Here is a 72,089-nt window from a genome sequence, read left to right on the forward strand (position 1 = left end):
AGCCACTATCAAACAAAGTATCAATCTTTTGATGTTTGGAAATAACTCGAATATGGAAAAGCTCATGTCTTTTTCTCTCACTTTCTTCATCAATGGTAGATTGTGCAGAATTACTAGTAGATGCTTCAGAATTCTTACCTCTTATACCTGTGGCTGCAATGGTTGTTTCATCTCCCGAGTCTGACCCCAAATCTTTCTGTATAGCTACAATAGTCTTCTTCTTCTTTCCCTCGAACATCTTAGGTCTCAGCTCTGGATGCAGAATCCAACAATGCTCATCATCATGCCCATCCTTTTTATAGTGAGCGCATGAAGCCTTGCTTTTTTGTTCAGTTTTAGCCTTCCTTGCTTTCCACTTTTGCTTTCTTTACTCCTTATTCTTGCTTGCAGTGGGTTGGGATGATCCCCCAACTTCTAGATTTCCATTCTTTCCTCTAGCCTCTAGATGAGTAGCTTGTACAGATACCTCATCTATACTAGTGGGATTAAACATGAGGATGGTGTGCCTTATGTAGCTGTGTAGACCACCAATGTACTTCAATAGAGTTTCAGGTGAGTCTAATGAGATTCCTAGAATCAATGCTCTATTGCTAAATTCGAGAGTGTACCCTTGCACACTTTTCCCTTTCAACTGTCGAAGAGTTTGCCAACTCATTATGGCTTGCTGCATGTAGGCCAATGGATAGAACTGCTTTTTGATTGCAGAAACAAATTCACTCCAGAAAGAGATGGTCTTACCATGTATTTTCATGTTAGCTTGGGTTCTGCCTTCCCACCAAACCAAGGAAATGCCTCCAAGGCATAGGCTTGCCAGCTAAATCTTGCTCTTGTCTGAGTCGATATTTTGTACTCTATAATAAACATCAATTTGTCTAATCCAATTTTCCAAATTTTCTCCATTCAACTCTCCATCATATATAGGTAAATCAAATTTAACATCTAGTTTGATCAAAGATGCTTTCTTTTTAGGGCCATTAGGAGGTGTGAGAAAGCTTTCCTCTTTCCCTTTTCCTTTTGAGTGGTCATGGGAATGTGAATCATCTTCTCCTTTGTCTTGCTTAGAGCCTGATGAATCTTCATCCTTATGTTTTCTAAAGTACCTATACATTTCTTCTACCATGGACTTTATGGCTAGGAAACTATCTATGAATTGAGGGTCTAGCCCCATAGAACCTTCCTTTGACATTGTCTTCCGAGGATAGACTCTCCCAATTTCAGTATTAGTTTCGACCAACTCTCCTCCTCCTAATTTGAGCTTTGATCTAGTTAGCATTCAACATCTAAACCAACACAAGCTTGTCTAGCCTTAATAGCCTGTTGAGGCCTCGAAAATCGCTGCCACAACAAAGGGGAAACCACCCGGTTCGGACCTTAGTACAGCTCCTTTTCCGTTTGGAATAGTGGCTCCGACTGGGGATAATGGGACCAGTTTCCCAATAATGGATAAAAGTGGGATGGATGAGTAACTTATGATGTATGATGGTGATAAGCGAACAACTAAAACTATCGGCGAAACATATTAACTATAATCTAATCCCGGGACTTATCAATCTTTCAAAGCGTAGCGTTTGATAATCTGTGCTTTAAGGCAGGCATATAGATGACTCTAACACTAAAGCATAGACGTTTAAACCATTTAAGATTGCTCTGCATAATTAGTTATGCAAAGCGATAATAGCGAATTACTACACATTGTCATTCATATCATTGCTACATGCATGATTAAAAGAAAGGGCATATCACAAAACATCCAATAGTGGAATGAAATGAAGATTTGTTGTTACAGCGCATACATGTATTCAACAATAGCAAAAATAATAACACAGCAATTCATATAAGAGGAAAGAAGACAGATGCAGATAAAAGTACCATGTAAGCCGCTCAATAATCCATTATATAAATCGTTATGTCGTAGTCCTTTCTTCAAACCAGAAAGCATTCCAAACAAGAGACAATAGTGCACAATTGCATAAAACAGCCTTCTTGTCAAATTAAGTACTATCGGTCGAGTTTCACAAAAGAATATAGGCTGAATCACAGTAGTGCAAACTTCAGCCTTTAAGTCTATTACAAAATTTTACGACCCTTTCCAAAACAATGAAAGGGTCTATAAATACTAATCTAATCTAAATATCTAAGAAAAACTGAAAAGCTATTAAATTGGCATTAATAAATATTTTTCCATTTTTCTTGGCGATCTGGCAGTCGGCAGGAATGCTTCATTCAGTGGGCTCTTTGCCTTTAAACCTCAGCTGACATATCGCCAGCATTGGCTCTACTTCTGGTGGAGTGTTGAGACGTGAAGTGAGCTGGGCATCATATGTGGCATCCTGAATGTCGGGGATCAGGCATCTGAGAGCATCTGTTAAACATTTGAGGGCTGACCTTTGAGTGTGTGGCTTGATTAGAAAGAGTCAATATGCCTCGGAGGTTAAAGTGTTGACTCCAGCGATTAGCCTTCCCCTTTCCTCCAAATCATGATAACTTGTTTTTTCAATCATGTTTGCCGTTGTTATGCTTCCAGGTGTGCACTGGGAAATCATGTTTGCCAAATAGAGTGTGTTGTTGACTAAATCAATCATATTGTTGGCAATCATTTTACACATTGAAGCTGCCCTTTCCGCTTTCATCATCTGAGTGTTCCATTCTGTGAAGAGTATGTCCTTGAATGGCTCATAGATCCTAGGCAAGTTCGCTGCTTTCCCCACATCAGTATCTTGCCAATCAAGATATGAGGCTACGATTTCTTCGGCCTGATCTAGCTCATTTCTGGCTTTTTCTATCTGCTGACATACTGCTGTAGATACTTCACATAATGGTTCAGCCTCAGTTAGTTTTCGGCATAGAAGTCTAATCTGAGAGATTAATGCACTATTTATTTGAGCTGCCTCTGCTCTGAAATCTTCGACTTTATGGGTGCCTTTGATACCTTCAAGCTGCGCTAATAGTTGAGCTATTTGCTCATCTTTTGATTTCATCATCAGCTCATTCGCCGCCCTCAACTGTGCCAATGCCTCCGACAATTCTTTCTGCTTCTGGATTGCGCTTTGGTCGATTCTCTGTTTTTCAGTCTGCAGTTGATGGGTTAATACATTGTTTGCTTGCTGTTGTGCCAGCAACTGCTCTTTTACCTGTGCTGCCTTATTTTGTGCCTCAGCTACTTCTGCTTGCAATGCACAAATCTCCTGGTCCTTAGTCTTTAACAGAAGACTTACCTCCGATGCTTTATCAATAGTTGCTGTAGAATAAGCTCCCGCATACTGCGATAGCTTGGTTAGATCATCGGAGGGGTCCAATTCCTCCTTCCAGACTACATTGCCCGTGATTGTTTGCTCAGGAAAGATAGAAGGTTGATCAAGCCTTCGTCTCTTCCTTGAGCGCTTAACAACGGCTTTATGCCTTGGACTGTAGAAAACATCCAGGGGAGGAATATCTTCCACCTGGAGGACAATTTGATCAGAAGGGTCTATAGTAATTACCTCGACATCCTTTGAAATGGGTGGGCCGCTGGTTCCACTTAGAATCTGAGAAGAAGTGGTATCTGGTGGATCGCTTGTCTTAGATGTGCCTGTGTCTTTGGAGCCCTCCTTTCCACTGATAATGGAATCGAATTGGTTCCATTGTTTAAGCAATTCGAGATCAATGGAGGTCTGTTTATGTTGCTCTGTCTGGGATTTGCTTCGCTCTTTTTCTTGTTCTAACCTCTGCTGCCCCTCTAACTCTTTTCGCTGCTGCTCTTCTTGCTCTTTTCGCTGATGCTCTTCTTGCTCTTTTCTTTGTTTCTCTTCTTGCTCCCTTTTCTGCCTATCTGCCAATTCCTTTTTCTGCCTATCTGCCAGTTCTTTCTTTTTTTTCTCCACTTCTTCCTTCTTCCTCTGTTCCTCTATCTCCTTCTGTTTTCTCTGTTCTTGATCCTTCTGCGCCTTTTGCTGTTTTTCTAACTGTTCCTTCTTCTGCCTCTCAGCTTGCTCCTTTCTTTTCTTTTCTTCCTGTAGCTTCTTTTGCCTCTCCTCCTGTTGTTTCTTTTGATCATTAGTTGTAACAGGAGGTTGGTTTGTCTGTTGCTGACCAGGCTCGCTTGAGGAAGACACTGGGGTTATTGTCAATAGATCTAGAGGCAGAGTTTGCAACCTCTGCTCTCTAAGTTTATTGAACTCATTTAATGTCTCATCATTGTATTTCATTCTAGCAAGCTCTTTGGCACCCCACAATGTTTCGGCGGCGATGAACAGGTCATCAAACATATCCTCTTGATGGACGACTTTTGTTAATTTGGCCTGTTCTAGGGCAGTGTAGGCAGTTTTATGTGGATCATAGAGTCTGCTTGGGAGAGTGGCTAGGGATAAAGCTTGCATCTTTGTTGCCTCTTTTTCTGCATGTTTGAAATCATGCAAAGTAAAAACACCAATTCTTAAGGGAAAAGAGGGCCAGGCCCTCTTCTTCTCTTTCTTGAGAGTTTGTGTGACACTCTCGGCCATAATCTGGTAAGAGATTTCTCGGGCTAACAATTTGTCTGGAACATATAAAGGGAGAACATGTGGCTTGGCTTGGCTCCCATAAACTCTAATATAGGTGAAACGCTCTTCTCCGAACCAACTTGCTACTGCTGGTAAGTCGAAGGAAGCGAGATAGGAGATTTTGGGAATAGGCCGATCAAAAATGGAATAATGAATAGGGACCATAAAACCATTGCAAATTTGATACAGATGGTCCTTGTAAGAGGACTTCCACAACTTCTCATGGTAAAAATGAATGGGTGAGGGGTCTTGGGCGGTCCACCTCCAACCGAGGATAGGAAATTCAGAATTAAAACACAAAGTATCCATAATGTAAGCACTATAATAAAATGGCGGGATTTTCCTTTCAGTAACTCTGGATTTGGCTCTAAAGTCACGAACAGCTACAACCAACTTATCAGAAAGAATGGTGGCCCAATCCATGATAAAACTATTAACAGCTGCTTCCATTAGGGGAACCATTTCTATGTCGAAATTAGCAGAGTCATGCAACCCCCATAGTCTACACATCATAATCCCCGCATAGCAATAGGGAGAAGCCAAGGAATCGACAGAGTACTTACCCGAGCTTTCGTGCTTGTGTTTGGCCGGGTTCTGCCTCCAATCCTGGATGGGTTCAGACTGTACTTCATTTTCGGCTGCGAATTTCTCGACGAAGGCTTTGTTATAGATTCTCTCCGGCTCGGGCAAATGATACATTTGCCTTAGGTGCTCTGGCTTGAACGACCCGAAAATCCTTCCATCTCTTGTGTGAAACGTTCTGTCTATGATTGGAATTTCCTCAATTGCCCATCGCACTACATCAGTGTAGGGAAGGACTTGCTCTCTGGCTGCTATCCTGTGGAGGAAGGAATCGGCCAAATCCTTAAGAGTAGCATCGGACTTCTTTAGCATATCCACACCAGCCTCTGTCACTATCGCTTTCGGTTGTTCAGCCTCTAATAGATTATATGTGCCCTACCATGAAGTCCTATTGAGACCAGTGCACGTAGTGTCTGAAATTAGGCCTTTCTTGCTTTCTGCGGCAGTCTTTCCTGCAATAGACGTAGCAGCAGAGCCTGCGGTCCTCTTGGATTTCTTCCCCATCATGCTCAGGCTTCTCTCAACAGATGAATTCTACACAAGTGCAAGAGAAATCGTAACAAGGAAATAACGATGACAATCCATAACGGGAAAGATATATCATTTGAAGCGTGGTGAGATTAATTCCCAAAAGTGGTTGCGGATCCAATCAGTGGGAAGATATTGCAGATGCATTAATGGTGATTTAAGGGCTGCTACTCATTAAATGAATATCACACCATTATCCAGCTAAATGACCCCCTTAAGCGTGCAACAGATATTTTGGCGGTTAGACGCAAGTGTTCGTTAATTGAAGGGGCAAAGTTTTTTAAATACACATGCGTTACCTTATCCCTGCATTAACAGCATTTTGAAATTTGCGCTTGATCAATCATATATCATTATAACTTTAAAGTTTCAAGTGATGATTTTTGAGAATGCCGACTACCGATGAGCGATACCGTATCACATCGGGGAATAGATGCTACACAATCTTTAGACAAGATCCTGCCGATTTCCGATTGCGATATCGCATCGCATCGGGGGTAAGACCCGAGCGCCTTATCGAAGTATATAGGATTCTGCCGACGGCCGATAGCGATATCGCATCGGGTCGGGGGTATAACTTAAAGTGTTTTTTCTTTACACATGAGGCAGCGCCGATAGCCGATCGCCGATATCGCGTCGCGTCGGGGGAAGAGTTATGTGCGCTTATTAGGTGTGCATGGAATATCGCCGATCCCCGATTGCGATATCGCATCGGCAGAAATCAAAATACCATTTGAATGCGTTTCTTATGCCATTGCGATATGCGATCTTGCGATCGCTTTATCGCAATAACAAAAGAATGTTTCATTATTGGAACACTTTTATTCAAAAAGGTTTAAATACGTAAACTCATTTGATTATCATACCTTTTTGAACACAAAAGCATTGATGCCAATTAAATTTTAAAAGGGACCCATTCCATATAATAATTTTTTGTGTAAATGAAAATGTTATGAAATGGGGGGTTGTTGTAGAGCACAACAATTGGCGATTCGCTGGAAGAACCAGTTATCTCTGAAACTAAAACAAACACTTAAGCTTTTTGAAAATAGAAACTCAATCAGAAGGGAAAACTTCTAATTTAACTGGATATTCATGCGTTCTGAACTAAGTGAACTTATTCTGTTAACTTCTTTCCTTTTGGTTTCAAGAAAAATAAATACATTCTAAGTCTTTAAAATAGGCCTTTATTGGTTTAGAATGATAAAACAAAAACTTTCCCAAATCAACTTTTATAATTAATCCCTCTGTCATAGGTAGAGCCTCTATTGCCAACAAACGTTTATAGTCTCGACAGGGATACCTTTTAACCATAGTATTGTTCACTTTTCCATTCACATAAGAGTGTGATTAACAAAATGAAGTTAAACATGTTCTCATTTTTTATTTTTCATCTGTTTTTTCTTCTTTATCATTGATAAGATAAAAAGCCATTGTCCTGGTTTGGTGGCCAGCTGTTGACAATGCCATTCACTGGTAATAATTTAACTGAACAAGCTGGCTCGTGATGAGACCTCTTGTCTTGAAATTTCAAGCCATTACCCTGTTGTGGTAGGCAGTATTGGTAATGTCAGTCAAACTACTTTCCTATGAACATGGTAAGCAGGCTTGTAATAAGACCTCTTATCTTTAATCTTCTATATTTTAGAATTACACTCTGAGTAATCATAAACTTTAGTGAATGGGGTGAACAATTTTCTCCTTAAGAGCAGATGGATGACAGGTGAAGAGTTGAAGATGCTGAAAATGGGTTAGTTTTTATCTTAAAATGTATAACCTTTGGAGACCGGTTTTGAAAATAGAAAATGATTCACAGAACTTTTACCTTTTGAGAAGAGTCTTCAAAAGTTATATTGTAGTTTCGGAACGCATGGATATCTAATTTCCTAAAAATGTTCCTTTTGATTGAGAGTTCTACTATCTAAAAGCAAATATTCTTATTATTTTTTGTGAGACAGCTTTCTCCAAACACAGCAAAAGGTCAATGGGGGTACTCTACAGTTTTATTTCCTACCGATCCTACAAACTACACAAATCTACAAAGAGGAGAAGGGATTACCTTCTCAATTAAAGAATTTCTTCAAGATCAGGCCATTAACAGGGAGAGAATCTCTCGACCCTGATAAGTCTTGCAATAAAAAGGTTGAATGACCTATCTTCTCATAGATCTGAAATGGTCCAAGCCACATTTTCTGAAATTTGGTATGCTTACCTTTATCTTCATGGGCCTTGTCCCATTTGAGAACTAAGTCACCAACTTGAAAGTGTTTGAAACCGGATGAGGTTAAGTCAAAGGATGCTTTGATGATTTGTTGATGCTTGGCATGAGTGATTCTAGCTTTTTCCCTTTCTTCTTCTAATTTGAGAATTAGGTCATGTCTAAGTTGGATAGAGGAAGAAGGAGTCTCTTCAATGTACTGTACTAGGGCTAAAGAGGGTAAAACAAGATTCGTAGGCAATACTGCTTCTTTTCCATATACCAGATTAAATGGGGAGGAACCTATAGAAGCCTTTTGTGTAACCCTATGAGCCCATAATGCAAACACTAGAGATTTGTGCCAGTTTCTATGATTCTGTTCAACAGTTCGCTTAATGATTTTGATGAGATTCTTATTAGTAGATTCGGCTAAACCATTTCCCTGGGGATAATAATTAGCAGAATATTTCAGTTTAAACCCCCTCTTAATAGCGAAATCATATATAGCATTTCCTGAGAAATAGGAAGCATTATAAAAAACGAGAGCGTTTGGGACACCAAACCTGGTAATGATGAATTGGTCTATGAACTCGATGATTGCCTCTGAATTTGCTACCTTCAAAGGAATAGCCTCTACCCATTTGGTAAAATAATCGGTAGCAGTGAGGATATACCTATGTTGTTTGGAAGATGGTGGAGTAATTTCTCCAATGATATCTAATCCCCATTGTTCAAATGGTTGTTCAATGTTGACAGGTTGCAGAGGGAAAGCTGATTTCCGTTGTCTTCCACTAGAAGTTTGGCAATTGAAGCATTTTCTTACGTATTCATGAGCATCTCTAAACAGAGTAGGCCAATAATATCCAGCATGAATAACTTTGTGAGCTGTTGTGTCTGCTCCAAAATGTCCTCCTGCTGGTCCATCATGTAGTTCCTGTAAAACCTTTTGAGCTTCAGGTTTCTCAAGACATCTTAACAGGATAGAATCATAATTTTGTCTAAAAAGCACATCATCAATGAGAGTGAAATTATTCGCTTTTAACCTAATGGCCCTTTTATTTTTGTAAGATAAATTTGGAGGAGCATAACCGTTCTTCAAATAAAATATTAAATCTGCATATTGAGATTCAGAATCAGTGACACTTATCTGATTGATTGATTCAGTCTGATCCATATCGCTAGATTCAGGAATGTTTGATGCTCCTGCCAATGTCCTGCAAAAACCTTGGCCCCTAACAATCTTTGCTGGCTTTATTTCTAAGTCATATTCTTGAAGCGCTGTGACCCAATTGGCCCTTCTTTCACCCAGTTCTTTTTGAATTAATAGTTGCCTTACCGTTGGGAAAGGGACTATAACTTTGGTGTGAGTTTTCAAAAGGAAGGGCCTGTAATGTTTGACTGCTTTGAACACAGCAAAGGCTTGTTTCTCCACATCGGAATAATTTAATTCGGCACCCTGAAGATTTGAGCTAAAAAATGAAATGGGTGCTTCCAAGTTGTGAGCATTTGGCTGCGTGAGAACTGCAGCATAGGATACATCGGACGCAACGGTATACAATGTAAAATGATTAGAAAAATTGGGAGTATTCAAGGCTGGGGCATTGATTATTGATTGCTTGATAACATCAAAAGCTTTCTTTTCTTCTGATCCCCACTTGAAGACTGAATTCTTCTTGACTGAATTCTTCTTGATCATTGTCTGAAGTGGTAATACAATTTGAGAGAAATCTGGAACAAATCGTTTGACAAAATTAATCTGACCCAAAAATGACTGCATCGATTTTTTATTGTGTGGGAAAGGGATTTCAGAAATTTCCTTAATCCGATCAGGATCAATATAAATGCCATCTTTGGATACTATAAAGCCTAAGAGTTTTCCTTGATCAAGAGCAAAGAAAGACTTCTTTGGGTTTAGAGAAATACCATATCTTTTGCATCGCTGAAAGATTTGATTTAAGTCATGTAAATGATTATATCTCTTTTTAGAATATACAGTAATATCGTCTAGGTAGACGACTACTGATCGATTAATCAACCCTTTGAAGGCTATATCCATGGCTCTCTGGAATGTTGCTCCCGCATTTATGAGCCCAAAAGGCATTTTCTGATATGCATAAGTTCCCCATTTTGTTCTGAATGTGGTTTTAAGTTGGTCGTCAGGATGAAACAAAACTTGGTTATATCCGGAGAATCCATCAAGAAAGGAAATCAATTCAGAGCCTGCTACTGATTGGAGGATTTGCTCCATAGTAGGTAATGGGAAATTATCTTTCAAGCTCACTTTATTCAGGTTCCTGAAATCAATACAGATTCGAATGTCGCCATTTTTCTTTCTGACTCGCACCATATTAGAGACCCAGTTTGAATGTCGGACCGGAAAAATAATTTTGGCTTTCAAGAGCTTATTAAGCTCCGACTTTATCTGGCCCTCCAAATTTGGATGTATTTTTCTTAACTTTTGCTGAATTGGTTTCTGATCAGGAAGCATAGGAATGGTATGCTGGATAATAGATGTATCATATGTCTTTAAGTCATCATATTTCCAAGCAAAGACCTGTTTGTTTTTTTTCAATAGTTTAATAAATGCTTCCTTTTCTTCCTGGGAAAGTCCTATTCCTAAGTTGATGTTTTGAGGAGCATCGTCAGTGCCTAGATTTATTAATTCAAACCTAAGGGTGGAACTTTGAAGCTTTGTATTAATTATAGGTTTAAACCTGTCTTTGATATCATAAAGGTCTTCAAGCTTCACCACGGGTTTGGGAATTGAATTTTCATGAAGTGCTTGTTTCATCTGTAGATCATGATCATCTTCCTCAATGACTTGATTGTCATAGGATGTTTCCAAAGTTAGAATCTGCAAGATATCTTCGTCATGGTTAAATACTCTCCAATTGGTGACATTGTCAGGAATCGAAGGCCTAAAAAGTAATTCTACAGAAAATCTATCAAGGCTGTAGTCTTCAGAAGGTAGAAGCTTAGAAGCTACATTGGCTAGTAGGTCGGCTGCTGAATTTTGTGACCTAGGAATGGAAGAAATGTTGAAGGCTGAAAAGTGTGAGGTAAGATCCTGTACTAGCGATTGATAATGCTTGAGGTGACTTGAAAGACAATGAATTGCATTTCTCACCTGTTTGACAATTATTTCCGAATCGTCAAACACTTTTAGATATCGCACTTCAAGGGCGATCGCTTTATATAAACCCTGGACTAAAGCTTCATATTCGGCTGTGTTGTTAGTACACTCAAATTCTAACCTACAAGACAGCATTGTCTTTTCTCCTTGTGGGCTAACCAAAATGCAACCTGCTCCTGAGCCTTCACTGGACTTAGAGCCATCAAAATATAAAGACCAAAATAAAGGAGTATTAACAAAAATATCTACATTTTCTTCAGCATCATTAAAACATCTGGACTTATCAGTTTGTGAAAAATTTTCAATCTGAGATGTAAAATGATTGACTGAAAAAGGAGATGGTTGGGCAACAAAGTTGCCAAAGAATGATTCTGACGAATAGTTCCCCAAAATGTTGTTGTTGAATGCCACAGGTTGGTTTTCTTGCTCAAATTCAGTAACTGTGTGGGTCATATGCTTCTCCCGATCGATCCTTATTTGATTCGGCTTTCCCTTGTAGGGAAGCCACATATGTGACCAATCTGTGGAAATATACCCATGCAGTTTTTCGGACCAATCTCTGCTTAAAATCAAACCATAAAATTCAGGTATGTCGGCAATTAAGATGTCAATCCTCTGAACAATTCTGGGGTCGGCTGACAACCTGATGGTTACAGAATTAATTTCTCCCACAACCTGCACCTTAGTCCTATCCAGCTGTACAATATGAATGGCAGACTTCTGGGTTTCAATGTTCAGCTTAGAACAAACTGAAGCTGGCATTATATTAGATGAGGCCCCTGAATCAATTAAACAGTTGTGCAGGTTTCTATTATAAATCTCATAAGTCAGCAGGAAGGGTGGAGTGTGAGAATTTGATTTATCTCCAATTAAAATTGAATCGGTAATTTCAACCATACCTGCAGGAGGCTGGCCTGAATCGTTGGTAGCTCTTGCACTGGGAAGGGGAGTAGAGGGAACAACATTTAATTCTTTAAGAAGTAACTTTTGCTGATGCTTTAGTTTGCTAAGTTCAAACATGGTTATATTTGCCTTATTTTTCTTCATGTCATCAACAATGTTATATTCCATTGAATCGGACATCACTAGTGTCTTGGATGTTGAAGGAGAACTAGAAGTTGAAGGCTGGTTTTGGGGAACCACTACAGGTGGCTTCTTTGGGGGAACTTTTTCCTTTGCTGTAGCAGCACCTGCACTTCTCTTCTTTGAAGTTGCATGGGCGGGTTCAGGAGTGCTTTTACTTCTTGTAGTAACCGGAAAGGCTTCTTCTTCATTCTCGGTATCAGAGTTTGGGAGTATAAAATCCCACATTCCGTGGCATTCAACTACTTCTTCTTCATCATCGGTTTGTGAAGTTTTTTCCTCTTCCTCTTCTTCTTGGTCTGAATCTGTGTTAGATATAACATTGGGCGGCTTTGATTCAGTTTTCTTATAAGTTCTAAATGGTCTTTTGTTTGAAGTTTCGGCCACCTGCTTCTTTATCTCAACCATTTTGTTAGACAATGTTTTAAGGACCTTTTGTAAACCTTCCATGTCATACGGGTCCTTTGGGGTTTTCTTCTTGGAATCTTCTTTAAACGAGACTTTTTTAGCTTTTCTATCTTCCAAAGCAGCTTTCTTTTCTAGAGCATTGATGCGCTTTTCAACGGCAAGTGCCTCTCTCATGTTTTCAGCTAAGGTAGGTTTCCCAGCCCTGTCTACAAAAATGGCTATGTTGGCAGGTAGGGCAGTAATATACCATTCGCTTCGGATTTGTTCACTTGGTTTAGAAGCGGTAGGGATTTTATTCAGGAGTTTATTAAATCTAGCATTAAACTCCTTTATTGGTTCCCTATGCTCTATTCTCAGATTGGAGAGGTCGTTTATTAAAGTAGCTAAGGACCTATCATCTCCATATTTGGTGAGAAACTGCTCTTGGCATGTGTTCCAACTGGTAATTGAACCAGAAGGTAAGGAAAAATACCAGGATCCTGCTGATCCTTGTAAGGTATAAGGGAAGAGTCTTACAACAACATCTTGCTCTGTCACTCCTTTTAGGTTAACTGCTAACATAAAGTTGTTGATGTGTTCTTCAGCCTGGGTCCCGTCATCTGGATTAAATTTAGGCAGCCATTTTTCGGGAGCATCGGGTAGATCATGCAATGGTGCAGGCATGTTGACTGCTCCTGGCCTAGTCCATGGATTTGCCATTATGATAGCGACAGTGGTTGACACTACTGTTGGGATTCCAGATGTATGGGAAGGGATCAAAGATGAGGAGTGAATAGGTTGGGATATTGAGGCTTCTAATCCCTGATGGACGACAATTTGCAATGAGGGAGTGGATGGTTGACCTCACAGAGGAGAAAATGCAATGGAGGACGTGGATGAAAGATCTTCACTATCAGATTCTTCAGTAATTTTCTTTGCCCCTTTTCTTTTAGGTAAAGGAAACTCAGTGGGTTCAATACCGAGTTTTTCGCTCTGAATCCTGGTGAGAGGGTGAGTGAGGTTGAATTGCGAAGTCGCACTGCTTTATGATACCTCAGATTTCTGTGGTGAAATCGAGAAGCTCTAAAGTTTATGGATTAGAGACTGGACTTCAGGTGATTCAAGACCTAATTGTTCTATGGTATGATGGGTTTGAGCAGTGGTAGTTGATTCCCCTTCTCCTTGTTTGGATACTGGCAAACCAGTATGCAAATGGGAAGGTCGAAGGGATTCGGAGGGGGAAATACTCTTGGAATGGCTTATAGGTTTGGACTTATGTGCCATTCACAGTTGATGCCCTCCTTCTAGCGCCAATTTTGTTGAGGCCTCGAAAATCGCTGCCACAACAAAGGGGAAACCACCCGGTCCGGACCTTAGTACAGCTCCTTTTCTGTTTGGAATAGTGGCTCCGACTGGGGATAATGGGACCAGTTTCCCAATAATGGATAAAAGTGGGATGGATGAGTAACTTATGATGTATGATGGTGATAAGCTAACAACTAAAACTATCGGCGAAACATATTAACTATAATCTAATCCCGGGACTTATCAATCTTTCAAAGCGTAGCGTTTGATAATCTGTGCTTTAAGGCAGGCATATAGATGACTCTAACACTAAAGCATAGACGTTTAAACCATTTAAGATTGCTCTGCATAATTAGTTATGCAGAGCGATAATAGCGAATTACTACACATTGTCATTCATATCATTGCTACATGCATGATTAAAAGAAAGGGCATATCACAAAACATCCAATAGTGGAATGAAATGAAGATTTGCTGTTACAGCGCATACATGTATTCAACAATAGCAAAAATAATAACACAACAATTCATATAAGAGGAAAGAAGAAAGATGCAGATAAAAGTACCATGTAAGCCGCTCAACAATCCATTATATAAATCGCTATGTCGCAGTCCTTTCTTCAAACCAGAAAGCATTCCAAACAAGAGACAATAGTGCGCAATTGCATAAAACAACCTTCTTGTCAAATTAAGGACTATCGGTCGAGTTTCACAAAAGAATATAGGCTGAAGCACAGTAGTGCAAACTTCAGCCTTTAAGTCTATTACAAAATTTTACGACCCTTTCCAAAACAATGAAAGGGTCTATAAATACTAATCTAATCTAAATATCTAAGAAAAACTGAAAAGCTATTAAATTGGCATCAATAAATATTTTTCCATCTTTCTTGGCGATCTGGCAGTCGGCAGGAATGCTTCATTCGGTGGGCTCTTTGCCTTTAAACCTCAGCTGACATATCGCCAGCATTGGCTCTACTTCTGGTGGAGTGTTGAGACGTGAAGTGAGCTGGGCATCATATGTGGCATCCTGAATGTCGGGGATCAGGCATCCAAGAGCATCTGTTAAACATTTGAGGGCCGACCTTTGAGTGTGTGGCTTGATTAGAAAGAGCCAATATGCCTCGGAGGTTAAAGTGTTGACTCCAGCGATTAGCCTTCCCCTTTCCTCCAAATCATGATAACTTGTTTGTTCAATCATGTTTGTCGTTGTTATGCTTCCAGGTGTGCACTGGGAAATCATGTTTGCCAAATAGAGTGTGTTGTTGACTAAATCAATCATATTGTTGGCAATCATTTTAAACCTTGAAGCTGCCCTTTCCGCTTTCATCATCTGAGTGTTCCATTCCATGAAGAGTATGTCCTTGAATGGCTCATAGATCCTAGGCAAGTTTGCTGCTTTCCCCACATCAGTGTCTTGCCAATCAAGATATGAGGCTACGGTTTCTTCGGCCTGATCTAGCTCATTTCTGGCTTTTTCTATCTGCTGACATACTGCTGTAGATACTTCACATAATGGTTCAACCTCAGTTAGTTGTCGGCATAGAAGTCTAATCTGAGAGATTAATGCACTATTTATTTGAGCTGCCTCTGCTCTGAAATCTTCGACTTTATGGGTGCCTTTGATACCTTCAAGCTGCGCTAATAGTTGAGCTATTTGCTCATCTTTTGATTTCATCATCAGCGCATTCGCCGCCCTCAACTGTGCCAATGCCTCCGACAATTCTTTCTGCTTCTGGATTGTGCTCTGGTCGATTCTCTGTTTTTCAGTCTGCAGTTGCTGGGTTAATACATTGTTTGCTTGCTGTTGTGCCAGCAACTACTCTTTTACCTGTGCTGCCTTATTTTGCGCCTCGTCTACTTCTGCTTGCAATGCACAAATCTCCTGGTCCTTAGTCTTTAACAGAAGACTTACCTCCGATGCTTTATCAATAGTTGCTGCAGAATAAGCTCCCGCATACTGCGATAGCTTGGTTAGATCATCGGAGGGGTCCAATTCCTCCTTCCAGACTACATTGCCCGTGACTGTTTGCTCAGGAAAGATAGAAGGTTGATCAAGCCTTCGTCTCTTCCTTGAGCGCTTAACAACGACTTTATGCCTTGGATTGTAGAAAACATCCAGGGGAGGAATATCTTCCACCTGGAGGACAATTTGATCAGAAGGGTCTATAGTAATTACCTCGACATCCTTTGAAATGGGTGGGCTGCTGGTTCCACTTAGAACCTGAGAAGAAGTGGTATCTGGTGCATCGCTTGTCTTAGATGTGCCTGTGTCTTTGGAGCCCTCCTTTCCACTGATAATGGAATCAAATTGGTTTCATTGTTTAAGCAATTCAGGATCAATGGAGGTCTGTTTATGTTGCTCTATCTGGGATTTGCTCCGCTCTTTTTCTTGTTCTAACCTCCGCTGCTCCTCTAACTCTTTTCGCTGCTGCTCTTCTTGCTCTTTTCGCTGATGCTCTTCTTGCTCTTTTCTTTGTTTCTCTTCTTGCTCCCTTTTCTGCCTATCTGCCAATTCCTTTTTCTGCCTATCTGCCAGTTCTTTCTTTTGTTTCTCCACTTCTTCCTTCTTCCTCTGTTCCTCTATCTCCTTCTATTTCCTCTGTTCTTGATCCTTCTGCGCCTTTTGCTGTTTTTCTAACTGTTCCTTCTTCTGCCTCTCAACTTGCTCCTTTCTTTGCTTTTCTGCCTGTAGCTTCTTTTGCCTCTCCTCCTGTTGTTTCTTTTGATCATTAGTTGTAACAGGAGGTTGGTTTGTCTGTTGCTGACCAGGCTCGCTTGAGGAAGACGTTGGGGTTATTGTCAATAGATCTAGAGGCAGAGTTTGTAACCTCTACTCTCTAAGTTTATTGAACTCAGTTAATGTCTCATCATTGTATTTCATTCTAGCAAGCTCTTTGGCACCCCACAATGTTCGGCGGCGATGAACAGGTCATCAAACATATCCTCTTGATGGACGACTTTTGTTAATTTGGCCTGTTCTAGGGCAATGTAGGCAGTTTTATGTGGATCATAGAGTCTGCTTGGGAGAGTGGCTAGGGATAAAGCTTGCATCTTTGTTGCCTCTTTTTCTGCATGTTTGAAATCATGCAAAGTAAAAACACCAATTCTTAAGGGAAAATAGGGCCAACCCCTCTTCTTCTCTTTCTTGAGAGTTTGTGTGACACTCTCGGCCATAATCTGGTAAGAGATTTCTCGGGCTAACAATTTGTCTGGAACATATAAAGGGAGAACATGTGGCTTGGCTTGGCTCCCATAAACTCTAATATAGGTGAAACGCTCTTCTCCGAACCAACTTGCTACAGCTGGTAAGTCGAAGGAAGCGAGATAGGAGATTTTGGGAATAGGCCGATCAAAAATGGAATAATGAATAGGGACCATAAAACCATTGCAAATTTGATACAGATGGTCCTTGTAAGAGGACTTCCACAACTTCTGATGGTACAAATGAATGGGTGAGGGGTCTTGGGCGGTCCACCTCCAACCGAGGATAGGAAATTCAGAATTAAAACACAAAGTATCCATAATGTAAGCACTATAATAAAATGGCGGGATTTTCCTTTCGGTAACTCTGGATTTGGCTCTAAAGTCACGAACAGCTACAGCCAACTTATCAGAAAGAATGGTGGCCCAATCCATGATAAAACTATTAACAGCTGCTTCCATTAGGGGAACCATTTCTATGTCGAAATTAGCAGAGTCATGCAACCCCCATAGTCTACACATCATAATCCCCGCATAGCAATAGGGAGAAGCCAAGGAATCGACGAAGTACTTAGCCAAGCTTTCGTGCTTGTGTTTGGCCGGGTTCTGCCTCCAATCCCGGATGGGTTCAGACTGTACTTCATTTTCGGCTGCCAATTTCTCGACGAAGGCTTTGTTATAGATTCTCTCCGGCTCGAGAAAATGATACATTTTCCTTAGGTGCTCTGGCTTGAACGACCCGAAAATCCTTCCATCTCTTGTGTGAAACGTTCTGTCTATGATTGGAATTTCCTCAATTTCCCATCGCACTACATCATTGTAGGGAAGGACTTGCTCTCTGGCTGCTATCCTGTGGAGGAAGGAATCGGCCAAATCCTTAAGAGTAGCATCGGACTTCTTTAGCATATCCACACCAGCCTCTGTCACTATCGCTTTCAGTTGTTCAGCCTCTAATAGATTATAAGTGCGCTGCCATGAAGTCCTATTGAGACCAGTGCACGTAGTGTCTGAAATTAGGCCTTTCTTGCTTTCTGCGGCAGTCTGTCCTGCAACAGACGTAGCATCGGAGCCTGCGGTCCTCTTGGATTTCTTCCCCATCATGCTCAGGCTTCTCTCAACAGATGAATTCTACACAAGTGCAAGAGAAATCGTAACAAGGAAATAACGATGACAATCCATAACAGGAAAGATATATCATTTGAAGCGTGGTGAGATTAATTCCCAAAAGTGGTTGCGGATCCAATCAGTGGGCAGATATTGCAGATGCATTAATGGTGATTTAAGGGCTACTACTCATTAAATGAATATCACACCATTATCCAGCTGAATGACCCCCTTAAGCGTGCAACAGATATTTTGGCGGTTAGACGCAAGTGTTCGTTAATCGAAGGGGCAAAGTTTTTTAAATACACATGCGTTACCTTATCCCTGCATTAACGACATTTTGAAATTTGCGCTTTATCAATCAGATATCATTATAACTTTAAAGTTTCAAGTGATGATTTTTGAGAATGCCAACTACCGATGAGCGATACCGTATCGCATCGGGGAATAGATGCTACACAATCTTTAGACAAGATCCTGCCGATTTCCGATTGCGATATCGCATCGCATCGGGGGTAGGACCCGAGCGCCTTATCGAAGTATATAGGATTCTGCCGACAGCCGATAGCGATATCGCATCGGGTCGGGGGTATAACTTAAAGTGTTTTTTCTTTACACATGAGGCAGCGCCGATAGCCGATCGCCGATATCGCGTCGCGTCAGGGGAAGAGTTATGTGCGCTTATTAGGTGTGCATGGAATATCGCCGATCCCCGATTGCGATATCGCATCAGCGGAAATCAATATACCATTTGAATACGTTTCTTATGCCATTGCGATATGCGATCTTGCGATCGCTTTATCGCAATAACAAAAGAATGTTTCATTATTGGAACACTTTTATTCAAAAAGGTTTAAATACGTAAACGCATTTGATTATCATACCTTTTTTAACACAAAAGCATTGATGCCAATTAAATTTTAAAAGGGACCCATTCCATATAAATGAAAATGTTATGAAATGGGGGGTTGTTGTAGAGCACAACATAGCCTAAAGCTCTGATACCACTTTATCTGATAATCACTCGCGAGTGACCTCAGTTAATTAATTAATAAATGAAGGTATTACAGACTCATGTGCTGGTGTGTGTGTCTATGTTATTTTAGGCAATGGATCGATCAGATTGCAAAATACACAATGATCCAAGTGGATGTTGGTGGCCACCCACCTATCCCATTTGGACCCCCACAACTATTTCTTTTAGTCTTTTCAATTCCTTAATTGTAGCACAACTTACTTTTTTTAGCAGTTTTTCGGGTCTTGAACTTCCGGAGCCGTTTTGAGGCCCTAAACGACGTTTTTTGGGAAATCTGGGGCAATTTGTCTCCATGGACTGATGTTTCCATCCCAAAGTGGTAGTGCTCAGATAGATCTTTCTGACGAGATATAGTACGCGTCAAATGGAGATCGCATGCCAAAGTTACGACCCCGGGAAGTTGATGTACCAATTTACCCAAACGAGGCCCATAGTTTGGCGTTTCATCTTCTAGGGTTAGGTTTTGGAATGTTAAGGGTTTTCCATTGTTTCTCAACAATAAATAGGCCTTGGAGCCTCATTGTAACACAGTTCAGAGGCATGTAGCCACCACATCTCTTCTCAGAGATAATCTACCATCGCCCTAGCTGGTTTAGTCCCATTACTGTGTGTAAGCATATTTCAATATTTTACAGTAATGAAATGAAGTATTATTCCCGTTGCATATCTTTGTTTATGGTTATCTCTGTAATTTGTTGCGTTCTTGTTTAAATCTGGACCAGTGGTATCAGAGCGGTATGCTTTTTCTCTATTTTTCTTTGCATGTCCCCAACGATGTCAGGATATAAGGAGTTAGGGCTTGAACTAGTCAAACCTTTGCGAGACCAGCATTGCAAATCCCGACGGTCTCCCTGGCGAATGAGAAGAAAGATGAGGGGGCAGGAGATCCTATCAAAATCTTGCTTGAAGAAGCCCTCGAGTGACAAAGGAACGCGATGATGGACAGCTTTGCCCAGATCCTTCAGTGGCTAACCAAAGGGGACGCATCGGCTTCCAGCAGCTACTCTGGAAACGCCATGCCATTCAAGGTACAAGTTAATTTTTAAATACCCATATTCGAAGGTCAGATAGACGCAGATGCCGTAGATAAATGGTTAAATTTGCTAGAAGGATATTTTTTTGTTCATGAATTTTCGAGTTGGGAAAAGATTGTTTTCGCTTTTCTCAAAGAAGCCCCCCACATTAAGGACTGGTGGGAAACCTACTGCGAGCAGAAGAATGAAAGTACTGGCTCACTATTTTCAGCCGCACCCACTTTGGATTCATTCCGGGATGTCGTCAAGGAGCAGTACTACACTGTCAAAATCTATGAGGATAAATACATCAAATGGACCACACTGTGGCAGGGACGAGACCAAGATGTGCCGGATTTCACAAACATTTTTCATACCCTTCGCACACAGTTGGGTATCAAAGATTCTGATCTGCATTTGATACTCAAATACCGCGACTACCTACACAAATACATCCAGGAAGAGATGGAGTTCCTGAACATCTCCTCGCTCGGCACGGCGTACCGATACGCTGTCAAAATCGAGCAAAAGTTCAAACAGAAGAAGCGAGACTTTGGATCTGCAAATTCGAAGCCTAAAGGACAAAGCCAAGGTGGGGTGACCCAAGACAACCCTTCAAAGCCACAAGAAAAGAACAACACCACGAAGCCAAAGAAGGACACAGGAAAGTGGTGTGAGTTCCACCAGAGTCCCACTCATAACACAAGTGAGTGCCGAACCAAGCAGTCGCTGGTGGCTGAGTTGAAGGCTTCCGAATCAGATGGATGTTCTGACCCTGAACCAGAACCTGACAAGGGGAATGGCAAAGGGAAGCAGATCATTGATGCGGAGCCTAGTGCCACTGTTGCCACCACTAAGATCCAGAAAAATGAGCTCAAAGATCCAAAGGAGGGGGAATGTCTTTTCCACTCACAGATGTGGGTGAAGGGTTCACCGCTGCAGTTCATTATCGATAGTGGCAGCGAAAAGAACCTCATTTCAGTAGAGGTCGTGAAGCGGTTGGGCCTACCAACTACACCACAACCACAATCGTACAGTATCGGGTGGCTTCATGAACGATGAGATCTCAAAGTTCACTAGCAGTGCCGCCTTCCCTACAGCATCAAACCCTTCATAGACGAGGTATTGTGTGATGTTACACCTCTGGATGTTTGCGATGTACTATTAGGCCAACCATACTTGTGGAGGCGACATGCTGTGTATGAGTCAAGGCCTCGCGTTGTCATTATTTCTTTGGATAATTCATTATCTAGGATACTGGAGGTAGCCCCACCTACCGCCACCTCTTTGATCACTGCCAAGAAAGGCAGCAAGCTCATCTCACAGACTAGGAAATTTATTTTCTGTCTGGTTCGCTCCCAAAGTAAGGGGAAGATCGTTGCTACATCCATGACCCCCACTAAGGGTTCCTCCATGCAGCAGTAACAACAGAGGGATACAGTCATGACAGAACACAGGAACAACTTCTCCTCACCCATAGGGGTACCACACAAGTTTCAGGTGGGCAACAAAGTTTGGTTACATCTGCAGAGAGAACGCCTTACCAGAACCCATTAGAAACTCAGACCACTGCAACATGGTCCTTACACCAGTACCGAGGCTACGAGAAACAATGCTTTGAAGCACAGCATTCCTCCATTCCTTCTCTTGCACCGAGTGTTCAATGTGGACCGTCGTTGACCAAGCTTCCCACCATTTCTGGACACATAAGAGATTGCAAAACAACTCACCAAAGGTCCAGCTCTGCAGAAGCTTCCTCATCTCAGGGAGGAACTCAACGCAATGGGGAACATTGCTTCCTAAGGGGGGAGAAATGATCTAGGTGGATGTTGGTGGTCACCCACCTATCCCATTTGGACCCCCACAACTATCTCTTTCAGTCTTTTCAGTTCCTTAATTGTAGCACAACTTACTATTTTTAGCATTTTTTCGGGTCCTGAACTTCTGAAGCCGTTTTGAGGCCCTAAACGACATTATTTTGGAAATCTGTGGCAACATGGGTCCATGGATCGATGTTGCCATCCCAAAGTGGTAGTGCTTGGATAGATATTTCTAACGAGATATTGTGCGCGTCAAACAGAGATCGTATGCCAAAGTTACGACCCCGGGAAGTTGATGTACCAATTTACCCAAAAGGGGCCCACAGTTTGGCGTTTCATCTTCTATGGTTAGGTTTTGGAATGTTAAGGGTTTTCCATTGTTTCTCAACAATAAATAGACCTTGGAGCCTCATTGTAACACAGTTCAGAGGCATGAAGCCACCAAATCTCTTCTCAGAGATAAGCTACCATCGCCCTAGCTGGTTTAGTCCCATTACTGTGTGTAAGCATATTTCAGTATTTTACATTAATCAAATGAAGTATTATTCCCGCTGCATATCTTTTTTTATGGTTATCTCTGTAATTTGTTGCATTCTTGTTTAAATCCGGATGACACAAACACTGGAAGAATGGAAAACGACAAGAGAAACACAGTAAGCAAATGCAAGAACACAACAGATTTAATAAGGAGTTCACCCTATCCTCCAGGGCTATGTCTCCAGTCTAGCTTTCAGTGGTGGCCTTCTTTTATTGTGTCTTTAAAGCAAATATTTATAATGAGGAGCTCAATTTGAGTCTCCTGAAACAGATAATGTTTGGTAGGGTGGTTCTTGGATCCCCCAAGCCACTAGAGTACACAGACTCTTTTCCTTACCAGAACTTGACCTCTCTGGTCTTTAATGGGAGAAGCCCAATGTGGTGCTCAATTCTCGACAGATCCTCTCAAGGTTTGCTTGAACCTCTCAAGATTTTTGTCTACTCGATGCTGCCTTAGGTCAGCTCGGCTCTCTATTTTCTGCTTTTTTCTTCACTGTCTCTTCTTTGCTCTCGCTCTCTCTATCTCTGTTCTCTTCTTCTCTCTTCCTCTTCATGTTTTGTTCTCTGTCTGTTCATGGATTAAATCTGATCTATCTCATGACTTTTTGATTCCTCTTCCGCCCCTTCGGTTCGCCTGCCACTGTTTGTTTAGAGTTCCCTGCCTCTACATCATCGCCATCATCCACAGGGAAGTGGCCACTTGTCCTCTCACGAACTGCACTAGCTCTTCCTCGACTGTTCGGTAATTCAGTTAAACTGTGGAATGACTCATCTACCAACTCAGTGGTCAAATCGGACTTCAAACTTCTTTCTGCGGCACCTTAATTCCCTATGAAATCCGGTTCCTCCATCGGGCGCAATCTCCAACGTCAGATCTAGAGTCCCCAGATCCTATTATATTCGCTCATTTCGCGCGGTTGACTTGCTCGATCGTTTGCGTGCGATGAGCAGTGGCTTTCTCTCTCATCCACTGGACACGCATCGTGTGATGAATGGAATCACTGGGTTTCAGCGAAATCTGCTTACCACACAAGGGTGCCCCCGATATACCGCCGGTTTTGGAGCGTGGGTCCCGCCTTTCGCCTTAGCGCTTTCCCCATGGTTTCCTGGCTTCCCATGCCATCGAGCGCTCAGGGCCTTTCCTTCTCGAGGGGTTTTGCCTAGCGATGCCGCGCATCAGAAATGGCTTCTGTTTCCTGATTCGAGCTTCCCAAGTGCCAATTTTACCTCCTACGCAGACTCCATGGACCTTGGTCAGCGCGCTTTAACCGAGGTCCTCGTTGTTCCTTGCTAGCTGCAATCTTCCACTGTCCAGAGGTCTTCCTGATCACTCTGTGTTCTTAAATTCGAAGTCTGTCCTGTCTTAATATAGTCATGGCACTTTGATAATCTTCATGGATCCAATTTAGATCAATACGTAGGATATGTGGATGGTGCTAGTTGTTAGTTCTAGTCTTCGTAGCCTATCACCAGGGATCAACATGAGTTAGACTTACTATGTCTAGTTTTGTTAGATGTTTTGCACATGATGTTCAGCACAAAACATGTCACAAGTGTGTCCATCAGAAAAAGATCGGGAAAATATTTCCAATAGTATATCACACTCCTGTAACCGGCTCCCAGATTAGAGGATATGATCGAAATGAATGAGTGATTCTTGGTTATGCATGTTTTGAGGTCATTTGCTGCACACAATGAAAAGTTTAGTAAAAAATCAGTTTCTGAAATAATGGTAAGAAATTTTTCAAAAGTGAAAGAGGTTTTTGTCCATAACATATCAGTTAACAAAAACCTCCTTCCATTTATGCACAGGTGCTACTATGTGGGAGATATGTAGTGATATTTGGAGCCTACATTTAAACAAAGAAAAAGTTTCATAGTTTTCACTGTTTTAGTCATTTTAGTGTGGGGCCATTTTACAACAGATGGAAAATAATTTTGAGAAACCCAAAGAGGTTTTTGTTAAAAACAATCCATATAACAAAAAATTCTTTCATTTTATTCACAGGTGTCATGAATTGGGATATGTGACTAGATCTTTACAGCTCATTTTCAGAGATTTAAATTTTAAATTTAATGATTTTTTGTTTTAGAGATGATTTTGTGGCATAGATTACGAGCAACTGGAAACGAATTTCTAAAATTTGAGAGAGGTTTTTCTCCAAAATGAACTTATCTACAAAAAACTATTTCAATTTTGTAACAAGTGCTATGGTTTGGGAGATACGAGTTCATCTTCAACACCTATTTTTAGAAATTCGGTCCAAGTTTAATGTAATTGATTCTATTTTGAAGAAAATGGTTGAGCTCAATTGCCTTAGTACAAGGATGAGAAAATGTATATATTTTATGAATTTGATAGTGTAGGGGTTGGAATTTTGCAGAAGGTTGGACTTTTGAAAAAGTTTGGAGCTTCATTGTATACTCATTTCAGCGGTTTGGCTAAGGAATAGACCAGGGTTTGCAGCACTTTATGGGATTCTTGTGGCATCTTGATTTGGTATTGTGTTTCCTTTTGTAATTGTAAGTTTACATGTGTTTTGTGTATGCCATCATCTCTCTTTTCTTCATATTAGCTAAATCAAACAAGGATAAAGGTAGAATTCATTGATTTGCAGTGCTCTACCTAGGGTTTGTTTAGTTATTTATATTTTCAGCTGATTGAAGAGGATCCCTGAGACTTTCATGCCCTCTTCAACTCCTCACCAGTCTAAAATCTCTACATATCACTCAATTTGAAGTACCAAACCATTTTCCTACCTCGACCCATAGAGATCTCTGCAAAACTGAGCCTCATTCCCCAGACCCAAATTTTCCTTTCACATTTGAGCCAACAAAACATCATCAAATTTAATCAAACTCTTCTCAACACATACCTAGCCTACAATCAGTCTTCACATTAGTCATCTCAAGCCTCATTGATCATATTTTTCTAAGATTGACAAGGAGAGAGCCCTCTCTCGATCTGGTAGGGCTAGCTACCAGGTTAAGCGTGGTTTGATGTTACCCTAGATCCTACCTTTCTCAGCCTGAGGTAGATTTAGGCCCTAACACCAGTCATCACACACAACACATTGCATCAGCTGCTTGGGTCATCTACACACCTGAATTAGAACTATTTTTTTCCAGAGGAGTCTTTCTTGGTACCACCACCAACAATATTTTTGAGTACATGTCCGTGATTTCACTTCTCACGGAAGCGTCATCAAGGGACATCTCCAATCTGGTTGTCAAGTTAGATTCCCAGCTAGTTGTTATACAATTGAACAATCGTTATCACATTTGTAATCCAACCTTGTTACGTCATTATCTAAAAGTACGATTCCTGGAACGTGAATTTGAAATAATCACATATGAAGACATTCCTCGAGAATTTAATACGGTTACTGATTCATTAGCTAACTATGTATTAGATTGGAATCTATCTCATTCTTTATAGAAGCATGCATGAAAAGTAAAAATTTACTGAGTTAAAAATTTTACAAAACACATTTAAAAAACGTTTACACCATCAAAATATCAAAATGTGTGTATATATATAGATCAAAATCCAGTCCTTTACATCGAAATATTCCAAAACTTGGATATTTTAAGTACAAAATGGCTACTAAGGCCAACTACAAACACTCATTGGTTACGCCAAAAACACCTGCTAAAAAGAGCTTATTGCTCCTGAAATGCTAAAAATGCTCTAGCGATCCTCCGAAGAGGAACAAGAAACTGCTCAAGTACACTGACTATATGCTGCTGCATATGAGTGGGAATGTCCCTCATAGGAAGGGGGCCGACACCCATGGTCAAGCCTTCCAGGTTCCTCAGAACCTCGTGAAGACTATCGGCATCGTCGCCTCCAGTAGGTAGTTGGCCTCCTCATCGTATATGGCGGGGTTTGCCTGCAGGTCGTAATGGTGCCACATCTGTGTTAAGCATAAAACTTCATGTCATTACTTATTTCACCTATAAAAACATAAGATAAACACTCAAAATATAAAAAATACTTGAAGTATTGTAAAAAACCATTCTCACGTTGAGGACCCTAGTTGGTCCCGGGCGGTAGCATCAAGTTTGGGTCGCTGGTAAAGTCCATGCCCTCATAAGCATAGTCATCAATCATCACAATTTGGTCACGAAGCCACTGGAAGAAATCTTCCTCGAAGAAATGCTAGATCAATCCTCCTCCTATGCGAGGATCGAGTGATGACCAGTGGCTCTGCCTTGGCTCCCTCAGATCAAGGGGACCTAAGCTCATCCTTGGGTGCAAAACATGTAACCTCTCAAGAAAGAATGAAACTATGATAGTACCATACCCAAAATTATGCTGGGTATGAGTCTTGCATGTCGTCAACTTTGCCTTCAACTGGCGAAGCACTGCTTCACACTAGTTGAACATCTATGGCTAGACACAGTCAACTGTAAGCAACAGTTCGGCCTTTGTTGCAACGTGGGGACTCTTTGACCCCGCCAACTTCACAATCAACCATAAAATTTCCTTCATAAACCTAGACCTTATCCTCTCTATGGGGATTCTGTTGCTGACTAGTCCACTCTCAGGGATGCAATAGGATTGCGCCAGCACTAGGGTAGATCGTGGATCTGGCCTACCAGGGGTGAGGTTTTCCTGTGCCACATGGCATGAAAAACTAGTCAAAAACTATATGTCATCATGGTCAATAACTAGCTCCTGATCTCCAATATTGAACACCTGCTCGTGTTCATCCCAGTGTTGGATAATCCATCTCAATAAATACTCTTGCCCTTTCATCAGCTCCAACTTTGCATACTTTAGTAAATCGCAGCAGTGCAATGCAATTATGCATGCTGGATCATTTCACATCAACAATTCATGGCTGTCATGGGTCCATTCTCTCCATAGGCTAGTCATTCTGGCCTGAAACCTGCACAAAATAACCCTAACAATAGTCAAAATGGGGCAAAATAGCTTTAGGAATCCTTGCATGAGGTTTCTAACTGCGCCCTTTAGCTCTAACGCTACCCCTGGTGATACACAGGGAGGATTAACGCCCTCCAGTAGCTCGTATAGAGAGTTTAATGCTACTTATAGGCCAGTTGGAGGGCGTTAGTGCACAAACGGGGCTTTAGGGTACCTCAGATCTGCAAAATTACACCCCTAAAACTATAAATAAAGGTTAAGAAATGCATAGAGCAAGGTTTTAGCCTCTACCTGGGACTGACGACACGTCGAATGGTCACCCAGATCTCCTGCAATGGTCCACGGAAAATCTACTCCTCTTTAGCTCCAAAATGCTCTCACAAATCTCAAATAGTGAAAATGGTGAATGTGAAAGCTCAAAACATTTCCTTATATTTATTTTTGGAGACATGATTTTTTGAAATCATTAAAGAGGAAGTAGTCCATTCTCCATGATTTTTTATCATGCATGAACCCATATGATAGGAATTTTTGCCTTTTATACTTTTTCCGCTTTTGATGAAAGTACCTTCAAGAATGAAAAGCAGTAAAAGCTGCATGCAATTCTCAAAGAGCACTTTTCTTTTATGGGATATTTTCTTGCTCTAAAAAATTGAAAAATCCTCGAGTTTGTCATCGTTGGGCTCATTAAACATATACGACGATGGTCTGAGCAACTCTTTTTCACTCTTTTTCTAGCTCATTAAATTGAAAAAGACCATTAGAGCATTCTTTTTAGGTGCTTTTTTCTTGGTCATAAAACTAAAAAAATCCCGAGTTTGGTCTTTAGGCTCGTTAAACATTTATAAAGATGACCCAAGCATTCTTTTAGGAACTTTTCTCACTCTTTAAACTGAAAAATACCGAGTTTTCGTCACTAGGCTCATTAAAAATATACGGCAGCAACAAGAGCACTTGCTTTTTTGGGACCATTTCTCGCTCTTAAAATCGAAAAATCCCCAAGTTTTTCCCTCCTTCGGGCTCGTTAAATCTACGAAGAAGGAATGAGCAGTTCTTTTGCCACTTTTTCCTTTCTCACTAGACTGAAAAAGATACTTTGAGTTTTCTTCATTTGACTCATTAAAATTTGATGAAGGTATTGAGTTTGTCGTCGCGTGACTCATTAAAAATTCACGACAAAAAATGAGTTTAGTCCGTCTCCTCATACTCATAACAAATTGAGGTCGACATCTATTGAACATAGGTTTCTCTTTTTTCGGATTCAATAGATTAACTCACACAAAAGTAACAGATCCGGGTATACTATTAACCTTTTGTCGCACCCAGTTAACAACTACGATAAAAGGACCACCATGGAGTCATTCTTTATGATCTTTTCATACTCTCTAAATATGAAAAGACCACTGAGTTGTCTAGTTTGGACTCTTTAAATTACACAAACAAGATATAGAGTCGCTCTTTTTACGATCCTTTTCAGACTCTCAAAACATGAAAATATCGACGAGTTCACCTGTTTGGACTCATTAAACTAATCAGATAGGGCATAGAGTCTCTCATTTTGCGGTCCTTTTCAGACTCTTAAAATATGAAAAGATCGAAGAGTTTACCCATCTAGAATCGCTAAACTAATTAGACAGGGAAAGTGGACAATACAACTGCATTCAATATTAGAAAGCGTGGTTTGGCAGCAGTCGTTTCCTTGAACATGGCCTCTCTTAGATAAACCTTCCTTGTGACGGCCTCTCAATATGAATCCTACCATCCTATGAGTTTAGCCTAAATACCCCGATGTTCTTGCATCTCTGTATCCTAACACTCTTTGGTGTTCATGAGTGTAGTGTTGAATGGTTAAAACCGTTGTCGTGCCTTCTATTGTTCAAGGGTTAACCTTTTGTTTCCTCCATCAACCCATCAAGCATATCCTTTCATCATGCCATCTGTTGTTTAGACCCAATGCTCAAAGATTCCTCAAAAAATAAATCATTCTTGTCCCGTTTCGTGTTGATTGATGTAGGACACATTATTGCCTACCTTTCGATATGTATCTTCCTATGGATTTCAACACTCTATCTAGGAAGACAACCCAGAAATACATTCAATGCCTTGGTACCTACATATATTAGTGGCAGGTTTCCTTGTGTTTGATCAGAGGTTCTCATTATTGGCTCCTGGTTAAGTGATTGTATAGGTGTTCGACGACAAAAACATCTTTCACACTTAGTAGATTGTACTGTGCATCTTGGGGACCATCACCATTATTAGTGGCCTTCCTCGTGTCTGTTAACGATCTCCATTATTGACTGGTAATCGGAGGATTTCGTGCATGTTCGACATCAACGTATGTATTCACATGTATCGATCTATGCTGTTTGTGAAGCGGAAATCAAGACCTTGGGTAGAGGCTTGCATCACTCAGCCTTGTTTCCTCTCCCAAGTGGCATATATTGTTTTTTGGAGACGACTTAGCAGGATGATTCTATTATGATACCAAATCCGCATTATGCTTATCGACGGCCAGCATCATCATATCTCTTTGGAGAAAATCACTCTGACATAGCTACTCAACATTGGAATGCCCAACTCATGACATTATTTTAGTAGTTTTATATATATGTGTTGTATCAGGTTTCCTGTACCACCCGAAGCTCCGATCCTCTTTCCCTTTTTGAAAGAAAAATACAGTTAAGTAAAGTATTTCAGCCATCATCATAGCCTCTGATCTCGTACTTTAGGGGGCATCTGTTATACAACAAATTGACCCCCTCATCAACTCAGAGGGGAAATACATGATAGCTGAATCAAAGACCAAAATCACATGCCTTGTTTCCACACTAACGCTGGCTATGCACTGACAACCTGCTTTATAAAGCTTCTCTGCAAGCCTAAGGGTGATTTAGTGACCCAACAAACTCAAGTTACTAGTATGGGAATAACGTTAGTGAATCCTAGTGAAGTTCTAAGGGTCAAAGGAATTAATTTACTCATAAATATCTAGATATTTGTTCCTAGAATTACTCAAGAAAAAGCAAGGAAACATCCAAATTCGACCTATTTGGAGGATTTCTAATCTGAAAGAACGGGAAAGAGGTAAAAAGCATGGCGACTTCATTGCTTTTACCCTAGGGAACTCAAGGAGGAACTTGGCAACCCTAACTCAATTGCTACATAAGAAAAGCTAGGGCTATGGTGATAAAGGGCAGAGCATTTGAAAGGATAGCATACTTGACTGTTGAGCATTATCTCAAATCATAAGAAGTTGGCAAGAAGGGAGAGAGAGAGAGATGTTGGAGAGGTAAATGAAGGCTGATGCAATAGATGGTTGTAATCACTCTTCCAACATTAATATAGAACTGTAGTGGTACTGTCTACTCCGTGGTGTTGGAACTATCATTCATTCAGTTGTTTGTCCAATATCTTTTAGCATGAGTAGCTTAGTTATGTGTAACTAGATGTTCTTTTATGTATTCATGTATTAGTTGTCAGAGTAGTATGTTGTGATTATGCTTGTCTCTTCTATGTGTAGGACTTGATCTAGAGCTGGCTCAAGGGACTTCCGCCTAGCTGCATTGTGCTCTCTAGCAAATCTACAGGGAGGCTTGAGGTAATCTGCTTCTCCTACTTTGATAATTAGTTATTATTTATGAAAATGCATGTAACTTTGTGATGGTTGCAGATAATCTTATAGTCTACCGAAGGTCCCAGGAAGACCTTTGAGGGTATCTTCATTCTTCATACACCATGCATTTTATCCTATAGCAGCATGGGGGAAATCGTACGATACCCCCACCAAGCAGTTCAGTCGTTCCCTTCAATTGGAGTCACTTGACTGCTTTCCACCTCCCATCTTATGTGCCTTTCTAGATCACAGTACACGCCTATAATATGGCAATACATGGCACTCTCTTGGATGAAGATGTGTATGTTAGCCTCATGTCTTCCTCTACTTGGTAAGCTTTGGGCTCCCCACAGCTTGTGCCTATCACCCAGAATCTGTTGGCTTTCGACAGAGGAGCCAGTCAACCCTTAGGGATCCTTCTGAAGTTCCCTATTACTTTGGGAGGTAAAATCGTCTATATAGATGTGATGGTCATCCAAGGTGCATTGGATTTCAATATTCTCCTTGGCCGTAACTATATTTATGTCATGGGAGCTCTTGTTTCTTCACTTTTTCGTGTGGTTTTTTTCCCACATGATGGAAGAATTGTGACTATAGATCAATTGTCGTTCATTAGTCACTAGATACCTCCTTTGCAACCATCATCCCCTATCGGCTCTTGTTCACAAGCAATACCTTCCCTGCCACAGGTTAATTATGTGGCTACCCATTCCATCTTTGCATTTGTTGATGATCACATAGATGGTCTCGTACGTCATGTACTAGGGGCATTGGCACCCGATCTGTCATTGGTGCCCCATGACGTGTATTCCTCCCGCATGGTTCTTCCATCTAGTGAATACCTCTTGGGAGTCATGTTATTGTATGGCCCATGAACCAATGTCCGAGGATAGTTCGTGATCTTGTGTCAACCTCATTTAAAAATGAAACAAGCGGTTCGAGGATAGTTCTTTTCTTGTGTTGACCTTGTTAAAAAATGAAACAACGAGTCCCGAGGATAGTTCTTTTCTTGTGTCGAACTTGTTCAAAAATGAAACAAGGAGTGGTGAGGATAGTTCATGATCTTGTGTCAACCTCGTTAAAAAATGAAACAAGGAGTCTGGAGCATAGTTCCTTGTCTTGTTTCAATCTTGTTAAAAAATGACTCAAGGTGTCTTGAGGAGAGTTCTTGATCTTGTGTCAAGCTCGATAAAAAATGAAACAAATGTCTTCAGGATAGTTCTTTCACTATGTCAACCTCGTTAAAAAATGAAACAACTCCCTTTTCCAAATCGAGTCTTTGGTTGAGATCTCGTAAAATACTAGTTGAGTCTTTCCTCGATCTCGAAAGTGAACCTTCATTACATCCACCTAGTTGAATGCCATGAAGCTTGGGGGGCATGTACCTCGATTGGATCATTATGTTGGGGGCATGCAAACCTTATTCAAGCATAGTTTTTCATTTCAATCTTGTGTAAACATGAAACCGAATCCAAGCATAGTTCTCCATGGTTCGAGCTTGTGTAAAAATGAACCCATGTGCCGATGTACCTTTTTTGGTTTGGTGTGTAAAGCAATTTCTCGCTTATTGTGTCTTTTGTCTTTTATGCAGGTGTTAAATATATTGACTGATGCAGATGTTAATTATGTATTAGACAGATATTTTCACAAATTATAAATCATAAATAAGCATTTAGACATAATAAGTATATACAGTGAAATGTAGATAGATCTATATCATGTGTTGCACACCATGGCGCTCAATATATATATATATATATATATATATATATATATATATATATATATATATATATGTCCAAAAAATATGTGTGTTCAGTTACATCATGAGACACATGTCTCTCAAAAATCTGCAGAAAAGAAACCTAGAAGTCTACTATGCATTATGCTCTCTATAGCAGACTACTACTCGGACCACGTGTCGAAGCAGCTGGTGTATCCTATTCGACACACCCGCGGTGTGTCGCTAGTACTGCCTGGGAATCTCCTCGAATCCTCTATAGTCTGGGATCCCCTCAATCAAGCCCTCTAGGTTACAGGCTATCTCCTCCTCAGCATCTCCACCTAGAGGTGGTAATTCAATCTCTCTATCAGCCCTTCGAGCAGTAGGAGTGAGACCTACTGGTCTCTCAGGTCCAACATCTACAAAGAATTGAACATAATAATTAGGGCATGCGTATTTAAAATCAAAAATACCAAAAAATTTCGAAACGTTTGTTGGTAAAGCTAGGTGTTTTACCTCTCTCGTACCACTGTTCACCAAGAGGAAGGAGCATGTCTCGATCGCCCCTGAATTCCATCCAAGCATACGACCAATCCTCGATTATAACTTGTTGGCAGTTGATCCACTCAATAAATTCCAGACCCCATGATGTAGGCTGGTCACTGCCACCTCATGGCATCACGAGCACCCATCGAGTTATCCGTGTCTACTGCGGCCTTGGCCATCCCACCATCATGTCCTGTCACTGGAGAATTGGTTCTCATTCCAGCATGAGTGGTATCACGATTGAGCCATAGCCAAACTGTTTCGCCTCACCCCGATGGCACTTGGTCAGTTGTCTCTTCATATTAAGAGACACGGCCTCTGCCCAGTTAAACATAGTAGGATTCAAGCAGTCTTTGGCTAACTGTAATTGAGTCTTGGTTGCCTTGGGTTGGGCTTGGGTGCTAGCTGCTCTAGTTATGTTAAATAGAAATAGCTGTAGTGACAAATAATTAACAATGAAAATTTGTAGCTTGCCACTTGTTGATGATTTTCGTGCTCCTGGGGGGCACAGTATTGTGATGAGTGTATCCATAGAGTCTCTAGTAACCCGAGTTTCCACCATGTGGGGCATCTCTCCTCTTCTCAACAATCTAGTCAAAAAGTATATGTCCATGGCATCAAATTCAATTTCTTGCCCACGGATTATGAACTTGCCTTCGTTTGGATTCCATGCTCAGATTAGGTACTCCAGGAGATCCATTTGTGCTCTTAGCAATGGTGTTAGGAAGAACATTAGTAATCCACAGTTCTACAGGATGTTCAGACACTAAGGATCTACCATCCCCATCTCATCATCATGGTCATGGGTACGTTCTTGCCATACGATAGAGCAGATTCCATTCGATCCCTGCTGTATACGCAAGACCTTCGATCCCTTGGTACCAAAATGCTGCCACATTCCGGAGTCGTGTCACCGATATGTTCAAGAGCTTAATCCTTCTGCAGTTTGTGCCCTTACATCCTCCTATGATTCTCTGTTTCATCCATCTACATCTTGTTCCTCTGTCTCATGTCGTTGGTGTGGGAAACATTACAGCCCTCCTACAACAGATCGCTTCCTATCAACATCAACTCATGATCCAAGAAATTGATCTAGAGACTCCTTTCAGGTACCTTGGAGCTTGCATGCCTCAATGGAAAGTTCTTCACATTCAATGATAGAATTGCATCATTGGTCTCCGATCGGGTGATTTCACAAGTGTTCGACTCCAGATCATTCTTCACACTTTGTGGAGTATACTAGTAGTACCTTGAGAACCATTGACATTACTGGTGGTCTCTCTCGCGCTTGTTAATGGTTCACATCATTGGTCGGTAATCAAGCTATTTTCTAGTATGCTCGACTTCAACACATTTATTCGCATATTAGAAATTGTACAATGGACAGGTCGGGATTCAAGACCCCGGGCTTAGATCACACAAGTCTAGGTTGCGTGGATTATTTATACATGACTCTTTTGATTGGATGGCTACGACCATACTTGAGTCTTTTTGGATGGCTACAACCATACCTGTGTTTTCATATGGTCTTTTCGACTGGATGGTTGCGTCCATACCATAGACCAGTTCTATTTGTCCTTTGGATGGTTGCACCCATACCTCAACTACACATATTTCTTTTACTATCAGAGATATCAGTTGTACTTGCATCTGCAGGTTCTCCACAATGGTGTTCCAGTTCAGTTATGGTTTCATAAAGCATTTCACCCCTCCCACTCTCTCGGCCTTCATGCTTTAGGGGGCATCTGTTACACAATATTTTGTCACCGACCCCGCATCCCCTAATCCCAGGTAGAGTTGGTCCCTGAATGGAATCTGCTCTGTGTCATACATCAAAATATGTGTCCACATCTTCCATATCACTCAAGAAGATTAACCATGCTCATTAATCCTGAAGTTGACCCTTTTTACCTATGTTTCAAGATCATCGCAAGACATCAGTATCCTTCTTGCGACGATGGCTTAGGGTAAACGAGAACCTCATGACACCATCACAAGGGTACACTTGTTCCCAACGATGGTCAGATTTTAGGGATTGTCATAGGTCATCAGTATCCTGCCTACGATGATAGCCCAGAATGCATTAACACCTTGCGACGTTGTCTCTAAGTCTTAGTGTTTGACCTGCGATGACCCAAATATGGTGAATTAGTTTAAACAAAATTCTTCTGGGTGGTTCTAGAGCTAGTTGTTGGGTCAAGGAAGTTCGCCTCTCCCCTTTTAGATGGTGGTTCCGCATTTTGAGTAACCTCCCTTGAAGGTAAGCTTCCTCTCCCCTCATTTATGGAGGCTCCTCCTCTTATAAAAGCATCCTCCATGTCTATGATCAACTAGTTTGGAGTTCTGAGCAAGTTCTTAGAGTGCTAGTTGAGGTTTTGGTGTGCTAGTTCTTAGCTTGTTGGATTGATAGCTTACAACTTTGATTACCTTTCATGTTGTGGATTGAGAGTGTAAAATGGTTTTGTAAGAAGGAAGCCTTGTTGTGACTGCCGTACTTTCATACTTGTGGTTTTGGGTAAGAGAGAGAGTCATCAGACTTTTTGGGAGACATTTGAGAGTGAATGCTTATGGAGACATACGGATCGGACCCTTCAAGGAAGCTTGCGATGTCAAGGCGTGGTTGTAAGCCTTACTATTGTTCATATTAATACAATCAATGGTTACTTCCTATATCATATATGAAATGTATGTCGATAGCTTATGGTTCCTTGACTCTATAAGTAGATAGTTCATTGTTATGCTCTATTATGTTTTTTGTCGTTTTCTTATGTTGTTTCAGGTGCATCATTCATTAAGGAGAAGAGAGCGATAACTGAAGTGACATGACGAAGACTTCATCGAACACTGGTTTAAGGTAGGAATTTTCAACGAGAACTATTTAAGGAATTAGCTATTGTCTTTGTCTTACTGTGACTAGACCCTCTCTAAGGCTAGAGGGGTTGTCTCTGTCCACAGAGGGAACTTACCTGCATCACACGCATTAAGTCTCATATCCCGCAAATAGTCTTGCATCCCGCATTAAGTCCCACATCCCACAAACAGTCCTAAGTCCCCGCAGCTAATAAGTCCCCTCCCTTGACGATCGCACTAACTTTATGGTCCCACTCCCATGTACCCCTTCCTGGTTGTGATTACGATGTGGAAAGCCCAACCAAATGCAATATTTTGTATAATGGATTGAAAGGGTATTTCAGATCCGTTTAATGTAAAATCACTATGTAATATGGATTCTACCCCTTTTGTGTTGCGATTGCGATATGGAAACCAGCCCGTCCGGATGCGATATTTTATAAAGTTATTATTGATAAAGTTTTGGGTCCAGCCCGTCAGAAAAGCATCATGGAACATGGTTTAGAGCCCCTCTCCTTGTTGTGCTTGTGATATATAATTGGCCAGGAGCAACGGCCTAGATATAATCGGCCTGGATCAGCCAACCCAGATCAAGGACTCATAATTCTTACCGATAGTCAATATCAGTTCAGTTTTTCATGCCCTCGACCGCGGTTTCTCACTATTTTTCATGTAAATTTTCAACTGAAAGACCACGACTTCCATTTACAGAGCACCAAATCACTCATTTCACTGCTCATAGGACAATGAATACATTTTCAGCATGTTTTAAGCAAAAAAAGAAGCCAACATTTCACATTCATTACAACAATTTTCAAAACATAATGCATAAAAAATGGAATATCAGAGCAGTTCATCAGTTAGTAGGACTAACTAAAATGTTTACTCAAGGACTCAGTTACACCAGAATGCCCAGAACAACACCAGAGCTTAGCCAAATGATATTTTTAACATTTTTGATCTATTTTTACGAATTTATGAAAAGAATATTGATTTTTTTAAGATACTTTTCTGTAAATAATTGTATAAATACTTCATATTTCGAAGAATTACAGGTTGGACGTCAGAGAGTGAAAGGCTTGGAGCTTGTACTCATCATCTTTTACAAGAAATCAAAGGACAGTTGTAGCTATTATTCAGGAATTCTTTTTTTGTGATTTTGTGATAATGTTTTCTCTCTGTTATAGTTTTATATGAATTATATAAAAGTCTCTTTTCCATATCTTCCTTCTTCAGTGATTTTCTTAAGAGGTTTTAAGTAGAATTCTTTTAATTAAGCTATGTTTTGGTTAGTAAAATCATTTTGTGTACTTAGTCTTATGATAAATGAATTCATGCTTGTCATTCTCATTTTGAATCTTTTCTTTTCCACCCTACACTACATATACCAACTCTTAAATTATCACAAAAGCATACCTACCTTGCTCCTCTATGTCTCTTGCAGCTGAAACCTTTGATATTTTGACCTAGTTCCCTAATTTTCACTCATGATCCAGTAAAACCCTAAATTTCAAAACCCTAGAGCTAAACATACCTAGCCTAATATTTTTCCCCACTCCAATCATATTTGGTTGTGAGATTTATAGAGAGAGCCCTCTCTGGTTTATCAGCGCTAGTTGTTGAACCATAAGAGGTTTGAGGTTACCTCCGTCAATCTCCTTTCTCAGCCTTGGGACATTGTGGAGGATAACAATATGATCGAGTTTTACAAAGTCAAAATTTCCTTTCAATACTTTTTCATTTTCCCTCTTCAAAATAAGTCTTTCGTTCATTTGATTCTTTACATGAACAAGATTCATATGGTGTTAATAATATATTTTTTGACTTTACTAAATACACCCTTTTAATGAACAAAATATTATTCCATCAGTATACGAGGGGGGAACTTTTTTATTTAGATTTGGGATCCAATGGATCCATCAACTGGTAAAGATCTTGATGGAGAGCCCTCATTTATATTGGGTGGTGACATGTTCATTAATTAACTCTATTGTCTAATTTGATGGCATTTGATACGCATGTGTGAAGTGAACTAGGGTCCTCATAAAGGAAATTGCTAATGGTTGCACCCCATAAAATATTAGGCAAGAATTTCCTTAATGCTTCACATGCCCTTTGATTTTTATAAAGTCGAAGATAAAAATGAATTATGTTTTTAAGAAATTGCACAAGTGGTTTTTTTGCAAGTGATGAAACCATGGTTTCTAATACTTGACCTACTACAAAAGATTGCTCTATTGTTGCAAAAATATATGCTAATCTAATATCATCGAAGAGTATCTTTTTTTTTAGCAATAAAATTTACCACTATTATTGATGGTTCACTTCCCATTTGCATTGCTCACAAGCACAAATAAGTTGTTTATTTAGAAAGTAGAAAATTAATGACATCCATATTATCCATCTTCACAAGTGCACCAATCCCTCCAATGTGAGTAAGCTATAGGTATTCAAATTATCATGTCTTGTTGATAGCATTTAGAAAAGTGTATATATATAGAGGTATATAAGTGTTGGGGAACATGGTTCTAGTATCAAGATGTGATTCTATGCACTGAATAATAACTACTGCATTGTAAGATGATTTCAAGCACTTGTTGTTAGAGATGGATTCAATTTCCTGTGATAATACTAAAATGGTACTAGAGAATGCCAAAGCATGGAGCGAGATCTTCAAAGAATTTACATTTTTTTGATAGGTCAAGAAGAGATTTTTCCCTATGTTTTGGAATGTATTAAAAGTGAATGTGATAAACACCAATGCCAAACCTGGCCCATAGTTCACACATTCTCAAAAAAATGAGAGTATATTTTCATAAAAATGACAATTCTCAAGGGTGATGACATCAACATCCATATCAATGATGTAATGAATAATATCATTAAATTTAAAGCAACACAAGTGTGTCTGGATATGAGTGGTGCCTTGCACACCACAATTAGTAATGCCGAGTCCATGGACATCCTAATTTAGGTGATAAGCATGTTCAATCATGCATAAAGGAAATCTTTCCCTATGAGCAACCTCGTCAATTTGAATCACCTAAATTCGAATTCCTTCTAAATATTCTATCTCACCATTAATGGCCAAAGAAATTTTCAAATCTTGGTTGATCATTTCTAACAAACAACCAACTCAAAATTATCATTGGGCTAGTGAGCATTTCCTTCATGGATTACACAATCATGGATTACACAATCATTCTTTGAGCCATATTGAACCAAAATATAGTCATAGGATTTGGGCAATGAACATCACCATATGTAAATTGTCACTTGACACAATTGGATCCATATGAATAAACCCACCCATTTGGCATAAATTCCAAGACCCGCAGTTATTCTCCAATGTATTTTACAATATTGTTCCTCTCGGGTTTTCCCAACATAAACATATCAATAAAAAGTTCCACTTGTAATCTGACAATCTTAGTGATTTCTTATTGATGGAGAAAACATATTCTTCCTTTGAAATTTTATTTATCTTTTATTCACAAAGAAACATACTCAATTCAATTGTTTGTGGGAATGACCCAATTATTGTCATGGGAAGAATTGAGAGATCATCTTTTTCTCAGTGGTTGCTCGAGATGGGCGTTTACTAGTGTAGCTTGGTGATGGTTAGAAGTATTCACTACATGAATATTGTAAGCAATTATTTTCTCCCCTACAAACCATGGAATTTTCATGAATAACATGTATGTATGACCATATATATAAAAAACATTATCCACAATAGCATGCCACATGCATCACTGGAATTTTATATATTTACGTCAAATTATATTCTAATTTAAATTCGTAAACTATAATGTGATGAAAATTCATGACAAAAAAAAATGATATCAATGAGAATCCAATACCATTCATCCTTGCTTAGAAATATAATTATATGAATATGCATATATATCAACGTATGGTTTATAAGGTTTTTTCATTAATATTATCCATTATGGTTGGATTTTGTTTTAATTGTGTTCACTGATTATCCCTTTCTTATGATTAGAAATCAATTATGAGGAGTGGATTAACATATAAAATATTCATTTAGGAGGTCGAATAAGGCTAGTAGTCACCAGATGAAGGTTCATTTGAGGTAGAATTTGAATATGTATCCAAGTTATTAAAGAGAGTCAAATTAGGCTACAACATTTAGCTCCTACTAGGGATGGTGCCTCCTTATGAGATAGCAAGAACTGTAGACCCTGTCAAACATTGGGCGTGATGTCTATATGTATCAAGAACAAAACCAATTTCTAACATGCATCAATATGAAACATCGATTTGATATTGAAAAATTTTGCATGATTGAGCAAGTACACAACTTGATATTCCTTTGGTTATGCGTGTTTCATTCATTGTTTAAAAATCAAGGTATGAAAAATACATCAATACCATTTATTTTCTATTGTGCAGGAAGATTCTGTTATTTGTATTGTTATGTGAGGAGGGAAGGAAGCTTCTAATGCAAAAAAATATGGACCTTAATCTATCCTAGAAAAGAGCAAAAATCCTTCGCATATTAATGTCCTATATGACCAATAACAAGAATGTCATCATGGTAACTTTATCTAAACCTTTGTTTTCCTGAAAAGAGATTTCTTTCATGGGTCTTTGAAGTTGAAAAAAATGTTTGTTTTCGCAAACCTCCTTAGTCCTTCAATGTATTTGCATGTCCCTTGACCACCTTCCTTCCTAAAGGTACTCCTTAGACACCACACCCTCCCCCACTCCACAACACCTCTCACATTCTCCCCTTGAAAGGGTAAATTGACAAGGTGGTCAAGAAATGTTGGAATGGTTGTAAGGAGGGTGACCAAGCCACCCGTTCCTAGGGGTGGAAATGTGACAACCCCAATTTGTTACATTTATGTATGAAATGTAAAATTTTTGATAAAAATAAAATATGGGCTGAGTAATGGGACATAGATTCCAAAGGGATGGGGTGACTACTTGTTGTGGTGGTTGCTTGCTAGGAATAATATCAATATATAGGAAATTTCAAATGAAGAATAGAAGGTTGTCACCTGGAAAGTGTTGGCATTATGGCTAATATGTTGTCCTTGATGGAAGCCTGCATATCAAATATGTCCTTGATGTCAGCCTGGTTATAATATTATGTGTTTTCCTTGATGATATAGAACTACTGCAGATGACATATTGGTACAAGTATTGCATAAACGAGGAAGTGTATTGGTAGCCTTGTCATAGGATTAATTTGAGAAAAGATAAAGATATGAAGTTGGAAAAGTATACGTGACCTCTATGGATAAAAGTTGTGTACATATGTAGGTTCTATGAACAAAAGTTATGTATATTATCCCGCGTGTGGAAAATAAAGAAATCATGAGCACTTGCCATGGTAATCTCCCACAATTTTTTGACAACATTGTCTATTTGATCTCGTCAACAATTACTAACAACAAACCCAAGGGATTTTCCTGTGGTATTGTCAACACAAAAGGCTATAAAAGGAGAAGGATATTGAGTAGTATAGCGTGTGCATTTTATGGATGATTCATGTGTGATATGATATGGAACAGGTGTGCACTAGGGAGCAAGGAGGAGGATCAACTATAAGAGATCTAAAGTTGTTTTTCATGTATATAGGAGGGAAAATGAAGTGATTTGTTAATGTTTCATAACTGAAGATTAGTATGAATGTGCTTATGCAAGGATTATGCATAAGTTATTTTATTATATCTATCTATGCTTATTTATCCTTTGAGATATGGTTGGGTGACTAATTGTTTTATGATTTGTAGATTACTTGCATTCCCGAATCTCACGTACATATGCGGATATGCTTTTGAATAGTCACGTATATAATATGAATAGTTGTGGTTTGATTACTGTTGTCACTTATAGATGAACATGGTCCATTCTACTATTAGTTGATGGTTGGCATATCTTGATGAATTCATTTTGATGAATGGTTTACTACTAGGGTTTGATAAATATTGATCTCATAACTTTACGTAGTCCATATGCATGTGAAGCGCATATATACACTAGTTTTATTCATAACAGTTGCATATACATTATGATATTATTTTAGAGAATGAAATGACTTTATGTAATGTCATTATGGCTTAATTGTTTGGTTGGATTCAGAAGCTATGTGATGAGCCTCATCATTGAGTAATTATATGGGCCTTAATTACCCTTAATTCACCTACTAGCTTAGTCAAACCAACTATTCTCACAACTTATTTCATAATTTTGATTATAGTTTGTTTATGAGACGAGTTAGAGTTGGATATTTTGCTTTGTGGTCTAAAGTGCATGTAATGCACGAATAAAGGATAAAATCAAGGAAAAATGCAGGCATAAAGGATAAAAGCAGGGAACTATGGAAAAGACCTTGGTCAAAACTTGAGTGGGACAAGGGAGAGTAATTATAGGAGGTAAATCCTTCTCATTTACTACCCCTCCATTTGAATATTCCTCCATCATCAAAGTGCAAACAACCATCACTTTGAAGACTAGAAGACAACCGAGCAAGTGAAAGTGACAGAAACCAGTTTATTAGATGTATAAGTAGAGAGGCTTAGGACCTCATTAGGATTCAGACTTCTATTTTAAAAACTCTGCTTTATTTATGAGTTGCAAGACTTGTGATAGTTTGTTCTGTAATCCATGGTATTTATAATAAACATGAGTTTTGTTTTGAGCCAACTCTGAGTTAGCTTAGAGGGCTGAAGCTCTTGGGTTAGGGCCCAACCCGAGCAACCAAAGCTCCTCTTTACTATACATGTATGCTAGCATATATTTTTGGTTTTTTTCATTTGCTTAAGTAGATTCTTGGTTTTCTGTTTTATTTGCTTAAGTAGCTTCATTTTCATTACAACAGTATAGCATATATTATTCATGGTTTTTCTATTCATTTGCTTCATAGTTACATTTACTATAGTTTACTTCCATTTGTGCATTCTTGCAGTTTACAGGTTAGCTAGGAGAAAACATCACCATAAGGTTGTGCACAGGTGTCTTAGCCTCATCTCCTCCCTCTGATACCATGACTTGAGGAAGAGACCCTTCAACAACCCCAAAAACACAAGTTTCTAGTTCTCGCATGAGCTATGGAGTTTGTTGTTCGATGCAGTTATTTGTTCGCCCTCACTGGCTTTTCTGTCATTTTCCTTTGAATCCTCCTTCAACATGTTCTTCATGCATCGCTTCCTTGTCATATAATCCACAACAAACCTTCAAAATCACCATCCGATTCATTATTTTCTCTAACTGCTTCCTCACGTGAAGTCTTCCACTTACTTTATGTGCTTTAATCTCCACCTTTGATCTGTCTCTTGATCCGACGACTATCTCATCACTCGATCACCAACTAGCTAGGTCGATCTCCACCATTGATAAGCCCTTCCTGATCTAATGGCTATCGTGAAATCTCATGTGGATTATTGCATGACAATTATCCACCCGAGAGCACGCGATAAAAGTGGTTTTCTCGTGCTACATGTCATGCACTACTTACAGCCTTGAGGGCGAGCGAAAAACTACTTACTGCCTTAGAAACCCGCTCTATCATTTCCACACGTTTCTCTTTCCCACGATACGATCTCCACCGTCCATCCTCCGGTTAATCTTGTTCGTCCATCTCTTGACTTAATCCGCACGATAAGATCTCAGTCGTTCATCGCTTTGTTACCCTGTCCATCCATCTCTTGACTTAACCTCCGCGATAAGACCTCAGTCGTTCATCCTGTGCATTCACCCTATTCATCCATCTAGTCACTTAAGCCTTTGCGATAAGATCTCCATCATTCATCTTTTGTTCGTTGATCAATCCAATGGTCCCTATGTGCTATTGTGTCCTTACATCCTCCTTTCATTGATTTCGACCTCCAATTGCTCTTCTGCTTGAAAATAGATTTAGTCTAGTTTCTTTGCTTACACCTTAGTATAGTTTAATGCTCTTTACCTCTGCAACTTAGATAACAGCATTAGGTTAGTGTTGTTTTAGCAATTCTGCTTAGCATAGCTATTTAATTGGTTAATTAGGTTAGGGTATGGTTTAGCATTTCATGTTGTTTTCTTCATTACTGCAATAGAGTAGCTCTCTCTTAGAATAGGTTTTCTCTTCTTCCATCAAAAAATTAAGCTTTTTCTGACCCTATAGAAGTATGGCTTGGAAACCCTGGAGTCTCTTGCCAGATAAACAGTGACAACAAGCAAGACCTTCACTTCTACTTTTGCATATAGCACTATCACCTCCAAGTTTGTACGAACCTCGGGTTGATAAGTAAAGCTGGTAGCCTTGGGAGTTGTAGCATTCTTGTTGCAATACCTAGGCTCATCACTTTTTGGGACCGTTGTCAGGGAGGTGTCTAAGTAGAATGTGATTACTGCTTTCTTCTATTTCTAGTCTCCAATTTTCTTCCATTACTTTATTCATGCAAAAGTAATCTAGTTTCTTCCTTTCTTTCAGTTGTCATTATCTACTTTCCTTTCCATTCTGCAAGTAGAATTTCAGTTCAACAAGTAGTCTTTTTCTGTCAGTAGTCTTCCTTCAAATAAGAAATTTCCTTCAAATCAACAATTTCATTATGCAAGTAGAATTTCAATTCAGCAAGTATTTTTTCTTGTTAGTGGTTTTTCATTCCATCAACAATTTCATTTCTACAGAGTACTTTCCAGCTTTTAAAAAAAAAAAAATTCTTACAAAAACCAACCCAAAAACATTTCCTTTCATGCCTCGTAGGAATAGGGACAATTCAGGGAAATTCTGGTCAAATACCCCCATTGCATCCAATAGTCAACCTTCTATCTTCTTCAACGACGGTGAATTGGAAGACCCTTTAGGTGAGCAACCTTACATATTTGAGGAACCTACAAGGGAAGAAGAAGAGGAAGAACCCATTCCTACTGAACTAATGGCTGAAAACCGAAATGATAGAGGAAATAGAGAGAGAATTGAGGGTGCCTTCCCCATCAGGGAGACCAATGGGACACTAAGATGAAGAATGTAAGCCCCTCTACTCTACCTCATTTCCATGGCCTAACCATAGAGGACCTTGACACTTTCGTATTTGAGTTTGTTGTTATATGCCGAACCTATGACTGTACAGATGATGAGAAAAGGTTGAAACAATTTCCATCTACCCTCAAGGATGCAACATTACGCTGGTTCATGGGTTTACCTAGAGATAGCATCACAAATTGGGCTCAGATGCAACAAGATTTTAACAACAAACATAGGGACTATTGTAGGTCAAAGGATACTAAAGAAGATATTTGAAGATGACCATAGGCCAAGATGAATCCTTATAATACTGTGAAGAAAGATTCCAGCTCAGTTACAAAAGGGCCAGGTGCACACTTGACCCTGAGTCACTGAAGTTGGTCTTGCTTAGAGGAGTAAGGGAGAATATTCTGAATACCTTACATATGATAGCAGGAGGAGATATCTACCAATTAGCCTATGAGGATATTAAGTCTGTCTTTAGAAACCATTCTAGGGCAACTAGGAAAAAGGGTAGGGGTAGTCAACCTATGGCCAGTACATCATCCTCCAACTCATCCATCAAAGGTGAACTTGGAAATATGTTGGAAGATTTCAAAATTGATATGCTGCAAACCCTTGCATTGCAATTAGACACAATGAACATCAAAAGGAAGCAAGAGGAAGCAGAAAGAGCCTTGGCCATATTTTGTCCAAGATGCACCGGGAGGCATCCTAAGAATGAATGTCCATTGAACTATATTAAGATTTGCTCAGTTTGTGAAGAAAACCACTCCACAGATAAGTTCCCTTCTTTAGTTGGACTCAAAGTTTTATATCAAGTGGCTGAATGGGTCACTGAACAGCTTTGCTACATCAACCAAAGGAGGCCTCCTTGGCCTAGACCATACCAGCAGGGTATGAAAGGGTCATCCCATGCATATTACAACCCCAACCAAACCACATCTATACCTTCTTTGGGACCCCCTGCTCATCCTTCCTGCTCTACACCCCTTCCTTGGTCCTATGCATCTCAATAGCATTCCTAGCCAACCATTTGGTAATTTCAACCTTATGTTCAACCACAACCTTAGTGGAATACACCACCCCAGGGGTGGAGGACCAAATTCAATAATGTTCTAGCCCTATTGCCTCCACCACCTACCCAATCACAACTCCTTCACTCTGCTCCACCTAAGCAACCATAGATGCCTGCCCAGCCAAATTTGAACCCGAACAATATGCAGGCTTAACAAGTATGCAGTGGAGAGACATCATACCCAGCTTATGCTGTAGAAGTCCAAGAGATCAACCTAAGATCTGGGAGAATTTTCCCAGACAACCAACCTCCCTCTCCAGATAGGGAGGTTGAGAAAGAAAGAGAGGAAAGCAACCTTAAAGTAAATCCACCCTTTCCTGAGAGATTAACCCAACCACTCCAGCCTACCCCAAAAGAAATTAAACTTCTAGGAGAATTGAAAAATCTATGTGTAAAGATCCCCCTTCTCCAGAAAATCAAAGATGTTCCCATTTATAATAGGTTGATTAAGGAGAAATTCTTCAAGCATCCAGGAAGAAGAAAAAGGGATGCCCCTACCATTAATGTTATTGTGCAGTTGTCTGACTTAATGCTGGGGTAGGTAATATGTCCAAATTTTTTGGACCCTTGAAGCCCTATAGTACATGTGCACATCAATGGCACCATTTTCCCATACACTCTGATTGATCTTGGGGCTACCATTAATGTGATGACCAAGGACACCATGCTCAAGCTCAACCTCCAAGGGTCATTGAGGAATACCACAATAGTTCTGCAACTTGTAGACCATTCCACAGTTTCCCCTAAGGGAATTGTGGAGGATGTGATGGTCTCCATTGACGCCTGGGAGTACCCTGCAGATTTCCTAGTTCTCCAACCTAAGACTAAGCTTACTGGTTACCCTCTCATCCTTGGGAGGCCATGGTTGGCCACAGATGATGCTTACATTAGCTACAAGGATAGGAATATGACCATCAAGAATGGGCATATGTCCAAATAGTTAGTCTTATAACCTCCTGCTCAACCTACCCTAGAGCATGATTTACCTTTATGGTTGGAGGAGGAGGAAGAAGATGAGGTTTATTCCACAAAAATTTATGATTTGGAAGCAACCATATGAGGAGGATAGAAAGATGAGGATGACTTAATTGAACACCTGCTCCAAAGTCCAACTCCTAGTTCACTACCATTAGAAGAAGAAGTAATGGAAACCCAGAACAATCATCCAATTGTCTTATGCTTGGCCAATCCCAACCCACTCTGTGTCAAAGCCATAGAATTTGGCCCAGAGAAAACTTTAAAAATTAATCAATCTCTTTTTGCTTTAGAAGAGGAAAAGCTATGCAACATGTTGAGAGAAAACCTAGAATCCTTCACTTAGAGTTATAAGGAAATGAAGGGAGTACACCCCTTAATGTGTACTGACCACATATACATCAAAGAAGGTTGCAAGCGAGTCAAGCAACCACAAAGGAGGACGAATCCAGCTCTTAAAGACATAGTGAAAGAAGAACCGCAAAAACTGCTAGATGCAGGATTCATTTACCCTATCTTAGAGAGTGAGTGGGTCTCTCCTTTAGTGTTAGTTCCCAAGAAAAATGGTAAGTGGAGGATTTGTGTTGATTATAGGGAGTTGAACAAAACCACATAGAAGGATCATTTTCCCCTACCCTTCATTGACCAAGTGCTAGATGGCCTGGCAAGGAAGAAGTTCCTTTCTTTCCTAGATGGATTCAGTGGGTACAAAAAAATCCAAATCTGTCCAGAAGACCAGGACAAGACCACATTCACCTACCCTTGGGGTAATTTTTCCTATAGGGTCCTTCATTTTGTCCTATGCAATTCTCCTGCCACTTTCTAGAGAGTAGTCTTTAGTATTTTTGCTGAATTAGTACAGGATTCTGTGGAAATATATATGGATGACTTTACACGTTATGGCTGTGATTTTCAAGAAGCCCTAACTAACCTAGGAAAAGTATTGCACAAATGCATTGAAATGAACCAGTCTCTCAGTCCAGAAAAATGTGAATTTTTAAAGACTGAAGGGACCGTGCTAGGTCATTCAATATCTCAAGAAGGACTACAGGTGGACCCAAACAAAATAGTAATCATCCAAAGGGTCCCACCTCCACAAAAGCAGAGAGATGTCAGGAGTTTCTTAGGGTTAGCTGGATACTACCAAAGGTTCATAAAGGACTTCATCAAGTTGGCCTCTCCTTTGTTTTGGTTGTTGGCCAAAGATTCTGAGTTTATATGGTCAAAGAGTTGTCAAGAGACCTTAGACATTCTAAAGGGTAAGTTAGCCATTGAACCAATCCTTAGAGGCCCAACTGGACCCTACCTTTTCATATTCATGTTGATGCCTCGCACAAAGCCATAAGAGAAGCCTTAGGTCAGGAAGAGGAGAAATTTCCCTATGCCATCTATTTTATCAGTAAGAACCTATCAAAGGCTGAGCTAAACTATACCATGACAAAAAAGGAACTCGTCATTGTTGTGCATTCATTAAAAAAATTTAGGCATTACATTACAGGCTATCAAACATTTGTGCATATTGATCATGTTGTAATCAAATATTTAATGAACAAACCAGATGTGAATGCTAGAATTATAAGATCGTTTCTTTTGTTACAGTAGTTTTATCTTACTATTGTTGATAAGCCTGGTAAGGAAAATGTTTTTGTAAACTTTCTATCTAGATGAATCTGCCTGCAGGTGAAGAAGGAATGATGGATGACCAGTTACCAGATGAGCATTTGTTTGCTATTTCAGTTCCATTGTTTGCTGATATAGCAAACTATTTGGTATCATCACAGTTCCCACCAAACTTGCCTTCCAAAGAAAAGATCAAGATAGTAAGGAAAGCGCCCCATTCACCTAGATTGGGGGCAATTTATTCAAACTTGGCCCAGATCAAATCTTGAGAAGGTGTGTAAGGGAAGACAAAGTCTTTTACATCCTTCTAACCTGTCATGATGGGCCTTATGGAGGTCACTTTGCAACAAAGAGGACAACATTCAAAGTGTTACAAGCAGGGTATTATTGGCCTACTCTTCATCAGGATGTGAAAAAGTACACTAGTCAGTGTAATCGGTGCAAGAGGATGGGAAAACCTACTCCAAGAGATGAAATGCCCCTACAACCTCAAGTGACTTTCAAGCCATTTGACAAGTGGGGCATGGAATTCATTGGGCTTATCAACCCTCCTTCAAAGAAAAAGCAGTACATTATTGTGTGCACTGATTAGTTGACTAAGTGGGCTGAAACGAAGGTAATTAAGGCAGCAACAGAAGAGAAAGTGGCTCAGTTCCTCAGGGAGAATGTACTCTACAAATTTGGGTACCCTAGAGAGCTAGTCACAGACCAAGTCAGCTAGTTTACCTCCAGCATGATTGAAGATCTGCTCAGCCATCACAAAATCAAGCATAGGACCTCCACTCCTTATCATCCACAGGCTAATGGGCAAGTGGAGGTGACCAAAAGGGCACTGGAGAACATCTTAACCAAGGTAGTGAGCAGCAACAAGAAGGAATGGGCAGAGAGACTAGTTGAGGCCACCTAAGCCTCTAATACAACATGGAAGACCACCACTAGATTTACACCCTATGAGCTGGTCTATGGGAAAAAGGATTTACTGTCCATTGAGTTTGAATATAACACATTAAGGATGGCATCCCAACCAGATTTGGATCTTAGTCATGCATAGAAAGAAAGATTGTTACATTTGAATGGCTTCAATGAATTCAGAATGCAGGCCCTCCTATATACATAGATAGTTCAGCTTTAGAGGAAGATCTGGCATGACAAACACATTAAAGAGAAGCAATTTCAAGAGAGATACTGGGAATTGCTATATGACTCTAGGTATAAAGACTTCAAGGGCAAGCTAAGGACAAGATGGCTCGGACCTTATGTGGTGGAAAGATGCCATGATAATGGTTCAGTGAAAATCATAACTATAGATGAAGACAGAAGAAGCCATTCCATTTCTTGTTAATGGACACTGATTGAAAATGTACAAGAGGCCTTTATCAAAACAAGAATTCATTGACAATATCAATAAGACAGTGATGATGGTGGAGCAAGTTCCAGCTCCTCCCTCATCAGGGCACTGAAAAGAGAGAAAAAAGAATAAGTATTCAGGTGAAAAACTCCATGAAGAGGCAGCCTAAGGATGAGAAAAAATGAAAAGGAGTAAGAAGATCACTGGGTGAAAACCTTCCTTAAGGTGCCAAAGGTAGATATCTAGGGTGAAAACCTCTCTGAGGCAGCCTAGGTGTTATATATATATATATATATATATATATATAAGAAAAAATATAATTGTTATTTGCAGGTGGGTGAGAAAGACAATCAAAGAGAAAAGAAAAGATCCAAAGGGAGCCCTGCCTCACATATGTTCATCTTCTCCACTCCTTACCATGAATCCCTCCATCAATTCCATTATTTTTCACTTCATTGCTTCAATTTAGGTGAAGATTGTGTTTTCTACAGGATCCCCTGAATGGTAGATTGGTTAGGTCCCAAAAATTCATACTAGACATGATCTAACCAATCACCTCAACCATTACCATCATCCTTGCATCCACACACACTCCTACTCCCTCTGTCCATTCATTGCAGCATCCTCACAGCACCGGCCAACAACATGATCAGGAAATTCCAAGGGAGATACCAAACATTGCCAAGTGGTAATCCAGGAGCTCCATAGTAGCAGCAACAACATCAAATCCAGGAGTTCCACAACAACAACAGATCTCCAGTCACAGACATCTCCAAAAGCCAAGAAACCATCAACAGACAGCAGAGTAAGAAGAAGAATGACCATGTAGAAAATAGACAACGCAACACCTATGATCTTTGAACCGACAGAGGATAAAAATGGAGTAAGGAGGGATAGTCTACCATACCCATGGAGTGAGGTAGGCTACCAACTCATCAAATATATCTCATATGAGGGTAGATACAATGTTTTTTATGGATACCATTTTAGGATGCTTGAAGAACTAAGATTTGGGGTCAAAAAACTAGTTCACCAAAGACTCAACATACCCTATTTCTTGATGCAATCACTCATAGACTCCAAAAGTAAAGTAAAGGAAGGGAATTCCCAACAGTTGGCTCACCATGGGTTGATCAGGATCCTCATTAAGGATGCCCTCCAAAACCTTAGGATCCCTATAAAATGGTCAGTATTCAGAGACTTACCAGCAGAGGATGACATCAAAACCCTCACCTATGATGTTAGTCCTTCTGTCAGTGAGGAGAAGGAAAAACAAGAAGAAGAAGATACAGAGCTAGATGGGGATGAGATGGATGAAGAAGAAACTAATACAGAGGAACATGATGAAGCAGAAGGGAAGGAGGATGATGCTGAAATAGAAAGAGGAAGAAGGCATTGAAACAGAGGAGAAAGAACAACAAAAGGCCATCCAGTGTAGGATGCCAGCTAAATCCTATGCTCCTTACCTCAGAGAGCAATGGTTGCAATTTCAGATTAAAACACTAGCACAAAGGGGCACCATGCCATTTCAGGATTACAATCAGTTTATTGATCTTTGTGATCAAAGTGCACTAGAGGATGGGGCCAAAATGGTTGAGTTTTACTTGCACAACATGGCCCTCACAGATATAAATATTTGGGATCCTAATGTAGAGATAGGAGATCTACAATTAATGGCATCAACATCATTGATGAAACATGAGAATTCAAGGGTTGCAAAGATGAAAATAAAATTGGATAGAGAGAAAAATGAACCTCTTTTCATCAGAGCTGAACAATCAAATCCCATGGCCCTAATAAACACCCATAATATAATTGAAAATGATCCTCAGTTGGCACCTAGATATCTTGTTTCCCAATTGTAAGCAATTTCACATTTTGAAGACATGTTTAGGCTACTAAGAGATGATAACATACATGTCTGCTAAAGGAGATGGAAAATACTACCAAACAGCTTGAAGATCAGAGAATATCACTCCCCTCAAAGGTTGAGAGAGGCACTCAACATGACACCTATGTATAATCAATCAATGCAAGGGTTGAAGGTCAATTGGATAGGCCTAAAACTCAGTCCACCACTACTCTCAGAGATGCTATAAGGGAGAAAAGAAGAAGAGGAAAAGAGGTAGTGGGAAGGAGTAGAAAGGAAAGAAGGCTTCTATAAACAAGAAGAGACCACAGAAAAAAACATGGGATGTCAGAGAGGCTACCAGAGCCATGAAGGATGTGGACATTGACTAAGTTTCTCAGAGGATAAGCAACACTTTCAGTAGGGGGGTGATGATGAATCTCATCATCGAGTAATTATATGGGCCTTAATTGTCGTTAATTCACCTCCTAGCTTAGTCAAACCAACTATTCTCACAACTTATTTCATACTTTGATTATATTTTTTTTATGAGATGAGTTGGATTTGGATATTTTTCTTTGTGGTCTAAAGTGCATGTGATGCAGGAATAAAGGATAAAAGCAAGGAAAAATGCAGGCATAAAGGATAAAATCAGGGAACTATGGCAATGACCTTGGTCAAAACTCAAATGGGACAAGGGAGAGTAATTATAGGAGGTAAACAGACAGACTAGAAGACAACATCCATCACTTTGAAGACTAGAAGATAGACAGAAAGTGAAAGTGACATACAAAGGTACTTGAAGGGTGCCCATAGCCCGGGCTAGCAGGAAAATTGAAACCCCACAATAGGGGTGCAACCACCTGACTATCTGTAGGATGCCCAGTCTCAGCGCTCCAAGCATTTGGAAGAGGGTGCGGGACTGTAAAGGAGTCTGTAAGGAAGTTTCGCGGCTCGGAAATGACGCACAGAATCAGTATGAAGCACACAACGCGTCCACGTACAAGGGATTGCGCTGCCACATGGGTAGAATGGAAGGTGACTGTTGCAGATACTTTTCATGACAAATGTCCAATTTAAGACACCGAGGAGCGGACGGTGAACAATTAAGACATAGGGTCAGAACTAGGGTTGAAAGGATCTACTGCCAAAACTGCATTAATGAGCCACAAAAGAGGGGAACGACCGAATTTAAATTCCAAGAGGGCTATAAAGCACAGGTGGCCCATCACCAAACAACCCTTGGCATGTTTAAATTGAGGCGTTATCAAACAAGTAGGAACCTGATGAACTTGGAAACCGTAAAAGCAAGTCCGTGGTTTGAAGCATTGCCAAAGGATACACAAGAGTCTCTGATCAGAATAATGACAACAACTAGGGGAGCTGCCCAGAGTTCTACACCGCCAGTAGGTGATACACCAGAAATCCCTAAATCACCCCAGACGCTGAGGCCCAAAAAGGACCCACAGGCAGTAGGACCAGTCTGCATGTCTCCACGAAATCCCCGGTTCGACAAATTGTCGATGGAAGAGAAAGGTAAAACGGTTAATATTGAAAGCGACGATGAGGAAGAGGACCCTCCAACCTATGTCGAAGAAATGGAACCAAAGGAAGAGATAGAAGAAGACATCCAACCAGTACGTGCCACAACAAAACTACCCAAGTATGTCCCTCTACTGAAAGGGAGGGTAACGGTCCCTAAATATTTAGACGTTGTGACGAGCACGCTCAACACCCCGTTCCTCCCTGAAGGGGTTCTATTTCAAGGTACGGCTATAGGCCGCATGCCCACTATAAAGTGAATATTGGGACCTCGTGGATACTAAGAAGTTCCCACATTTAGAAAATAGCGAGCTGATGGAATAAAGCACAGAAGGTGCGGTTACCACTCTGCAGCCACGATCATGACTACACGGGTGGAGGAGGCCAGGCTACTCCACCTCCTATCAATTCCCCACTTCTATCAGCCCCCAATTACGACATTTGATATCAGACAACTGCTTTTCGTGATGCATGATGGGTACTTATGGCTGGAGGAGCCCATTCCCATCATGGCGGAGCTCATTCATAGGATTTCTCGACTTCCCTATTCGAGAAGGGACCTGCGGAAATTGCCAGCTCCGGTGGGGATATGACGTTTTTGGAGGCTATGAAAAATAAATATAAGGTAGAAAAGAAGCAGAGGGGGTATGTTATTACTAGTATTAAAAAAAAATAGGTCTGCATAGCTATCCAGTTATTGGCAGGAAAGGTGATGAGAAAATACAGGGGCAATGAGGTACCTGCCACAGTCATCACGCTAGCCAAGCAATTCGTAGAAGGGGTACAGTTCAACTAGCTGCAATTACTCTGCGATGAGTTTCTGACAAACTACAAGGAGGTCCAAGAACAGGGTAAGAGCTTCCACTACGCGTGGTTTCCTTAATCCATCATGTTGGTTACCAGTGAATTACCTGAGGATAGTCAGTTTCCTTCCCTTGACTAGGACTAGCCAGAGGCAGCAAAATACGCGTCATTGTGGGCAACAAAGGTCGCTAGCGAATCAGAGCAACCAATATCTTCTGGGTGCTAATGGAAGCAAGCATTCGACTATGGATCAACAAACGACCACGCCTGTCTACCTCAGTATACGATAGTTTGAAGAACTTTGGAGACCTTAAAGTGGATATGCACAATGTATATATCAGGGCACGCAGGGATCCAGAGCAGAAGTGGACCACACTCCCCTTCATAGCCATAGATGACGTTGTTTTTGTAGTGGTTGATACATGGCCACCAGAATGGCACACACCAGATGTGGTAGTTTGTGATGAAGTAGAGATCCAGAAGAAAAAGGTTGTTGCCAAGCGGCTAGCCCAACAGAAACAGAATGAACAACTAGTTGTGGAAGTACGGGCATCTCGGGAGGCAGCGAAGGCCACCACGGAAAAGACTACAACAGCCAGGGCCACTACGATGCAGGAAGAAAGACGCCTAGACATAACAACAGAACAGGGGATAGATGCGACAACGAAAGGCATGGACCCAAGCACCACCTTGACACAATTGAAACGAGCTCGCGTCCCAGAATTCACTGGGCCATGGAAGAAGACCAAGGCTTCCAAGTTCGAGGGAGCCTATTACACTGACCGAGGGTGACCTATACAACATCGGCAATGCATTTCACGAAGTCACTAGGGAAGTGATCCAATAAGCAATGACGGAGCAATAGACTGTGTTGGGGGCACTCAGGACGCAAATCCAGGATCTTCAAGTGCGGGCCCCACAGCAGGGAATGGTCACCGCCCACGGGACCACAGGTACATCAGCAACCGAGCAGTTGCTACAAGCCAAAATGGCTAATATCGTCATGCTGTCGGAGGAGGCCCTGACAGCGAATAACGCGAAAGACAGAGCTGCAGTAGGCCAGCTCAAGGGCCTTGGACTAAACTTGGCCACCCTTCCATGTGAGATATTATACCAGCTACAAGATGAAGCCACAACAGAACTCTACTCTAGGGAAGGACACGCAGTACATATGCTTAGTGAACAGTGAATCAATATTGAACAGTTGAGTCTCCAACATGACGAAGCGGTAGCCCAGACTCAACAGTTTGAGCATATCATCGAGGAAGCATATCGCTACATCCCCGAACTTGAGATTGTAGCAGACTTTCCAGCGAGTATACGGATCCACAAATTGGCCAGTGGATTCCGTGAGGTGAAGGAGGAAGCAACAACGATCCAATTGGACCTTGACTTGCAGATCGCAGAGCTGAGACTGAAGACGTAGCCCTCTACACCACCAGAGGTTAGAGAGCAGTGGCAACGCACCATTCAATCCGGGCAGGAAGCAATAGCATGTGCCATGCAGGAGTGCACCGGCTTGTTAGATCAGTCACTTATCACGGTCACTTCACTATAGGAAGACCCAAAATTATAGCGGTTAGAGACAGAAGCACGGGAGTTGGAGCAGGCCTATGATAATGTCCGAGGGACCATGTAGATGGTTTCCATTACTCAAAAATTGGCCAAGATGAGGGAGGCCCAGGATCTCAAGGCACAAGTCAACGATGCTCACCAAAAAGAAGTAGTGCTTAAAGAACGCATCTAGCCTTGGCTTGATGAGGCATTCATGGTCACCGCCAACATCAAGGGAAAGCTAGCACATATGCAGGCAGTATACAAACTTAGGCAAGCAAGTGAAACTGATAATGACGCATCGGAGGCTCACGCACAATAGGTACGGCAAATGGTGGAAGAATTTGTTGCAGATGTAAGCAAAGCACAGAAGTTGTTGGATGACCTCCATGCAAAGATCACTACACTAGCCGAGTGACTCGGGATGAGTCACAATGATTGTGTTGGGGGCTTGTTGGGCAGCGGATCCCCCGCCTAATGGTTTTGGGGCTTAAAGCCCACAATTTTGGGTATTAATATTGTAAAGGCTCCACGAAGTGCGCAGAGTGTGAACTGTAAGGAGTCGAGTCAAAAGGGTTGTCCGCCTGAAAATATTGTAAGTTAATCTAGTATGTGTCAGCCTACGCATGATCCGCGGACCATGGGAATGTATAAATAGAGCGAGGCTCTAAGTGTAGAAGGTAGCTTTGGTTTAGATGGAAAGTGTTATGGGTTTATGAATGCAAGATCACTCTGAGTCGGGAAGTTCGAGTCGTGGTTGGTAGTAGTTAGAGTAGGCTCTGCAGCTATGTGTGTGGACCCCTACAGCGAAGTGTGTAATGCGGATTTGGGTTTTAATGAAAAAGAAGATTAATATAAGATAAGTGTTTCTGAATTATCGTGCATCTGGTCGCAAATATGTATGTTTTTCTTATGTTATGGTTTTATGCATATCTTTAAGATTTATGGTTGCATGCACTAGGTATAATTATTGAATGCTTGATTAAGACCCCAAGAATTAGATTAGATCTATAATAACTACAATAATAATAAGGAATCAAGGAAGTACCCTGTCGCAAAGCTACGCGAAGGCTAGACAGCTGCGCGGGACAACACGAGTGCGCAAATCGGTTCGTGACCCATATAAACCTCATCAAGACATCCCTAGGGTGTGGAAACCTGGTTCTAGAACCCTCCCATACTATCTTGGGTGAGAATTTAGTCCACGCTCCACGGATTGTTGTCGAAAGGGGCAGTAGTGTGAGATTTGTTTGGCTAAAGCACTTTCGAACCTGGGTCAGGTCCCAATAAGCCAACACTTTGCCCAAAGGTATCTAGCCAATACTCCAAAATATATTAAGGAGAAATTACTCAGGTATAATGTGACATAGCTAGGGGATGTCATTGTTTGACAGACTTTGAAGTGCTTTGGGAAATAATTGATTGGGTTCCTGATACAAGGCATGCCAGAGTTTCATATACTCAATACATATACATTTTTTACATCAATTAGCGTTTGGATCTCTTGCTTGGCCATGTCTTGCTAGATTGAAATAAGTTTAAAAAGAAAATCCTAGATGTTCTCCTGGTAGTAGAAAGGAGCCAATAGCGATGGATGCTTCAAACTTTTTCAAATCCAAATGAAAATTGCTAATCATTTTAGTTTTTTAAGTTACTTTTGTCAATTTTTTATTTCTAAGTTAGCTGATAGATCAAGATTTCCAGCCCTGTAGTATAGTCTTTTTGTTTCTTTGATGAAATTTCAAAGACAATTTGTTTGGATGTTGGAAAATTTATGGTTTTGACACTGGTTTGGTTTCCCAAGTGGAAAACCAAGGCAAACCATAAACTGTTATGATGTTTTTCTTAAAGGCTTAAATATATTTTTACTTTACAAAAAATTAAAAATAAAAGACATGAAAAGTATTACAAAGGGGTCCTTTTTTAAGGTAGGACCAAAACATGGCAAAAGCATGCCAACAATTTCCCAAACCATGTGGGCATCCAAACCATTTTCAAGGCTACCTAAAAAGCTTAGAGGCTTTTGCAACCAATAAGGCAACTCAGTAGGCTGATAGGCCTAATGCTGGACATTCAAGAGCTAGAAATAATTGGATATAACACCTTGAAGGTTGAAGCCTAATTAATAAACATGGATATGTCATCGAGCATTAGGCTATGTTTTGGCCATCCCCTGCTCCTTATGAGCATACTTAGATCCAAACAAACCACAACAAATCCTATTGTATGGAAGGGGAGAAAGACTTAAATTTACTCTCTAGAATTCATTTGACCATAAAGAGTTACCAAATTTTTTTCCAAGAAGAGTCAAAGCAAAAGCTTTATCCACACCTAAAGATAAGATTTTTTTTCAGTAAGTAGAAGAATCCAAAGTTTTTTAAAACCAAAACCATGTTATATGGTATCATCAACTAGATAAAAACCACATAATGCAAAATCATGTGAGTAAGGTCTTCTTATTAAAGCCATATAAAGTTGGATATCAAGAAATCAAAATCCCCAGAAATCCACATGTTGGACACCTGGATTCATGGGCATGCAAGCTTTCATGTCTGACATGTGTCAAACAGTCCAGCCCCAGCTACCCCTACATATACAACAGTCGAGGCACCAAAAAAATTCAAAAATATGTTCAAATGTGTTTGATGTGTAAGAAATGTGTCCCAACAGATCAATAAAGTGTCCCAACATGTGTTTGATGTAGCTCCTTATGTCTGCATGTCTTATTTTTCCTATAATTTTAATTTTTTTTATTTCATATATATAAATAAATATATATATTTTCACATCCCCTATGTCTTATTTTGCAGGTTCTATTTGTCCTTGTGTCAAAGGATGTAGCTAAGAAGCAACAAAGGTAAACATGCTAATCCGAGAGAACTTCATAGTGTTTTTCTTGATTTAACAGTAGGGGATAATGTATTTAGAGGAGGTTGATGGATCATTTAAGCAGTATAGATAATATTCGAAAGAAAGCTTTGATCCGTTGTAAAACTCCACCTTCATAGCCTATGTGCTAGTAAGCCGCCAAACTTATATTTGGAATCCTAGTGAGGCATCACTCTTTGAAGGCACAAACAATACCTCAAGAAAATTGTTGAAAGTTTTAGAAGTTACAAATGATAAAAGGATAGCCAAATATGCTATAATCAATCTGGAAATGAAGGGGTTACCAGTTTCTCTTAATTTAAAACTCCTTTACGACGCTTATAAGTAGACAATACACTACAGAAACACTCCCTTGAAATGTAGACCTTATTTTGAATGTGGAAAAAATCAAGAAATCTCCCAACAATGGAGAAACGAGATGCATTAAAGTCATACACCAACTGGAAGATAGCAAGGAAGGATGCCAAACATATGAGGAAAGGAACAAACCCATTGAGGAAGACATAGGCAAATAATTCTTAGATATCAACCTAAGAAACAATAAGTCGAGTAAAAACGAGCTTTTACTTAATCTGAAATTGAACCCAATCCATAAGATGAGGAGAAAAAAACATAAGAGCACCCAACAATGTTTGGTATGGACATGTTTGTGCCAATTTTGTAAAAGCATCCTTTAGCTTCTAAGTGAGGAAAAGGATAATTAAGAAGAGCCATAAACTACATTGAATGAAGATCAAGAAATCAAGCCTAATATGAAAAAAAATTATATAGCCACATAATCAACATGACAAAGCATAAATGTTTTGCCTAGATGAAGAATGGTGAAAATACATGGACAAATAATTAAAAACAAGATATTGAAATTGGTTGATCAAGCTCTCCATCGAGGTTCCATCTAGAAGTTAAGAGAGGGGGTAGCCACAATAATGACCTGGGTTCAAAACATCGTTTGCCCACATTATGTGTATGAATTGGTTGGCTTAACAGCCCCAACTTTACTTTAAAGTGGGGAGAGAATCTGAAGATCGTGGCTTATTTGATGTACACATTGACTGCATTCAAATCAAGTTTTGGGATAGATTTCTAGAATTACTGATGTCACAAGGATATCGGTTCTCTTGTTCTTTGAGAGTGTAAGGTCCTTATATGGTAGAGGGCTTTGAGACAGAATATGCATACTATTTATTTTCTTGCAGAAATGAGTGCGCTTAATGCCATAGTGGCAGGGATCAACATAGAACTGAGGTTCATGAGATTGAATTGTGAAGATTCCTTTGAAGCTATGAATTATGACAAGTCCCTTTCTTACTGCCATTTATACTATGCAATGATATGTTTTCTTGAGATTGAAAGCCATTGAAATTGATATAAGCATGATTTGAGGCTTTGGTTTGTTATAGTATGTTGGTTTGATAGCAAAAACAAGTTGCCTTAGATATGCAGAAACCTTCAGAGCCAGTGAATGATGATTACTGTTGAGCAGAGTTTTCAGACAATGTAAAGAAGTTTCATAATCTTGCAGCAGGGTCTAGGGCTTCATCATTTGAACATTTGAAAGTGGCATGATACTTATTTCAAGAAGTATAGCATCAAAGGGTCTCATTGACAACATTGAATACAACAGTGTCGTTGCAGTTATTGACCTATTGATTTTGACATATGTCAGAACTGAGGTTGAATAAAGGGTACTTGAAAAATTGGTACAGTGAAGCAGAGCATGTTGATGCTAGGGTTTGTTGCAGCACATTAGTCTGCCAACCTATGATACTATCTGCAGTTGGGCATCAATCAGATTGGTGGCATTTAGAGTTATTCTTGTGGAACATTTGATCCTTGGTACGTATTGGATTCTCTCTAGACTATCTAGATTCCAGAGTATGGCAGATGATGTTAGGAAAAATGCTAGAAAGGGCTAGGACTCTAAATCAGGATTACATAAGAAACCTTTACATAATCAAATTTGAAGCAAGCTACTCCAGTAGGTCCTGAAGCAGTTAAAATTTGGTAATAAAGGTCTCAATATGAGCAAACTTGAAAGTCTATTTTCTTTTCAGTTAAGAGAGAACTAGCCACTTTGTGCAACCCCTATAATCATAAGAAACATCGATTGGATCCTTGGAAAGCCTAGTTTTTGTTATGCCTGAATAAAGGGGACCTTCATAAAATGGATTGGTAGCAATCATGAAGTAATTGATTTTCTGGATGATCACATAAAAGGATTTCTTCACCCTGTTTAAATAAGGATCATGATGATAATTTTTATGATTAGGAAGCTTTCTAATACAATTGCAGTATGATAAAATCCCATATTAAAGAAGAGGGGTAGATTTAATAAGTCTTAAGATGGATCTATAGTATCCCTGGATGTCTCTAATAGTTTAACTCTGATGATATGTTATATCTCCTAAGTTGCATATGACTGTGGCTCATAAACCTAAGAATACTGACAAGAACACTAGAAGATTGTAGATAGCTTGATATTTAGAAGAATTCATGACCTCAGGTGTAGCCATTATTAGATAATAATCCTCTCATTGAGAGGGAGTTGATTTTTTAGAAAGGTCAAATTCCTATGCTCTACTTCCGAACAATGTCACATGGTTCGGGTTCGAGTTTGGGTTCGGTAATGATTAGGTTTGGTTTGAGTTTAAATTTTATGATGAGGTTCAAATGAGGTTCGTTGTTAGGTCAATATATATATATATATATATATATATATATATATATATATATATATATATATATAACGAATTATAGGATAAAATAGTTAGAAATCAACATCATTAAACATCAAAAATGTTATCACAGACATGGAAACTATAAGGATAAATTACAAGCTTAAGTTGTGACATGAGGTTATGAGTTTTGATCTATGCACTTGGTCAATGGCTATGAGGTTCGATGAGGTTCACTGAACCTCAAAATTTTTTAAGGTTCATCAAAATTCGAACCTCAAGGTTAAAGTTCGACGAACCTTGTGACATAGCTTCCGAAGCATAGACAATTTATGGATCTTGCTATTTTGGTATATATCTTGCTACAATTTATGACTGCCTATTGTCTGTTGCAATGTTGTGAACATTGGCATCAGGATAAAATCAGCAAGGGTCCAGAAAACCAAAAAATTGTAAAAATTGGGAAAATATCGATAAAATTTGTTAACATCAACAAAATCAAGATACCATCAAAATACTGGTAAAAAACGGTAAACATCAGCTAGGCCAAAAAATCATGATTTCAAGATAAAATTGGGATGTTATCGAGATGTTCGCAACACTAGTCTATTGTAGTGTGCCTAGAATTTGAACTTTAGTATGAAGAAAAGGCATAAGCCCAAATCCTAGAAGAAAGGTTTGAAGTCTCCCTAATTTCTTACCTCAAGAAGATAGGACCGTGATAGGATCCTCTCATTGATTACTGATGTTTATGTCTAAGGTTGAATATTTTTTTTTTTAAGTTGCCTTCAATCTTTGAAGAAAATGAATAAGAGACTAATTATTACATATTGAAGAGTTGTATGTTGGATCTTCCCAGCAATATGACAAACAGCACCACCAAAATCATGGATTGATTGAGTGCATTAATAAATTATCTACAAAGTGGATGGATCTAATGATGAGCAGGTTGCCAGATAGATGCTTTGCACTCTGAAAAGACAAGTTTAGATTATGGTCTTCTTGAGTAAGAGGGAGTAAAATCAGTCAAATATTTTCTTCATCAAGATATACAAGAAGCAGAGGATTGCTAAGTGTTGCCTACTATTTTTGGGCATGGGATCCCCCGTAGTAAGTTTTGGGGCTTAAAACCCAAGTTTTGGTCAAAGATGGTGTAGAACTCTGTGAAGTGCGAACGCAGAGCACGAAGTGTACAAGCGAGTCATAGAGTTGTCCTCCGTAAGAATTGTAATTTATTAATGTAAAGTTGTGTCGACCTACCCATGGTCCGCTGACAAATTACCACATATTAGACATCCCCAGGGTGTTGAAACTTGGTTCTAGCACCCTCCCATACTACTTCGGGTGAGACCTCAGTCCACGCCCCATGGACTGTTACCGAAAAGGCCAGTAGTACCGGGATTTGCTTGGCTAAATCACTTCTGAATCTAGGTCAGGCCCCACTAAGCCAACAAATGGTTCTATTTCCGGGACCAGGATCTGCATAAGCGATGTCTGATGTCGTGCCACTGGAACCCAACAAAGAAGGAAATAGAAGAGTGGTTGGATAAGAATATTCACGAGTTCGCGACACAGGAAAACAGAGCTCTGCAAGTATCTAAGGAAAAGTGGATGGATCGCTACATGTATATGGAAATACATGAGATTTTCTTTGCATCCTTTTCGTCTGAGTTGTATGAGTGGATCGCGAGGTTAGCTGACAGTCGGGGAAGGTGTAGGCTTGACCAACCGATAGTGTGGACTTCGGAATTAGTGTGTAGACTAGAAGCATTAGAAGATAAGATCGCGCAAGTTGTGGACTATTGGCTCGATCAGATAATAGGGGATTTATCATTGAATTTGTGGTAGACACGACCGTCAGTTACAGCGAGGCAGAGCGACGTTTTCTCAAGGGACCTCAAGGTAATTATATCAAATTTTTCAACACTTGGATTAAGATGTTGTTATGTGAAAATTGGGTTATGCGAATAAATTAATGTCTGGGAATATGCGGAGCGGAAAGATCTACAGAAGCGGAAGTAGTGAAGAAGTAGAAAACAATCCCTTAATTTCACCCTCGTGAGAGAGCGAGGACAAGCTAGCGAAGGTTTCTCCAAGAAGTGCGGTCAGTTTGATAAGGCAGTGGATTCTGTAGTCACCACCTCCAACCACACCGCCACCCACTTCATCTCCCTCACCTCCACTCCACCTACTCCACCTCCATCACCTCCACAGTTCAGTATGGCAAGCACGATCAAAATACCAGTATTCAGAGGAGTAGGGAATGAGGATCCAAACCAATTCTGGTTCGTGGTAAGAGCAGTATGGGAAGCACAAGGTGTCATGGACAACAATATTAAGAAGGCTACATTGGTGAGCACGTTGCAAGATCTCGCATTAACGTTGTATATCAATCACTCTAATGACCACCCAAACACAGGGATAGCAAAGATCCAAAATGCGCTGAACATGGAATTTAGCATGCCAAAGTCAAAAACACAATCAATCATCGAGTCTAAAGAGATTGCTATGCTCCCGAGTGAGACTCCCTCGTATTTGGATCAATGGCTGAAGAGTATGATCCACGAAGCCAATATGACGTTGACATATGCATAGCATCGCGCATGGTTTGTAGCATCTCTGGCACCGCACTTGAGGACATCATTGTCACAACAGAAACTTTCTACCCAGGCCGAAGCATTGGAAATGGCGATGAGATTACATGAGACCCCGATACAAGACCTTGGGTTGGGATTCAACAAATCCACATGCAACTATAGAATCTGTGTTTGGAAATGAAAATCTCGAAGCAAGATAGGGCATCGCGGCTAGAAGCGTGTGAGGAAGTATGGTGCATAAAATGCAAAGGCTAGGGTCATGACAAGGATAAATTTCCATTGTTCGCGAACTAATTGGCAGGAGGAAGGCCAATGCCACTAATACTGGAGGTGCAGGCAGGGCCGAGTGCGGCACCCGCTTTATGGTGTGCTATATGTCAGATAGGAGGGAAACACACAACGAACAATTGTCATTTGTTGCAGAAGTATACACAGACGCCCCAGCAATTGTTTTTTAATTTATGCAAGTCGGTAGGCCACGATGAGCACACTTGACGCAATTATGAGCTAATGATGGATTGGACCCCAGCCTATAGGATGAAAACCGAAACACGAGCCCTCGACCTAGATTCTGGGATGGTCAAGGACGAGGTGGAATGGGACCAGGAAGGGGCCGCGGATAGTTAATTGTTACAATTGCAGAGGACCAGGGCACTATGCCCACGATTGTACCAACCCGACGAGGATATCATGTTCTTATTGTGCTCAGTTTGATCATGAAACGATAGATTGTCCTACGTTGATCACCAAGATGCGTGAAAAAGGGGTATTCCAGCATCCCTCGACTCAGAATATACAAATGATGAGCTATGAGATGCACGAAGAATACCTGAATGTAAACATGATGCTCAGAAGCAGTACGACCATGGGAGAAGATATGGGGAAACAACCAAAATAAAGTAATTGGGTTCATAAGGCTCTTGCGAAGGAACCCGAGTTTGAATTAGAACGCGCAAATGAGACATTCATGGAAGCTAAGAAGAGCTTCGTGGAGGCCTCCACTTGAGGTAGTAAGGATCAACTAGAGCCATGAATAGGTCCTTCAATGCTCACTACCTTTCTAGAGACATGCATGAATCTTTTGCCCAGAAACAAGGAAGTTAAGGGACTACAGGAGCTGATCACCAGGTGCGTGGGGTCAGGAGAACTGTGCGTAGTATGGAAATTGGGGAAGCATGCATTGCGCACTAGAAGGGAGATGAGGTTGACTGCACATATTTGTGAGTATGAAATGGAGTAGGTAATCCTAGATCTGGGTTCGGACGCAAATGCATTACCGAAACAAACATGGGAACGCATGGGCAGGCTGGTGTTACAATGGTCCCCTATCCAATTACGAATGGCAAACCAGCAGAATATTTTTCCCATGGGGAGGTTGCAAGGGGTAACAGTTGATATTGAAGGCACGAGCGCGCAGGCGGATTTTGAAGTAATAGAGATTGTCAATGACAGCAATCCCTATCCTGCGTTGTTAGGAATAGACTGGGCCACCGATATGAACGGAGTCATCAATCTGAAGAAGCACAAAATGATCTTTGAGAAAAAGTCACTACGCGTAGTAGTCCCACTGGACCCAGCTAAAGGAGAGCGCTACACTGAACCAGTGTGCGACGATGATAGCAACAATGATCTCGATTGTATTTACAAGATAACTGCGCGAGACCGGGATTGGGTGAATCCGACTACAGATGGAAGGATCTTGTGGGAGCACGAAATCTCTTGCACTTTGGATTCAGATGAAGAAGTAGAACGATGGCAGAATCGGTTGCACGAAGTGACAACGCTGAATTGCAACATGATGGTTAGATCACTACATTGCGTGACAACAGAGGCAAGAGAGCTACCGACATATGATGGATTGACAACGGTGGACGAATTCCTGAGAAAGTTTGAAAGTGTGGTACCCAAACAACAGAGGTTCGATGTGTTGAAATCGACACTACGCGCAACACCCGCACGATGGTGGGATACACATCAAGGAAATTTTGAGGACTAGCACGGATGTAGAAGGATGATGTGCCTACGATTTGGAAGCCCCCAACTTCAAATGAGAGTCGGGCAGTAAGGGCGGAGCAACTTGCGCGCCCACCTGTGTTGATGGATACAGACATGTGTTGTGCAGTCCACACAAGCACACCCCAAATTCAGGATTGAAAATCGGAACAAGACACCTCAGCAAGAGGGGTGACGCGCACCACAAACGTTCCACGTAGAAGCATTCAAGAAGGTATGTGGAATCCTGAACAGAGTTCACCAGGAAAGACAAACCGATTGGGACCTGCACGTACCAATAGTCTGATGGGCCTATAGGGTCATGTGCAAAAACCTAAGCGTGGAGATGATTCCAAAGCTGAGGAGCAAGGTCGAGACCATAATTTTGGAAAAAAAAAATCCTCGCGCAATAGCTCCCACAGTTGGGATAGTACGTGAGGACAAGGCCGAAGGAATTATGCAGCTACGCGAGGGCGAACTTATGTGGATTCAGGAAGCCATTCGGCAAGGGTACCTTAAGCTTTGCAAACTTGAAGAAGATCGAGTACGCCTGAGGAAGAAAAGCATGTTAATGGACGCGAAGATCAAAAAACTTGAAAACAAAATCACACAAGCACGTCGCGTTGATCAACTAAGAATGCCAGACAAGATATGGGCAGCCATACTACTACACTAGAAGATTGTCACTGAGCATTTGTGGCTCTACTACCATGGCTATGACCACACCTTACTAGATAAAGTAACTAGGGGAGCACAGCACATAAGGAAGAACGCGAGGCACTAACTGTCACGAGGGTAATTGAGGAGTGCTCGCAGAATAGGCTGGAAGGTGGATTGAAGTCTCGCACAGGTGGTGCGACCACCTGACTAACTGTCAGAAGCACAGTCTCAACACTCCAAGTAGTTGAAAGAGAGCGCGAGACTATAAAAGAGTCTATGTGGGAGCTACGCGATAAGGATGTTACGCGAAGGATTACTATGTCACAAGGGTCGCACCCACGCATAGCAGGCTACGCTGTCACTCGGGTAGGCTGGGAGGTGACCGTTAGTGTCATTGTTCATGACAAGATGTCCAATTTAAGACAAAGAGGAGCGGGCGGCGGGCAATTAAGACACGAAGTCAGAACTTGTTAAGTTATGGTATGTTCTATGCTTATAACAGTTTACTTCTTTTTCTTATTATATTCCACCGATTAACAATCACATGTACATAAAGTAAAGTGCAGATAGAACATTAAACGATCGACAGAAAACAAGCCAAGACAAGAGACACAAGATGTGGTGGCTAGCCAGGGACAAACCCCACAATGTGTGGGGAAACCCTTTGATCAAATATTCTTTTATCTTCAATAATTCAGTAGAGAGAAATAGTACAATAAATCTGATTCATATCAGCAGTAGCAAACCCTAGATCAGTAGCATCAGCATTAGCGGCTTCATTATCAAACTAGGGCAGACCATATCTCACAAACCGACAGTCGGATTGACTTCATTCCACCACCAAAAGTTTCGGCTTCTAGAGGAGGTTCAGATGAACCTACAGCGCAGTTCAGATGAGGAGATCTTCTAGGCCACGCAAGTCAATCTTTACTTCTGCAGTTGCAGCTTCAGTTTCAGCAGTTTCCGGCTTCAAACTAGGGCAGTCGATATCTTGCAAACCGTTTGTCGGATTGACTTCATTCCACCACCAAAAGTTGCGGCTTTCAAAGGAGATTCAGATGAACCTACAACGTAGTTCCAAAGAGGATATCTTCTAGGCCACGCAAGTCAATATTTTCTTTTGCAGTTGCATCTTCAGTTTCAGCAGTTTCCGGCTTCACATGTGTGAGAGAGAGAGACCCATTTCAGCGCAGTAGAGAAGAGACTCATATCTGCACAGTAGAGAGAGAGAGATGTGATGAGATGAGTGAGTCCAAATGAGGAAAAGTCCTCTTATATTTATACACAACATTTGTGGGTGAATAGATGCGACTGTTGGGCTTCTGAGCCTACATGAGTTGTAGGTCGGCTTGATAATAATTCCATAATCAAAATAAATTCATATCTCCATGAATACTTATCGGAATTGGATGATATTTATATCAATCCTACACCTCTCAACGAGAGGAATCTAATAAAAATATTATTAGCCATGAATAAGATGACCCACATGAAGTTTTTCCCTGGTTTCCAATTTTAACACTCCGTCTCAACCATGGAGAACTTCATCTGCAATCTGTCTATCGGTCGTTACTATTCATCCATCAAATGCACTGCCTTGTACACCCTGACCCTTGCCCTGCTCTGCTCTATTTTGCCTGTTCTGCTTTGTCTTGTTCTGCCCTGCACTGATCTGTACTGTTTTGCTCTGTTCTGCTCTGCTCTTGCATTGTTCTGTTCTGCTCTGCTTTTGTCCGAATTATGAAGAAGAAGAAATGATCGAGGATGTATCATACTAACTCAAAGTCAGTCTCAGAGTATGTACCACTGGTCCTAGACTAGTCTCAACCAACCCAAAGTCAGTGTCATAGTGAGTACTCCAATGGTCCCAGACCAATATCATCCTCCACTGACTCAAAGTCAGTCTCAGAGTATGTACCACTGATCCCAGACCAGTCTCAACCGACCCGAAGTCAGCGTCATAGTATGGTACAACTCCTACCACTAGTCCCAGACCAGTATCATTGATCCCAGATCAATGGAGGTCATCCTAGCGTAGGGAGTATGGTAGTTACAACAATGCGTCCATCGGTACTACTATGGTCCCTAACTTCGTTTCCCTGCTCATTGATCAGATGAGAGGTACTTCCCATGAGTCCCAGACTGCATGGGTAGGATGCCTCGACGGGAGAACTACTCAATCCTGTCCTCACAGGAGAACACATCATTCCTGCTACAATTGCCATGGAGAACACATCAATCCAGGCCTCACAACAGAACACATCAATCCTGCTACAATTGCCATGGAGAACACATCAATCCAGGCTGCCATGGAGAACACATCAATCCAGGCCTCACAGGATAACTAATCATCCTGTTACACAGGAGAGATAATCATCCTGTTCCACAAGAAAGTGAATCATCTTGTCCCACAAGAGAGCGAATCATCTTGTTCCAGTGTGCACCATCAGGGGAGAGTGAGTCACCCTGTGGTCATATGTTGCTCCAGTAGGAACCACAAGCCCTCAGAGCTCCGAGAGTTCAATGTATGCAACATGCAAGACCCTTGTACAAGGGTTTCTTGCCGACTCCAAGTTGTTTGGGAAAATCACAGATTAGATTTTTCCTCGGGGCTTTGACAAGGTGTACCAACCTATACATCATCTTAATGTGATGGAGCTTCCTTGCTCATCGACTTACCATATCCCAGATGATGTCTATCTACTGGAGAAATTGACGAATTTGGGATTCCTCAATAATCTAATCCCACCTCTGGTTGTTACAGAGAATCACAGTGGTATCCAATGTAAATCCAAACAGCTCACTGAAGAGCTTTCGCAACCAGACTGCCTCACACGAGGTTATGCTAGCATCAATATATCCTGCTTTGGCGGTGCTCAAATCCACCGACTTCGGCTTCCTGCTCATCCAGGATATCGAAGCAGATCCCAAGGAAAAAAAACACCCGGAAGTGCTCTTACGGTCCTCCACATTGCCTACCCAGTCAGCATCTGTGTATCCAAATAGTCTCACATCTCCGGCAGTGTATCTTAATCCATGAGAGATAGTGCTACGAAGATATCTCAGCAGATTCTTGGCACCAATCCAGTGTATGTGGTGGGGTTCAACCATATGCTGGCTCAACGTGTTGACTGCAAATCATATATCTGGACGGGAGTTCACTAAGAACATTAATGCTCCGACGAGTTGCCGATAAAATAGGTCCAACAGCACTACGGCTTAACTTCTTGAAGTCAAGCTCCATCGGAGTAGTTAAAGGCTCGCAGTCCACCATTCCGAATCTTTCCAATATCTTCACCACATATTTTCCTTGAGATAGGAAAATTTCTCCTAGCTTTTGCCACACTTCAAGTCCTAGGAAGTAGTGTATCAGTCCTAGGTCTTTCATTTCAAATTCAGAGGCCAGCTCCCTCTTACATTTGTGAATGAGAGGGTCTTCACCTGTTAGAAAGAGGTCATCCACATACAACACCAGTATGAGAGGCTTGTCATCTTCAACCTTAAAGTAAAGGTTAGGATTGGCTTCACTCCTAGTGAATCCCAGCTTCATCAAGTAGCTATCGATCCTCTCATACCATGCTCGGGGTGCTTGCTTCAGCCCATAGAGAGCTTTCTTCAACCTGCATACATGAAATTTTCGATCATAAATCTCAAATCCTTCGGGTTACTCCACATAGACCGCTTCTTTGATCGAGCCATGCAAGAACGCAGTCTTGACATCCATCTGATGTAGGTTCCATCCTTGTGAAGCGGCAAGGGCTATGATCGAGCAGATGGTCATATATCTGGCAACAGGTGCAAATATCTCATCATAGTCTATACCTTCCTTTTGGGAGAAACCTCGAGCAACAAAATGAGCCTTATAGTTTTCCGTGCTTCCATCTGCTGCATGCTTTATCTTGTAAATTCATTTGGAAGTAACAACAGTCTTGTCCTGGGGTCTGGGAACTACTTCCCAAACATCATTCTTAATGATAGACTCATATTCTTCGATCATAGCATCCTTCCATACTTGATACTTGACGGCATCTGAGAATGACGAAGGCTCATTTTGTATGATCGTGCTCATGATGGTCAGGTATCCCTGATACCTATTAAGTTTCTTACTTTGATGGAAGGTTCCTCAGGGTGCAGCATGTCCTTCAGCATCATCAAGTATCCCCCTAAGCCATGAAGGCCTCTTCCTAGAAGAGGAAGGCTCATGTGGATGAGGATCAATCGGATCCATGGGTTCTTCTACATCAGGCATTGATCCTTTTCTTTCGGTTCCCTGGTGTTGGCTTCTTGAGAGCTACTCAAATTCAGCAGATTGATCACCTTGCTAAGAGCCATATCTTCGTCAAAGGTGACATCATGACTAATTATGACTTCCCTTTGACCGGCTACACAGATTCTATAGCCTTTAGTATTTTCACCATAGCCCACGAAAATTCCCTTCTTTCCAGATGCTCCCAATTTATTTCTTTTCTCTTTCGGCACATGAAAGTATACAGGGCTTCCAAAAATTTTAAAATGAGAAACATCAGGTTTCTTACCGGTGAATTTTTCTTCAGGAGTCTTGGAACCCAATTCTTGATGAGGGCATTGATTTTGTACATATACGGCAGTGTTTGTAGCTTCAGCCCATAGAAACTTTGGAAGTCTTTGATCATGTAGCATGGCCCGGACAGCTTCCATCATCGTGTGGTTCTTCCTTCCCACCACACCATTCTGCTCAGGAGTATGTGGTGTAGTAGTCTCCCTCTTAATGCCAACCTCAGGTATGCCTGAGTAAACCAATTGTAATATATCAGAGATCTTGCTTTGGCTTGAGGGGAATGGCCCCCTTTTAAGCTTTCCTTTGGCACATCCCGGACATACACCTTCTTTCTCTACTTGGAATTCGGGCATCCTTGTTACCATATGTCTTACATCGGGTAGAGATTTGTAATGAAGGTGGGAAAACCTCCGATGCCAAAGTTCGGACTAAAGAGTTGTGTCACAAGACATGACACCTAGCGGACTTCCATCGACCTGATATAATGAATCAACACTAAACCCAAGAGTAAAGGCATCTTTAACAATATTTTTCCATATACATACCTTGCCATTGTTGAAGGTTACCTTGTAGCCTCTGTCTTCCATTGCCATGATGGACACTAGGTTCCTTTTGAGGTCAGGTGCATTTAATACATCCTAGAATTTCTAGCCTTCTTCAATGCTTGTCCTCTTCGTTGATTCCCAGCTCTCCTCTTACCTTTGTTGTTGAATTTGGCATTCCTTTGATTACCATCAGAGGGATTTCGAGTTGCACCACTGCATACTGTACCATGCTTCTCTAATCATGATTATCATCATGTTGCCCATGTCCATGATTTTATCCATCATAATGCCGCTCAAACTAGTGTGCATCATCATCATGCTATCCTATATGTCCATGATCTCATGTTGCCCTTTATGTCCATGATCTCATTCATCATG

General features: G+C 40.6%; 1 pseudogene; it reads right to left on the minus strand.

The window, feature by feature from the left end:
* Window positions 1–38,046: 38,046 nt before the first annotated feature.
* On the minus strand, window positions 38,047–54,432 carry LOC149244796 (uncharacterized; annotated as a pseudogene).
* Window positions 54,433–72,089: the final 17,657 nt, after the last annotated feature.

This window comes from Pinus tabuliformis, chromosome 8 (genome assembly GCF_031772625.1).
Source record: "Pinus tabuliformis cultivar Carrire ecotype Pingquan chromosome 8, CPIR1, whole genome shotgun sequence".
NCBI lineage: Eukaryota > Viridiplantae > Streptophyta > Pinopsida > Pinales > Pinaceae > Pinus > Pinus tabuliformis.